This window comes from Betta splendens, chromosome 2 (assembly GCF_900634795.4).
Source record: "Betta splendens chromosome 2, fBetSpl5.4, whole genome shotgun sequence".
Classification (NCBI taxonomy): Eukaryota; Metazoa; Chordata; class Actinopteri; order Anabantiformes; family Osphronemidae; genus Betta; species Betta splendens.
The window spans coordinates 12,212,370-12,281,940 of record NC_040882.2 but is presented as its reverse complement, the minus strand read 5'-3'; the positions used below and the strand labels follow the sequence as shown (position 1 = coordinate 12,281,940).

The following is a 69,571-nucleotide window of genomic DNA, read 5'->3' as shown; positions in this document are numbered from 1 at the left end:
GCAGGTCCTTCAGAAAATGTAGAAGAAACAGGTCAGTGTAGGTTCTGAGTCAACCTACAAGAGGACATCTCCTCTCTCCTGACACCTTAGAGACATGTTGTTCTGATGAGCATGGCTCCATCACTCATTCAAACTACATATCTGGAGAAGATCAGGTCCTTTAACGTTTGCAGCACCATGCTGAGGATGTTCTGAGTCTGTGGTGGCCAGTGTAGTGTTTTACACTGTGGTCTGCGATCTGATTTAGTGAAGAGTTGAACAGACAAATCCATAGGCAAAACTGATCTCAGCTCTATGAATCAGCACAGTAACAGATGACTGAGTCTTTCTAATCAGTCCAGTATCGCAGGCTGATGATTCTGCACCTTACTCCTAATAAATAAGTGTGGTGTTTGTATCTGCATAGACAAAACACAGGGAGGAGCTGATGCGGGACACATTATATGATGTCATAAGGCTGAGCGTGAGTTAGTTTCCAAGGCAGGTGCAGTCTGTGCATAGGTGGTTGCTGTTATTCAAGTAACAAAGATCTGGAGGAATGAATGAAATAATGTTTTAGTAACTAATCAACTTCATATGTTAAAATGTCACGTGTGCAGTGTCCAGCTGATCTGGAGCCAGTCTGAATCTGTTGTCTCCCATCTCATTTGCTTCACCCTGCGTCAGGGTGATCATGTCACACTGAAGCTAATGCTGCTATTGACCTGGGTTCTCCTTCTAGAGACTGACCTCATGAGCAGCCTGTTTACTGGGCTCACCTCCTGTTCAGGTCGTCCAGGTTCAGAACTCCTGCATAGTGTGTGGCTGAGGATACGTTGACGATTCTGGAGCAGCAGCCATGTCGCCCTGACCTGCTCAGCGAGTCCAGCAGCAGGTGGGTCAGCAGGAAGTGGCCCAGGTAGTTCAGACCAAAGTGGAACTCAAAGCCGTCCTCGGTCTGTCTCTCAGGAACCAGCATGGTCCCAGCTACATGATGCAGAACAGGACTAAGGTTTGACTCTGTGTGTCAGATGAACAGCTTGATGGGCCACAGCCTTGAAGCAGCCTACCATTATTAACCAGGACGTGCAGGGGGAGACCTCGTACTTTAAATGTCTGAGCAAAGCGTCGCACTGATGTCAGTGAGGTCAGGTCCACAAAGACAAACTCAGCTGTAAACAACACATTAGCACACAGTATAACTACAGGCACAATCCTCCTCTCCATATAGAGACAGAAAAAAACTCTAGATCCACGGGAGTTCACTAATGGCACGAACATGTGCAAGTTTAGTTAATGAATCTACTGTGTGAAACTTTTCATTTCAAATTTATATTTAAAATACAGTTTAATATCAGTCATGATAAAGATATGACAAATAATTTGAGGATAATTATAAACTGAACCACTACGTATGGTCTAGAACTGTACACACGAGACACTAGTGTTTGCAGCATTCCAGCATTCATTAGAAACACTGCAGTCAGAGGTTGCATCTGCATTGGTTGTAATAGTTGCTGTTCAGCACCGATAACGTTTACCTTTGCCCTCGCTGATTTCTTCATGAATCCTCCTGACAGCTGCTAAGCCCTCGTCTCTCTCGTTCCCAGCTGAAGATGGTGGAGATCAAACAGTTTGTGGATAAATCTAGTAAATATCCACTTACTTACAACAACTTACATTCAGGTTATGTCAACATTCAAAGTCAGCCTTTGATTCTCTCTAACCTGTAAATGATATATATCTACAGCAAAGTGTCTTTTGGGTTGTGCATCTTATCAGCTGGTTCGAAGTGATTCTGTGCTAGACTAAAGACGCGGTGAGAGGGATGGGTGAGACGTGGAATCAGGCATGTGTTATACAGTTTGTGGAGGGAGGGGAGAGGGACACCTGTGATCTTCTCAGCTGCTCTCACTGTGTGTTGAAGTATCCTCCTGCAGGTGGCATTGCAGGCTCCGCACCACACAGTGATGCTGCTGGACAGGACGCTCTACACAGCATCTTGTAGAAAATGCACACAATGGAGGGGAGGGGGGATCTGTGTCTTTTGAGTTTACAGAGAAAATAAAGATGCTGTTTGGCCTGTTTGAACATGTTAACGCTAAAGTAGCTAAATAGTGTTTGTAATTAGAGCATTAGCTCAGAATTTCTTATGAGACTGGGCTGACTGAAGTTAGGTTTAGGGTGAATGGTCTCTTCACATTACACTTAAAAACCAAGTAACACCAACCCAGTCAGAACCAAACCGGTGGTGTGTTCACATGTATCAATGAGAGGCAGTACTAACATGTGATGGGATCCTACCTATGATTACATGCATGCCAAGTCGTGCCAGGTGTCTCGCAGTCTCAAAACCCATTCCTCTAGTACCCCCCGTCACTATGGCAACCCGTCCATTTTGCTTGGGTAAGGCTGTGTGGAAGAGAGGGGACATTACAGATTGATTCTGGTCTTCATAGAAATAAAATTGATTGAAAGAAGCAGCAGCAGAAACAGAATCTTGATGATCCAGTCAGACATAGACATGACATGATCTATCGATCCATGCATTTTCTACCGCTTATTTCCCTTCTGTTCGAGGGTGGTGCCGGGGGGTCCTAGCAGTTCAGCTAGCTGGGACCCCTATGGGTAATGGTAAATAGCCAATTAACCTAACCTAGCCCTTCTTGCTGTGAGGCAACAGTGCTACCCACTGCACCATCTGTGGCTCATCAGAAAACACAAAGAAATCGTCAAAGCATAATTGTCCTGAAATCTGCTTTTCAGCATTGCCTTTAGCTCATCAATTGTGTTACTCTCAACTTTGGAGCGCTACTGAGCAGGCAGGTCACTTAAATACAAAGAATTCAAGAATGATGCAAGAATGTACAGTAGAATGTTAAAGTTGAGATTTTCTGTGACAGCTGCATGGTATTTAGCAGCTTGAAGAACTTTGTAATCTTGATAGGGGTGATCAACACTATATAAAGCAAAGACTTTAGTTAGACTAGTGACTAGTGACCTGATGAGAACAGCGAATGTAACATTTGATGTTTAGAGGTATAATTTAGAAAGTTTCATAAGAATAGTTTAATTGGAGTCTTCCCACAGTTTATAATACTATAGTAGTTATATAAAATAGTAAGACTAGTAAAGGATAAACCTTTATGCTCATTTTTACTATAAACAAAGATGTTTCAACAAGTAGAGTCTGTCAAATCAAAGTGCATCATCTGCTGGTAATCATCTACCAGCCACAGAGTTTGTGGTTCGACTGATACCATGCCACATGTTTTCATTATGACGACAGAGAGTTCATTAAAATCTACTGGTACACAAAGCAGTGCTGTCTACTAGTATCAGCTGATACCGTATGAGCTAGATGATCTAACATCTGTATTATTCCTCTAGGAAACATAAACATCAGTTCCTCTCTCTTCAAGGGTGGATAATTTCCATGTAAAAGGAAAGAATGTTGGAAATCCCGTGAAAAGTCCAGATTCTTTGTTAGGTTTTAAGCAGTAAATCCAATTCACCATCTAGGGACACAATCAGCTCCTTGTCCTAATGAACTAACAATTTCAGACTCTGACATCACATGCTTTAACCCAGATCAGCTGTTTGATAAATACTTGGGTAGTTTGGGAGCTGCTCACTGATAACAGCTTACAGTAAGTGTCTTCTGAGCCTATGGCTTCTATCAGGAAACACATAAATCACACACGAACATGGAAGTTGCAGTAGGTAAAACCTGACATAGATACACAAAGAGGACCTGATCATTTCAAGAAGACCGTAAAACTGAAAGTAATAAATACACAGAAATCAGGCCACAAATATCAGTGAACATTATAAAAGCAGTTTAATCCCAGTTCCCAATGTACAGAGATGATCTGTTCTTCATTCATATTAACAGACTCACAGACCAAGTTACTCAACTGTGTCACAGGTTATTAGTACAGCTTTCAAAAGTCTGAACGTCATAATCACACAATATTGAGTAAGTCTCAGTTCAGGTCTGAAATCCAAAGGTCAGAGTACAGGTCACTGCTTTCCAGTTGGGGTAAAAATATATAGTTATGTCATATTAATTAATCATTGACTGATCGTTGATGTTCACAGACAGACACTCACAATATGAGACAACTTTAGGCCTCTTATAACAGTTTGTAAAATAGGTTTTATTACAGAGACCAAATTTCCTTTATAACATATTAACATTAATGCTACCCCCATGTGAGTTTCTGCCCAGTGTTTGTTAAAGTTATTTTTTACTTTAAACTATGAAATGTAAAGCAACATTGTTGTTGCTCTTTAAAACAGGCGCCGAACGGACCTGACCGGACTTCTCTCTTAAACACTGTTAGTGTTACTTTGATGTCACAAAACTGTGTCCATAAATGCGTACTGATATTCAGAAATTATTATTATTCCTATGGAGTCCGGGAGTAAACCTGAACACACAGCGCTTTGAAAGATAAGACAGAACGAACGTGAACAGAACGTGAGGGGAAACAAACTGACCTGGTAACGTGAACGACCTGTTGAAGAGCTGATAAATCAGAACTTTAACCCCGCATAGATACAGAGTAAGCAGAGGAACCAGCACCGACTGGACCCACAGCCACATTACTCCTGACTGCCTTCGACTCCCACTGTGCTGCAGCGTAATGAGTCCGACTCCAGCTCTGCTCCGGATAAACAGGTTCCGCCCTCAGCCTCCGCGTAACAAATTCAAACAATGGACGTCTGTTTAACGCTGATCGCCCTGATGAGTTCACCGAGTTATAGTTGTTAAACTTGTGGTTGTACTTCTGGGTTTTGTGTTTTCCAGGAACACCACAACATGTGACCGGAGATTAACAACAAGTCAGAGATAAAGAGGTACACTAGCTGCTGTGTTTGATACAGAAAAAAATTGATAGTTAAAACAGTCAATATGCTCAAACTATCACTGATTGATTTTCACTCTTGTTTGGCAGCAAATTATGTTGGTCATACTCTGATCACCAACTGCAACAGATGATGTCACCCTGTACTGTAGGGGTGTGATCGTTGTTCACAGTGCAGAACATCACAGCCTCAATTTTACTTCAGTTACTATTAAATAAGCTGATTGACAGATGTGAGAGAATCATTTGTAAAAACGGAAATGATGGCTTCTTCACTTTGACATCTCCACTGTTGCTTCTGACAATAACAGGACACAAAGCTACACCCTCATTTTACTTTTGTTCAAACATGTTTTATTTTAGTATCACATTTTATCATTAAAGCACCATAGAAACAAGCATTACCTGGATATTAAAGCTTATGTTAACAAGCTAAAGGTAATTAAACTAAGCCTAGAGAAATGTGTCTATAAATATCAGAAAAGTTGATCAAATCAGTAACAGACAAAAGGTTTGAATGCACAAACGTAGACACACAGTAACATGTTAGTGGAGTAACATGAACCTTAATTACTCAGGCCTGAATTTATAAAATGTGATGAGGTGAGAAGAAGTTTTACTTTAAGTACATTTGGAAAATAATCAACATAATGTATGAACATAATCAGTATGAACCAATATTCAAAAGTATGAACCAGTAGGTATGAATCAGTGCAACAAAATCACCCAAGAAACTGTGCATCTGCATTAACCCATGAAAAAAACTAAACTTTACAGACCAATTTACAGATTTTCCTTCCAGACGTGACAGACAGGGACCACGAGGATGAGGAAGGAGACAGTCTGAGCTTCATCAGTGCAGTCTAAGTCTATCATGATATTTATTGTCACATCCATGATAACTCATTTAACTCCAGGTAATTTATTTTTTCATAAGCGTAATTCTGGTGTTTCTGGTTGTCTATATTGGACGTTGTCCTGTGTTTGTGCTGGACTCACCAGAAATGAGTCTTGGGTCTGGCCTTGAAGGACTCCGTCATGGACAGCTCCTCTGTCTCATGAAAAGAGGTGCTCTGGACAATCTGTGACGTCCTCTCCCGCAGCTTCTGCAGTTTGGGCTTCATCCTGCTGAGCGATGACTTCCTCCTGAGGGGTTTCTCTCTGGGTCCGTCCCCACTGTCCACAGAGTCAGAGTCCCTGAAGCTGCGCAGCCTGAGGGGCTTCAGGTTCGCCTGGAGAACCTTGGAGAACCTCCAGCGCCCTCCTTTCCCCTGGTCTGTTCTGTCTGAGTCGGACTCCTCGTAGGCTCCAATTATGTCCCGTATGTCCACACTCACGCTGTCAGTCAGGTACTGGCAGGCCTTCCTCCCGCCGTAGTCCCTGATCTCCACGTCGGCGCTGTAGGCCCCCACCAGGAGCTTCACCACCTCCATGTGGTTGTGCATGGCGGCCACGTGCAGCGGTGTGTATCCGGTGCTGGAGCGGACGTCCACGCTGATGGGAACGTTGTGACGCTTGGCAAAGTTCATGATCAGAGCGATGAGCTCAGGCTTGCCGTGCTTGGCAGCCCAGTGCAGGCAGGTGAAGCCGGACACAAAGTCCTTCCTGAGGATGAGGCCGGGGTCTTCCGTGAGCAGGGGGGACAAGCTGGCCCACCGCCCGTCCGAGGAACACATCATCCACTCGTGCTCCAGAGGCTCGAGGGTGACAGCGGGCCTGTCCTCGTCCAGGCTCGGCACCGGGGAGGCCGAGTCCGCCTCGCTGGACGGCCGGCTGCCTGAGGGGCGCAGAACCGAGCTGCGCCTCAGCCTCGGAGAGGGGTTCCCCTTCACCTGGATGAAGGGTCTGCGGCCGCTCCTCGGAGAGCTGGTACCTTCACTGTCAGACAGGCTGTCTGCGTCTGACGGTCCCGTGCTACCGGTCTGTGCAGGTTCAGGCAGGTTGAACACAGGTCCCTGTACAGGAAGCGGCGACGCAACAGTCACGGAAATCTGCGGTATGTCGGGCCCGGCCGGCTCCTTCCTGGAGCCTCTCGTCTCTCTCTGAGCTGCGTTTCCCATGTGAGCCGAGCTTCTCTCCACCTGTTCTACCACAGAGACCGATCCATGACCCTGGGCCCTGCACCGATCCTTGGTCAGAGAAACGTCAGCAGCAGAGGGACCCTGCAGGGCTGTCACCTCTCTGTCCTCTCTGTAACCTGAGCCAGACGCTGCTTGTTGCTCACCTGCCCCAGCAGGAGGCGGGGCCACGCCCACCTGTGCGTCACTCACCTGCCCGCTGTGTGAGCCTGAGAGCGCCTTCACGGAACCTCGGAACTTTTTCCTCAAGCAAACATATTTAACTCCACTCTCAGCCTTCACGACAGCAATGCCGTCTACGCACTGTTTGAACCGGTACCGAGCCGCAGCCCTCTGCTCCGGGTCCTCGGGGAAAACGGCGTTAAAATGCTGGATCAGCTCCGTGTTCGTCACTTTGCCTCCTCGCTCCCTGATGAAGCGCAAAACGGCCTCTTCGCTGCACTCGGTGGCCATTGGAAACTAACGGTACCGGTTTAACAAGCAAAACAACTCATGAACTCACGAACCCACCGCAGAGCCTCCAGAGGAGTACCCCCCGTGCAGATCTGCCCTGAATAGACCCACTGTGGCAGTGAGCTCAGCCCGGACTGGAACCGGCTCGTCCGTGACTTTCTACACTATTATTTCTACACCCGAGGCGCCTCCGCCTCAGCCCCACACCACGGAGCGTACCACCCGAATCACAGGAAAACACGCTTTATTTCTGAACGTGACACAGGTCTGAAGTTTTAAAACTTTATTTTACACCCAGATAAATGACGTCGCCGTTCAAAAAGTACAACATCACGCGAATATGGTTTAGTTTGGTGTTTGTAAAGTGGTCGGGTCCGAACCGGCTGACGCTCAGTCATGCTGCTACCTGCTCTAATCGGATTACCTGATGTTGACTCACTTGAGTAATACTTCTCATGCTTAACTGTTTCCTTCCACAAGAACCACAATCCAGTTTTAATGGATCCCTGCTCCACACAGTGTGAACACGTCTGTTATATCAGTTATATCTGTTCTATATATTTAATTTCAGTTTTTAAACAACATCAAACTGAAAGAATTTTGTGTTCATCCCTGAACAAACTGTCAAACTCACACTTTGCATCGATTAGAGATTTTATTAAAACTACAGAGTCACTGGAATCATCACATTTATCAGTGAGGAGGCTGAAACCATCAGACGTCACTGAGCTCTTTGTTTCAGAGACTTCAGAGCTGGGAGGATGTCACCCAAACGACAGACTCCTGAAACACAAACACGTCATCAGCAGCTGAATAAGGGTCAAATCACAACACCAGTTATTACTGTAACACTTTATTTAAGGACATGGTTTAAACAAACATCAACAGTGGTTAATTGGTGTCATTATGGGATGAGTAGCATCTCACCAAACACTTTTTCACATTTCATTTATGTATGAGACTGGTTCTGTTCTTACCCTGAGTCTGTAACAGCTCTGTCGCGAGGCCATGGAAAGCTTTCATGTGTGAGTCACGTGTGTTTCAACCTGTCAATGTCAGAATCTACCAGAACATCTCAGAGCCCAGCAGAGCGTTTAGTGGAGGACACCACACAGTGTTTCCTAACCACTGCGCCAGTGTAGATTATCCAATTTCACTTGATTGGTTTTCCAAGTCAGCGGCGTGTAATGACAGGCAGAACAACTGCATGTTTCCACTAGGGGGCGGTATAACGCTAAATACAAAAATACACAGTAATGCTGCAAGTGAACCTCGGGTAATAACAATAGATAAATATTTGAATAGAAAAAGTAGTCAGTCTGGCCTGGATACTAGTAAACAGTTCCAGGCTTCACACTGAGTAAGTACATTAGGACTACTGTGCTGTACCTTTTGTGACATTTTTGTTTGATGGTTTGTGTTTTTCTTATGTGTGGTGGCTTAAAAGGGTTGGAAAACACTGCTAAAATATGAAGAGCAAACAAACAGCAAAAATATTAGCATCAAAGTAATATTAAAGAATAAAATGTGAATTTAAAAGAGCAAAACATAAAGCAAAAGAACCTCTCAGCACATGCAGTGAATGCACTCAGCTGCAGTGTACTGTACAGTACCTAGGTCCAGAACGTCTCGGACGTTCCTCATGGCTGTAGTCATCTCCCCCAGCCTGGTGTAGACCTCATTCATACGAGGGTAGACGCCGCTGAGGGAAAGGACGTCAAATAGTTTCTGGAAGTGAGAGACCATGGAGCCCAGAGTGAATGGTGTCGGACTCCTCTCAGTCTGGATCAGCACATCACACAACAGAAACCATGTTAATGAGTCAATTCAGTCAATGCAGTCCAGTATGTCAGTACTGAAGTGGTGCTAAACTTCACCTGATCATCACCAGTGCAGGTGTTTTCCAGCAGCGAGTCCACCAGCACCATCATGTCCTCCACCTTCACAGCTTCTGTAGAACTGGCCCCAGAGTCCGGAGGCTGCCAGGGCACCAGTCTGACAGCCAGTTTATCCAAACCACGCTGCAGCTCCTGAACCATCACACAGAACAGGTCAGCAGCTTGCATTTAGAGTGAGTGTAGAGTGCAGAGTGTATTTAACTAATGTTCAATATGTTTAAACATTTTTTTCTGAAATTTATATTCATATATATAGATACATAATGGGAGAAAAGTTTCATAGTGATCTCTTGATGGCCCAGTGGTTAAGACTGTGGCTTTGAGCACTTTTGCTGCAGTGGCAGCGGGATCGAATCCCGTTATAAGTTATTTTTTTGCTAATGCCACAGAATATTTGAGATTGAGGCGAAGCTAAGCAAACAACACTCCGAAGACAGGACGCAGAGGTTCAACATTTCATATTTTATTGCCAAAAGATCGTAGCAATTAGCAGCAGAATTATTCAGCCCTTATTTCCTTTGAGCAAATTCAGTATCTACAACACGAACAGCGATCACACTGCGTCAGATTACGCACTGTAAAAATGTAAGGACTGTTCCGAACGTGTACAGAGGACAAAACATTGAGAAAACATTGTCAAGTCATCGACGAGGACAGCTAACCCGCTTTTCTCTGCTTCAAACATCTGCCGTAACTAAGAGCAACAAGTGCGGCATTCGGAAGTCGGTTACCAGTTAAACTGGAAACGAGTTAAACTCGAACACCTGCTATGGCTTCCCCCTTTTCCTCTCCCTCTCGCTCTGTTCGGTGCTCTGTGTGTCTTATGTTTAGCTTATCCTCTGCCTCCTTTAGTGATGGTAATGGTATCTGTAATAGGTGTACAGTACGCTAGTTGCAGGGTTGGAGGCGAGGTTGTTAGACTTAGAGTCTCGGCTTCGCACCTTAGAAAACAGGCCAGCTAGCCAGGTCCCTTTAGCCGGTGCGGAGCCTCCTAGCTTAGCTGCTACCAGTCCCCCGGCAGGTCCCAGCAACCAGCTGCTAAAACCAAGCAAATCTGTTAAGTAAACAATCGGAGCAAAATAAATAAGATGCAGGGATGTACCTTAGGCTAACACATTTATAACTAAACAACTACTCAAATAATAAACAAATACTCATGCATACATATACATATCATATACATACACATGTGCATTGTTATACATATCCCATACTACTTAATAAAGTCATGACATACAACACCACAATTTCCATATTCACACATTATTGATATTGGTAGTGATAAGTATCAGTAACACTTACAGTTGGATTTGGAAAGTGTAAAGTGTCCCACTACAAGGTTAGTAAGGCTGTAGCTTGATATTATTCACCGAAAGGGTGAGGCAGACGTTGGTGTATGAACAATGCCACTTGTGAAAACCAGGGTGATGTGAGGGGCTCGGCCACTACGCCCATCCAACAAGCAGAGGAAAGAATCCTAGCAGCCCAGGAGCAAACACACCTTCAGTGCCAGGGGGGCAGGTGTTGCGACCCAAGCCGCCCACACAGAGCCCCCCAGGCAGAGCTGCAGCAGCCACAGAGACAGCACCTGAGGTCAGAGTGGGCCACCGGGGGTCAACGCTGTCCGCCCCATGAGAACCAGGGGCAAACACTCCCCCTGGCGGAAGGGTCGGCCTGAAAGAGTAGAGCCTGAGGACCCACGGTCCGTAGGGAGCCCGCCAGGAGATGCCCTCGCGCCCTAAGTGGGGCCCACCCCCAGTCCACCACCCCTACACGAGCGGAGCGGGGCCGACCCCATCGGGCCGACCTCATCCCCTGGCGCTACACCGGCCTGCAGCACAAGGCCAGCAATTGGTGGGGTCAGCAGAAAAGAGACCACCCAGGCAGACGATCATCGTACCCCGGTCGGAAAACCGGACCCCCCACACTCCAACCGCACCACACGCATACAACCTCACACAAACACAGTCGCATACACCCACCCACATGTACAACACACATCATCACATCAACACACACACACCATAAACTCTCTCACAACAAACTAGTCAATCATACGTGAACCAATGCACTCTCAGATACATTCTCGCACCCACACCATTCGCTCGATCACATTCGTGGGGAGGGTAGGTCTCCGGCCTGCTGTCCATGTGGCCCCAGGCAGGGACCGCAGCTCCTCCCGAGCCCCGCCCAACCCCCCCAACCCGGGGGAGGCAGAGGGCAGCAGAAAGGTACCCCAGAACCCTGCAACCCAGCTTGAACGTGAGTGTGTGGAACTAAAGTGCACTGAAGGTGGGAGACACCTCCAGGAGCACAACTGCTGGCTGAAGGTGTGTCCCCCGGATAGTGCCCCCCCTCACCCTAAATGTCTTTTTGCAGTTAAAACTGGGTGGTGATCTCTCCACCAGGGCCAGTGGGCGAGGCCACAACTGGCCTCAGCCCCAGGCCCCAGTGAAAGAGCCCACCCCCGGCCCTAAATGTATGTGTATTTGGCTAAGTATGAGGAACTTTGGGAGACTGCCAATTCTCCGAGGGGTCCAGCAGACAGAGCCATCAATGGGAAGGCTCCGTCCACTGGCCCCCCCGGAAGGAGCCCCCAGATTCCTGGACGAGTGTGTATGACTAATGCAATTAAAACTGCAGAGCATCCCACTTGGAAGGGACGGAACCACTTCCCGGTAGCCCCGGTCCCTCCATCAGCAGGACGCCTCTTGCAAACCTAAGTGGATGAATGTGGAGAAATGTAGTTGTGAAGCAGAGCACCAGGGTCTGCAGAGCCAGGTTCCCGACTGGCTCTGCTACCCATCCCACCGCCTAAACTACTAAAGTGCACTGAAGGTGGGTGACACCTCCAGGAGCACAACCACTGGCTGACGGTGTGTCCCCCAGACAGTGCCGCCCCTCACCCTAAATGTCTTTTTGCAGTTAAAACTGGGTGGTGATCTCTCCACCAGGGCCAGTGGGCGAGGCCACAACTGGCCTCAGCCCCAGGCCCCAGTGAAAGAGCCCACCCCCGGCCCTAAATGTATGTGTATGTGGAACTTTGGGAGATAGCCAATTCTCCGAGGGGTCCAGCAGACAGACTTACCGACTGGCTCTGCTACCCATCCCACCGCCCCCCACAACCCCCAGCCAGGAAGAGACAGCCGAGACCCAGGGACCGCAGTACTACTGCCCAGGCGCCACACACAGCACAGCCAGAGCCATCCTCATCCTTCTTTCACACTTACCCATTCTCTCGCTCAAGTATGCCCATGCTCGCCCCGTGTAGTGCTACACTCAAACCCGCACACATACTCTGCAGTTTTGCATTGAGGGCCAACCTCCGCCCAGGGCCCAATGAAGGTTGTAGCCTGAGTAGTCCGCCGCTACTGACCGCTAGGGCAGGCAGCGCCCCACCCGAGCAGGGGCAGCGCCCCAGGGGAGAGACACCCCTCCGGGCACAGGCAGGCACCCCCTGGACGCAGGTAACCCAGGTCTCCACCCCCAGGTCCGCCCCCCGCACACTGGCAGGGAGGCCCGCCTCCGCTGCCTGGAGACAGGCACACGCCAACCCTCAAAATGGCCCTACTCCGGCACAGGACTGCCGGTCTCAGCAGCCACCACACCCCCGCAGCAGGGGACCCATGCGGCCAGCCCAGAATCCACCAGTCCCGTTGTCCCGGTTCCTTAGGTAGGCAGGCACCCCCAACCACCAGTCACCCCCCCACCACTGTGCCAGACATGACGCAGTACCCGAGCCCCACGCATCCTTACCTGGAAATGGAATCCACCAGAGTATAGTTTTGGTCATTGATTTGATGAAGCAGACAAGGTGTCTAAGGTGGTGTAATCTAACAAGCTGTTCAGGTACTGAGTAATGCTTAATTTTTTTTTTGTTTTCCAGTTCATAAGGATGATTTTCTTTGCGACACAGAGGGCAGAAAGAAGTGTGTGTGATAAGTTTGTCTCTAGATCAAGCCCACTTAGATCTCCTAGAAGACAAAGTGCAGGGGCCGCTGGGATTGGACAGCTTAACTGGGTTGACAGGTGTTCACATACTCTTTGCCAAAATTGCTGCACAGGTGAACATGACCAAAATGCATGTAGGAATCTATCTGCTGTGTTATCTGTACAGTGAGGGCAAATATTTGAGTTTGTGAGACCCATTTGGAACATCCTTTGTCCTGTATAGTGAGTTCTATGAAGAATTTTGTATTGTATTAGTTGTAAATTTGTATTTTTTGTCATTCTGAATAAATTAGAACATATATTATTCCAGAACGTGTAATTAGTGGTGATATTGAGATCAGCTTCCATTTAGAGTTCGGAAGGCTCAGTGTCTGGTCTACATTGGAAATTAAGTTATAGATTTTGGATACTGTCCTTTTCGCTGATATATCAATAAATCGCTCTATTACTGGTGGTGGTTGCATTTGGATTTGAGTATTCTTACTTTTATTAAGTATGCTTTATTAAGCATTAAGTATTGACTTTAGTTGTTGGTATTCTAAGAAATTGGCACTAATGATTTCATAGTGGGACACTAATTCTTCAAAAGAGGTAAACTTGTCTCTTGTAAAAACATGTTTCAGATGTGTTATACCCATTAATTTTAAGAAAATCCCACCAGGCTGTCAGAGATGCTTTTATGCTAATGCTCTGGTAACAACTATGATGTTTGATTTTGGTGCTGATAAAGGGCAGATCTGAACCTTTAATATTTCCACAAAATGTTTGTTCAATGTCTATCCAGGAGGAGTCTGCTGGCATGGGTTTTATCCATCTGTGGACATGGTTCAGTCTATTGGCAAGAAAATAGTGGTGGAAGTTACAGTAGGTAGTTCTAGGCCGCCGCAGCGTTTGAATTTTTTTTGGGAGTTATTAAACTAATTCGTGGTGGCTTGGTTTTCCACAAAAACTGTGAGATGTAGGAGTGTAATGTCTTAAACCATGCCTGGGCTGGCTGAGTTGGAATCATTGAGAATATGTAATTAATTTTTGGCAGGATCATCATTTTTATGGTGGCAATTCTTCCCATAGGTGAAATGGGTAAGGACTGCCATCTTTTGAGGTTGGCTTCTATTTGTTTTAATAATGGATTGTAGTTTAGATCAATAGGCTCTGATAGCCTAGACGACAATTCAATGTCCAAGTATTTAATGTTCCCTGAATGGAGATGTTAGTCACCTTAAGGTTAAGTAGCAGCACTATAGATTTTGTCCAGTTAATAGAGTATTCTGAGTCCTGAGAATTCATCTGAGGCTGGTAGTTGTAGGAAGAGACGTCTGTGGCTCCAGAAGAAACAGTAACACATCGTCAGCATATAAACTTATTTTATGATTTACTGATTTGGTCGATATTCCAGTAATTCCTTCATGCTGTCTTATTGCTGCGGCTAGAGGTTCAATAAATATTGCAAATAGTGATGGGGAAAGTGGGCAGCCCTGTCTTGTCCTATGCCTATGTCTATGCAGAATAAACCTTGGTGAAATCTGGTTGTTTGTTCTGACTGCGGCGTTTGCTGAGCTGTATAATATTTGGATCCAGTCTATGAATGATTGACATGAATGACAATGAGAACAATTTGAGAGCCTCACTCTGAGCCTTTCTCACACAGACTCTAAAACTCAGAAGGCAGTTGTGTTTTGTATTGTTTACCGTCCTTCTGCTCCATAGTCGGAGTTCTTAACTGAATTCTCTGAATTCTTATCTGACCTAGTTCTTAGCACAGATAAAGTCATTGTAGTGGGAGACTTTAACATTCATGTAGATGTTGATAGCAACTGTCTCAGCACTGCTTTTAACTCCTTAATAGACACTATTGGTTTTACACAGCAGGTAAATGAACCCACTCATCGTTTTAACCATACCCTCGATCTTGTCCTGACATATGGGGTTGAAATTGATAATTTAATAGTTCTTCAAAAACCCTCTGTTATCTGACCATTTCTTATTAACTTTTGAATTCAGCACAATTGACCCTACAATAGCTGGAAAGAAATGTTACTATAGCAGATGTTCATCTGACAACGCTGTTGCCAGATTCAAGCAGACGATTCTATCATCTTTTGCCTGAATATCCTGTAGATACACAGAGAACAGTCACCTTAATCCTTATGAACAGGTTGACTGTCTTGTAGATTATGCTGCAGCTTCTCTACATACAATGTTAGACACAGTGGCTCCTCTGAAGAAGAAGAAAGTGAATCAGAGGAGCTCCATGGTATAACTCAGAGATCCGCAGCCTAAAGCACAGGACCAGACAACTAGAAAGACAGTGGCGTTCCAACCAAATAAATGTAAACTGCATTGCATGGAAGGACAAGGACTAATAAAATATAAAAAAGCACTTTGTGCTGCTAGAAAAACAAATTACTCCTCCCTAATTGAGGAAAACAAAAACAACCCCAGGTTTCTTTTCAGCACTGTAGCCAGGCTGACAAAGAGTCATAGCTGTGTTGAGCCTACTATCCCCTTAAATCTCAGCAGCAATGACTTTATGAACTACTTTACTAATAAAATTATCATCATTAGAAAAAACATTCAGCAGCGACTTCTTCCAAATGACAGAAAGCACTGTCTAGATCCATCAACTTTAAATATACCAAATCCTCTGTCTTACCTAGACAGCTTCTTCTCCATAACTCATATGGAGTTAACCTCAATAATCAACTCTTCCAAGTCGTCCACTTGTTTTTTAGATCCAATCCCAACCAGATTACTCAAAGAAGTTCTACCTTTAATCAGCTTGTCCATATTAAATCAAATCAACCAATCTTTACAACTAGGCTATGTACCACAGGCTTTGAAGGTGGCTGTGGTCAAACCTCTATTGAAAAAGACCAACCCTGAACCCTGGACAACTAGCCAACTATAGGCCCATTTCAAATTTACCCTTTATTTCCAAGATTCTGGAAAAAATCGTGGCTTAACAATTATCTGACCACCTGAGTGGGAATAACCTGTACGAAGATTTTCAGTCAGGATTTAGAAAACATCATAGCACAGAAACAGCTCTGGTTAGAGTCACTAATGATCTTCTATTAGCGTCGGACAATGGTCCAGTTTCTCTCCTTGTCCTGTTAGATCTTAGTACTGCATTTGATACAATTGATCATAACATTCTATTACAGACACTAGAACATAGAATCGGGATTAAAGGAACAGCACTGGAATGGTTTAAATCCTATTTGTTGAACAGATTCCAGTTTGTTCATGTTAATGAGGAATTCTCCACATGCACAAGGATTAGCTATGGAGTACCACAGGGTTCTGTGCTTGGTCCAATTCTGTTCAGCCTATACATGTCTCCTCTAGGTGAGATTATTAGAAAGCATTCTATTAATTTTCATTTTTACTCAGATGATACTCAGCTATATATGTCATTGGAACCAAATGAAACAGATCAACTAGTCAAAATTCAGGGTTGTCTAAAAGACATCAAATCCTGGATGTCCCAAAACTTCCTTCAACTAAACTCAGATAAAACCGAGATCCTTATTGTTGGGCCTAAAAATCTGAGAGAGACACTATTGAGTCAGATAGCCACCCTGGATGGCATAACATTAGCTTCAGATTCCACTGTGAAGAACCTTGGTGTCATCTTTGACCAGGATTTCTCTTTTACATCATACATTAAACAAATCTCCAGAACCGCCTACTTCCATCTTATACAGTATAGCTAAAATCAGAAGCATCCTCTCAGAGCGATGCAGAGAAACTGATCCATGCATTTGTTACCTCTAGGCTGGACTACTGTAACTCCTTACTCATAGGATGTCCTAACAGCTCCTTAAAAAGCCTACAGCTTATTCAAAATGCTGCAGCCAGAGTCCTGACAGGACTTAGAGAGATCACATTTCTCCTCCATTAGCTTCTCTGCACTGGCTGCCTGTAAAATGTAGGATAGAATTTAAAATTCTCCTACTCACCTACAAAGTACTCAATGTTAAAGCTAATTCTTATCTTAAAGACCTCATGGTTCCTTATGCTCCCAGAAGAACACTTCGTTCTCAGAGCGCTGGGCTACTTGTGGTTCCTAGAGTTTTTAAATGTAGAACGGGAGGTAGAGCTTTTAGCTACCAAGCTCCTCTCCTCTGGAACCAGCTCCCTCTTCAGGTTCGAGAAGCTGACACACTCTCCACCTTTAAGATTAGGCTTAAAACCTTCCTTTTTGATAAAGCATATAGTTTGAGATGGTTCAGGTCACTGGCAATGATTGTTAGTCACAGGAAACATCTCTTAGTAAGCTGCAATAGACATAGACTGCTAGGGGACTTAATTTATACACTGAGATCCTCTGTTTCCTTCTACCTCCTCTGTCCAATAACCTCCCATCATTGTCCCATGTTTAACTAACCTTGTCTCTTTCTCTCCAGTAGTTGTGCTTCTCTTCCGCTCTCTCTCTCTCTCTCTCTCTCTCTGTCCTCACCTACAGGTATCATTGGACTCAAAGTTTGGTGTCTGTGATGGGCAGCCTCGGATCCAACCATCCTGCCTGTGTCCAGTCACTGGTCCAACCATCCTGCCTGTACTCTGTTCTCCCTCTCTATCCTCTCACCCCAGCCGGTCGAGGCAGATGGCCGCCCACATCCAGCCTGGTTCTGCTGGAGGTTTCTTCCTCGTTAGAGAAGGAGTTTTTCCACTCCACTGTTGCTGTCAAATTAAATGCTTACTGTATGTGGGATTTGTTGGGTTTAGTTGTGTGAGGTCTTAAACCTTACTTTGTAAAGTGCCTTGAGATAACTTTGTTGTGATTTGGCGCTATATAAATAAAATTGAATTGAATTTCGGGTGATGCAAGATGTGTGTCATTGGTAATGTCGCATTTACTTCAATTTAATTGATATATGTAATTTGCAAAGTGACTGGCGGTTGCTAATGCTTATGCTAAATGGCCTGTGAAGCTTCAATATTCACAACACGACTTACCTGGAAAACTCTCGTTCATAGAAAACACTACTTTAGCTTACATTATACAAATAAATAAAAGTTTGAGAGCATAGCTGAAATAATATAAATACATTTTACATTTACACATTTCACTGTTTTTGTCTTACTTGTGCTGCTGCTCTGACAATTTCATTTAAAAAATGTGCATTAATATTTAGAGCAATCACTGCATGACCTACCTGGGAACAAAAAGCATTGGCTCAAATTATATATTGACCTGACGTATTTTAACTGCTTTTAATTGTGTTTTTTGTCTCTGTATCTGAAGTTGTTACAGGTATCTAGTCTACAGAGGCTAGTGAGCTGGTGCTGTGAATTCCTGGGGTGAAGAATCTGAGTTGCCATCTCTTCATGCTTGGGTTGTAGATGAAGGCAGAGTTTCCTGATGGATAAAACACTAAAACACTCATTGTATGATGGATGTAGACCACCTGTGGAATACCGCCTTTACCATTTGAGTAAAAATGTGTTTTTTGTGAGTGCACCACTACTCCAAAGCTAGAACAAACTGTTACCTTCACACTCCAATGTGCAATGAATAGGTTACTGAGGTAATTAAAAAGTCTGGGGGTTTGAGGACAGAAGCTTTTGCAGGGCCTTGCATATTAAATGCTTGAGGGAAGTAGGGTAAACAGTCTATGTCCTGGGTAGGGGGTACACTTGGTTATGTTGGAGATTTGTTTCTGCAGCAGGACAGGTATACACTGGGAAAAAAATCTGTTGGATTAACTTAATTCAATAATGGACATTGGTTGCACATAAAATTTTTGTTTTGACAGAAAATGTCTGAATTTAAATTAGTTAAAGTTAAATTAACATCAACTGTGTTCAATCAAAACAATTGCTTTGTGCCGATAATGTACGCTAATGATGCTAATGTACTGAAACATGTTTTTGTAATGTAAATTGAACATGATGTTACTTCAGCACAATTTAGTCACTTTATTCCAACATAATCCAATTCATTTTATACCATTATGTAATTCCTTTAGTTCAACATGATATTTTTAATTATCAAGTGTGCATTCATAATATACTGAATTTTTAACATGAATCTTATGACATGTACAGTTTTAACAATGCATTTTATTTTTATCTACATTTTTAATGCATAATGTCACATGACCACATACTGTAGAACAGATACCAAGGGCACCTTAAAAGGCACCAATACAAAGATTTATCAAATGCAAATACCTGCAATGTAATTTTAACTGTACAAAAGCAAATTTATGATTATTTCAAAATTTTAAATTAAACAGTTATTACTTCTGTAAAACTTCACATATCTTACATAGGTTTTAAAAGAACTACAGTATTCAGGGATCAAGAAATGCAGAACTAGAGGTTATCCAACCTACTCAAAATGTTCTTGGTCTCAAAGCTACAGTGCTCCAGGAACATGAATGCTGACTCTCCCATTAGTGAAGTTTAGTTTCCAAGCTTTGAACGTTCTTTGACAGTTTCACTTCATCTAACTCCACTTTGAATAGCTTCAAAAAGGTGTAGTGAAGTTTTGTTAGGTACTTCACGTTTAAAAGGCATAAAAAAAAGTCCAAACAGCAAGGCAGATGTGAGGGCCGCGTTGTCCAGACCTTTACAGCAAGTATCACCACACCCAAGGATTACGCCAATATCCGATCAGTCACTGGTAGGAGTCTCTTTGGCAACATCTCCACTGTTGTTCTCTTAATGGCTCTTGGTGTTGGCCTCAGTCATGTCCTAGTTAGATGAAGATCAGGTTACATTACAAATTACTTTCTAAAATGAAGGTTTGTACATTATAATTAAAAATGCTATTGTTTAGACTCACCATGTACTCCTGTAGTAGACCATTAAGATCTTCGTTGAGGTATATGCAGAGTCCTTTCAAGACACACTTTCTGGAGGCATCGATGTCATTCTCCAAGATTAAAAACAAATAAATATATAGCATTTTAGTTATATTGTCAGTAGCAAGGATGAAAACAGCTGCGAGGTTGTGATCTTATCTCTCACTATATATCACATATAAAATGCAAAATGCAAGACTTTATGCAGTTCCAGGACTATGTTCACTAAATATACAAAACCCTTGTGCGCATTTTATATTCTAAAAGTATATGAGCAGCTTTTATACACACATGGAAAACAATTATTATTACCACAATAGTCATGCTTTAATATTTGGAACCTACTTAGTAAAACTAAAGGGCAGGCCTTCCAACGCCACATTCTGCATCACCATTCACTACAAGAGAAATGGAAACATATCAGTTCATGTGTAACGGGAAATGTAATTAACATGGTTTCATAAATCTAAAAAAAATACATAAGTGAATACCTCAAAATTTTCCACAAAACCTGTGCCAAATTGATGTGCGGACAGGCTATGAGAGAAGCCAAAAGAAGTGTTTACAAGACTGGAAAGTACTAGTGTTTTGGATTAACACAGTGTCAATGTCAGGACTATAAATAATATGCTCACCACAAAAACTGAGTCCATGACATGAAGAAGCTTGTTTGTCAATCTGCAATAACAAAACCAGAGTAAAAATAACAGATTATTTTAGGTAAGCAAAATGCAGATGGAACCATCAACATTCATACAAACGTTATGCAGAACGAACAGAAACTAATGAGTCTGATGAGGAATTATAATAGAAATATACACAAGTATTCAAAGAATAAGAGTACTTGCATGAAGTTTCTCACCACAGAACAAGTCTTCGCTGAGGCAATATGGCGTCAAATGTGGTTCTGCAGCAGAAGCAGTAGAGATGTTTGAGTAGCACAGACTTTACGGCTTAGTTTCACAGAAAAATGGCCGTAGCCCTTTTAGCTCGTCACACGCTCACTCAAAGAACACGTCCTCACCAGCGGTGACTATAAAGCCCAAGCCCGATAAAGTAAACCCCTGTCTGAAACTAGCTCCGTACTGGTACCGCTCCTTGATAAAGTAAAACCCTGTCTGTAACTGACCGCAGCTACGTACTGGTACCGCTCCTTGATTAAAAAAAAAAAAAAGCAGAAAACCTTGCTAGTCTTGCTAGCATGCGCACCTGCGCCAAGATGAACCAAATGCGTTTATGTATTTTCTCTGCACATGGCTTAGAGTCTACAGTCTATTACGTTTTTCTTTGGAACACAAAACATTTGATTAAAATTCACACAAAATACTCATTTAAATCCTACAGATACATTGCTTCCTTTTTTCAGTGTAATTGTAAACAGATGACCAGGGAGATGTGGTGATTCTTGTTCTCATCACTATTTGGAAGACTGAGTGGAAGCAGTCCTCTACCAGATGGAAGCTGTGGCTGTCCTCACCATCACCTCATCAAAACAAAAGGTACTGCAATCAGAATTGTAGATTAGTGAAATGTTTATTATTATGTAGGTCAAAACCTTCTCTAATGTAACAAAACATAATAAAAAAATTAAACCACACAAGGACAGGCCTGTCTGTGCTAAAACAACAGATAAACATAGTTGTAACAAGTAAAAATATAAAACCTACCAATTCAAATCTTCTATTGTCTAGGAAATTATCTTACTGTTGGTAAATGTACATACCTTCACTCCTGAGCTGGGCAGCAGATGTCCGTGTACCAACAGTCTGCATTAATTTCTCTGTTTGACAGCCTCCTTGCATGTGGGTAACTGGGATGTGTCCCCCTACAGTATAGAAAAGACTGTTACATTTACTGTAAATTGTATTGGTCCTACAAATATAATGGCTATGGTACAAGCTATAGGTAACTGACCAGATAAGCAGCAGCTATTGTAGAGATGTGACTAATTAGCAACTAAGCTTGCAACACAACACAGTAATCATTCCAACTAATCATGTTAGAATTTGATAGAACAATGACATAAACCCAAATCACAAGTTGATTTAGGCTGTGACACAGGACGGGGTAATAACAAACATAACCGCGTTCATCTTCAGTTTCTTATTGTAGCGATTGACCAGCCGTAGCTCTGAAGTGCAAAGGCCTAAAGGCATGCTAACGGCTAACGCAACACAAACAGGAGCGGCAGCACGTCAACAGGACAAAAGCTCGATCCACCGTTTCCTGCCTGTCGCCGATCGAAGGCCCATCGCTATTAGCTGTTTCCCACACAGGTGTGTGATTGCACCTACTCAGAGTAGCACATTTGAAAGGGACAAAGGCTCGGTTGACTCACTGTAGCCGTTAGCGACGCTAGCGATTAGCTTGTCTCACAAGTGGGTTACTACATTTTAAACAGACCCAACTAACATATTAAGACATCACAAGTATCAAGCACAAACTTACTACAGCGAGCTAGATCCACCGCTTCCTGTCTGTCGCCGCTGGAAGGGCGATAACGATCAGCTGTTCCCCGCAGGTGTATGAGATTACAGAAAAAGGACAAAAGCTAGACCCACCGCTCCCTGCCTGTAGCCGCTGAATGCCAATAGCCATTAGCTTGTCTCACATGTGGGTTACTACATTTTAAACAGACCAACCAACATATTAAATATCAAGCACGTACTTACTACAGTGAGCTAGACCCACTGCTCCCTGCCTGTAGCTGCTCGAAGACTGAGAGCTATCAGCTGATCCCCCAGGTGTATGCAATTACAATAAAAGGACAATAGCTAGACCCACCACTATCTGCCTGTAGCCGCTCGATGCCGATGCGATAATCATTAGCTTTTCTCCACACAGGTGTGTGGCTGCAGGAGCCCACATGAGCACATTTGAAGGGTATAAAGGCTCGGTCGACTGGCTGTAGCCTTTAGCATAGCTAGCTAGTAACTTGCCTCACACATAGGTTACTACATTTTAAACGGACAAACTAACATTTTAAAACATTATAAGTATCAAGCATGTACTTACTTCAGTGAGTGAATGACGGACTGTAGGAACAGATCCTTTTTTTACAACATGAGCCGTGAAACAAATCCAGCATTGTACGCACCCTCGTTTGAAATGCACATACGTATAAATGCTGAGGCAGTGTTTCTGGCACCGGTCAGTTAAAAGTAAAAGTGACCCACAAAGTCCTCACTTGTTGATCCCTTGGTAAAGTGAATAGACTTTGGTGTTGGTTAAAACACCCAAGAACCGAACTATTTCTATGGGAGGACTTGGGCGCTGCCGTGCTCGTCTGTTCATGGTGAGTGAGAGGGGGGAAATGGCGGAAGTCCAGTTTTGGTTCGGGATCATTGTGGGGGTGGTGGTTCAGGATTTGCAGGGAGGACTTCCTACCAGTGTGACGAAACCTGGGGAACGGCCTCAGAGTAGTAGAAATCTCTCTCCATTGGATGAGAAAATTTACGTTTTCAAAATGTGAAAAAAGGAGGAAATGGAAATTTCTACCGTGCTCAGTGTGTGTATAAAAGTGGATTTTGCATGATATGACCGCTTTAAAGGTCAAAGGTCACTGTGATCCACAATAAAACTAGTCATTGAGCGCCTGGACAGATGTGCAGCTAAAACACATCCTGACTATCATGTGGTTTAATTCTCGTCTTGTTAAGATGCTGCAGCACAATTAAACCAAAGCAAAACAAGCTAGATTTGTCAGTTTGACTTTTAACCTCATCAGCTGTTTTTGGTCAAAAGGAAACAAAGGAAGTGGAGAAAAGGAAGCAACTGTTTATTTCCACGGTCTGTGAAGGTGATACCCAACAAGCCTCTGGCCTTTCCTTGTACGTGGGCAGTGATTACGTCTGACAGGGTTGTGACACGTCAACCAGGTTATTCCTCCTCTGTGTCTCCTGCTACGACTCAAAGACTCTGAACCAGGTATGGGGTGCCAAATGTAAAAGTAGCACCTATAACTAGTTTTCTCACATTTAACTAAATGACACAACATGTTTTCTCACATGTAGTTAAATGTGCAAAAGTCTAAATGTAAATGTTAAATATAAATGTAAATGTTAAATCTAAATGTTAAATGTTAAATCTAAATGTTAAATGTAAATGTTAAATGTTAAATCTAAATGTTAAATGTTAAATCTAAATGTTAAATGTAAATGTTGCCCATTCATGATTATTCAGTTTTACACTCGGCCAACATTTAACATTTACATTTAACATTTACATTTAACATTTACATTTAACATTTAACATTTAACATTTAGACTTTTGCACATTCAACTAAATGTGAGAAACATGTTGTGTCATTTAGTTAAATGTAAGAAAAATAGTTATAGGTGCTACTTTTACATTTGGCACCCCATACACAGGACTTTAATCAGCTCTGCTTGTTTGTGTCACAGCGCAGTTCAGACGTTTTCCCTCAGACGCTGCTTTTAGTGACCTACACTCAGTAAAACCTGTTTTGAACTCAGTCTTGTTCAATATGACTTTGAAAGGAGCAACTTTCACTGTAGATGAGCTTCATATCAACCTTGACACGTTGACACATGCGTGTGTGTGTGTCTGTGTGTGTGTGTGTGTGTGCGTGGTGAAATATTCTTTTCTTCAGTGATCTTGATCGTGTTTCCTGTTCTCGACTGTTCCTCTTGTTTTCTGTGTCTCACGGTGACTTTAAGCTGAGATGTCGTCTGATAAATATTCTGTCCTGTGGTTTTATTATCTGCTTTGACCCAAACAATCGTGTGAACTTTAAAAACAAAGCTACATGACAAGCTGAACTTCATATGCACAGAACCCGCAGAACATTCAGTATGAACAGGTTTGTGTTTAGTCGACTCCGTCTGTCTCATCTCTGGTAACAACCAATGCCATGAGAGAAACTTGATCAATGTGTTTGTTTTTCCCATAAAATCTACGAATAAACGTTAATTAAACCTATACTTTTTGTCTGCTCTCTCATTTAAAGTGTAACTGAGGCTACATACGAGTTGGCACGTGACCAGTGGCCAGGTCACCTCAACCACATCACTTACATGTGGACCTTTAAAGTTGATAACATCACTCATACCAAGCATCATGTTGATCCAACACCCAATGAGACGGTTCTCAGTGTAGCTGTATTTCATTTACTGCCTCATAGACGTCAATTCATTTAATGCAGATCTCCTGAAAAAAGCACAAACCAATCATCTTCTCTACGGAATGGTTCCAGTTTAACCTGAGGGAATGGGGTCCAGACACCATGGTGGGTCCGGGTGGTGGTGAGGGTGGTTCCTTGGCTTCCTGGGGTGATAATGTGTCCAGCTCCGTCTGTGGAAGCTCCATAGCTTCTTCACTACCTGGATGCAGTAAATCAGTAAATCCACCCACAGCACCTCAGTGACCCCGGAAGCCTCATCCAAATAGAGCCTTCAGGAACCTGAAAGCTCTGCAGGACATGATCCACTCGGTTCCAAGCCTGCTCTGCATGTTGCTTCTCTCTCAGCTAAGCAGCAGGTGATCAGAACTGACTCAGGAACGTTTGAGTGCAGAGTGAGTCAAGGAGACACGAGCTGCAGGAAACAAGCACTGAAGTCCATCTTCCTCCTGAGCAGAACGGAAAAACAGGATGCATGTTACACAGCAGCTGCTGATTATTTGCAGTTGACTCATGGGACTCTAGAGCCACTGTCGTGATGGTTTTCCAACTAACACTGATCACCTAGCTCAGGTGCGTTTAGCCAGTCAGCAGCTAGCCATCACACCTGATGATGGTAATCAGCAGAGAGAGCTGGGAACCCAGCAGGACACAGGCCTGGAGGACCAGGGTTGACTCCCCTGGTTTAGATGAATATGGAACATTAGGCTCAGAGCAGACTTGGTGCATTAAACGTCTTGATTCTCTGTTAAAAACAGGACGTGCAGCTTCAGATGTTTCCTCCCCTTCAGTTTACTGTATCATCATGTGTTGCTGTCGTGGCTCTTTGCCAATGACTGTGTGACCATCAGTGATTAATGATTCTTCACCAGCCTAAAAGAAACAGAACTGAACTCAACCTATGAGCCAAACAGAGTCGTTGCCAGCAGCAACAACTGACTTTCAACGTTAAAATATGGTTTAAATAATGTCAGCTGTCAATGTGACGTTGATGTAAGTTCGAAACAACATTTTTTTAGCCTTGTAAAAAGGCTAAAAAACGTTTAATTCATTAAAAAAATCAATTAATTCAGTAAAAATTTATGTTAAAATACCAGATTGTCTTCAACATATATTATTAGCCAGACTTTATTTAGATGTAAATAATTATTTATTTTGGCATCGGACTCAAAGGAACAGCAATGGGATGATTTAAATCCTATTTGTTAAACAGATTTCAATTTGTTCATGTTATCTTATGTTTGTCATGAGAAATTCTTCACGTGCACAAGGATTAGCGATGGGGTAGCACAGGGTTCTGTGCTTGGTCCAATTCTGTTTAGCCTACACATGTCTCCTCTAGGTGAGATTATTAGGAAGAATTCTATTAATTTTCATTGTTGTGCAAATGATACTCAGCTATATTTGTCTTTTGAACCAAATAAAACACATTAACTAGTCATAATTCAAAGTTTTCTAAAAGATATCAAATCCTGGATGTCCCAAAACTTCCTTCAGTTAAATTCAGATAAAACTTAAATTCTTATCGCTGGGTCTAAAAATCAAATTCAATTAAACAGCTCCAAGTCCAATGATACCTAAGATGAGTGTCTTAAAGGAGACATATCATACTTTTCATTCTAAAAAATATTACTTTAATGTCTCAGTAAGGTCTCTGTAAATTTTCATCCCATAAACCCCTTTAGATCGTCCACACAGCCCCTGTCAATCTGTGGTTTTTACTCCCCATTAGCAAACGCTGTTTTCTGGGCGTGTTGCAAGCGAAGCTGCTCACCACACCTCTGTGTGGAAGCGCATACCTTTTTTGTTGTTGTTTTTTTTTTTTTTTTTAAATTGGCTTTAGGAATACGAGCCAACGCACAGTTATGATACAATAGGTAGCAGTAGTGCGACATTTCCACCGCAATCCTCCACAGAAGAAGACCCACTACAGGACTGCATGACGTTAGCCAGCTGGTTCGTAGCGTAGTAGAACCGTACGTCTACGATCCCGAATCTGACCCTGAAGCTGAAGAGGAGGCTGTTGAAGTCGCCACATTTCGGCTGATGCAAGATGTGTCCCATTGGTAATGTCGCATTTACTTTAATTGATTTATGTAATTTGCAAAGCGACTAGCGGTTGCTAATGCGTATGCTAAATGGCCTGTGCAGCTTGAATATTCACAACACGACTTACCTGGAAAACTCCCGCTAATAGAAAACACTACTTTAGCTTACATTATACAAATAAATAAAAGTTAGAGAGCATAGCTGAAATAATATAAATACATTTTACATTTACACATTTCACTGTTTTGTCTTACTTCTGCTGCTCCTCTGACAATTTTATTTAAAAAATGTGCATTAATATTTAGAGCAATCTGTCAGACTAGGGCAGGCGGCGGACCCACAAGCACAGCACCGAGGCGCGATGATAGTTAAACACAGGTTTATTTTGCAAGGCAGGGTCAGACGGTCCAGGTCATACACAAAAGGCTCAACAATGAAGCACAGAGAGGGAGCAGGCAATCTCGAGTCCAGTACGCAGGCAAGGTTCGATACACGGAAGATCTCGGTGACGGTACAGACAAGGGATAAGCAAACTCACGGTCAGTTGGTTAGTCCAGGTTCAGGCAGGAAACGACGGTCAGGGAAATCAGGATCAAAAACACTAGGGAACTAGACATGGAATACTGGAACGAAGTGTGGAACTAAGAAACTCAGGAAACTCGACAATCTGGCGGAGAACTAAGGACACAGGTGGTGGCTAAATACACAGGGTGATTACATAATTACTGACAGGTGTGGATACTGAGAACCGGTAAGTGGACAGCTGACTGGAACAGGAAGTTAACAAAATAAAACAGAACATGGCGTGACAACAGGACATGGCGTGAAACATGACAGTACCCCCCCCCCCTATGGCGCCTTCCACGGCGCCCACGGAAGTCCCCCCCCCCCCCAAACCAGGGCGGGCGGAGGGTGGTCTCAGGAGGAGGGACCGAATCCCCCCCCGACAAGGCAGACAAGCAGGGTGGGTGGAGGGAGGACTGGAGGAGGGTCAAAACGAGAGTCCACACAACCGAAATGGAAAGTCCATGACCGGGAAAAACACAAAGTCCAGGGATTCCTTCACGGAGGGTGAAGACGTCGCGAGATCCTGCTCAGCCGCGGCTGAGGCAGGGTGGCACTCTTAGTGCCCTTGAGCTGGGCCAACGTCCCCAGGGACCACCCCGAATGGCGATGTCCTCCAGGCGGACGCTGACCCGAGGGGCTGAGGAGTCGAGGTGGACGTCACCGCAGGAGGCAGCGCCATCCTCACAGCCGGATGCGCCGCGGGCGAGGCCACCAGTCCAGCAGCCGAGACAGAGACAAGGCAGGAACCAGAGACGAAGACAGATGTGGAGACGCGGCCGGGGCCGGGCCGCCAGGAACCGATGCAGGTCAGCCGGAGCCGGGCCGCCAGGAACCGATGCAGGTCAGCCGGAGCCGGGCCGCCAGGAACCGATGCAGGTGCAGCCGGAGCCGGGCCGCCAGGAACCGATGCAGGTGCGGCCGGAGCCGAGCCGCCAGGAACCGATGCAGGAGCGACCTTCTCTTGGATGTCGGCGGGAACCACGACAGGTGCGACCTTCTCCTGGATGTCGGCGGGAGCTGCAGCAGGAACTGCAGCAGGCGCGACCTCCTCCTGGAGGTCCGCGGGAGCTGCAGCAGGAACTGCAGCCGGTGCCGCCTCCTCCTGGAGGCCGGCGGGAGCTGCGGCTCCGAGGGCGACAGGGACACAAACGGCATCTTTGCGGGAGCCGACAGGAACGGGAGCGGGAACGGCCGCTACAGGGCCGACAGGAACGGGCACGACCGCTACCGGGCCGACAGGAACGGGAACGACCGCTACAGGGCCGACAGGAACGGGAACGACCGCTACAGGGCCGACAGGAACGGGAGCGGCCGCTACAGGGCCGACAGGAACGGGAGCGGGAACGTCCGCTACAGGGCCGACAGGAACGGGAACTGGAACGACTGCTACAGGGCCGACAGGAACGGGAACTGGAACGACCGCTACCGGGCCGACAGGAACGGGAACGACCGCTACAGGGCCGACAGGAACGGGAACTGGAACGACCGCTACTTGGTCGACAAGAACGGGAACTGGAACGGCCTCTACTTGGCCGACGGGAACTGGAACGGCCTCTACTTGGCCGACGGGAACAGGAACTGGAACGGCCTCTACTTGGCCGACAGGAAGAGGAACAGGGACAGGAACGGCCGCAACATGGCCGACAGGAACAGGACCAGGGACTGGAACGGCCGCAACATGGCCGACAGGAACGGCCTCAACATGGCCGACAGGAACGGCCTCAACAGGGCCGACAAGAACAGGAACGGCCTCAACATGGCCGACAAGAACAGGAACGGCCTCAACATGGCCGACAAGAACAGGAACGGCCGCAACATGGCCGACAGGAACAGGAACGGCGTCCTTACTGGAGCCGACAGGGACAGGAACGGCGTCCTTAGAAAGAGAAAAACATATAATTTCAATACTATGATTTCCTAAATAAAAGTGTTTTCCCTTCAGAAACAGAGTTCAGTGAAATACATAATAGTTAAAGCCAACTTTATTGTAAACCAAAAAAATGCACCACTACTCCAAAGCTAGAACAAACTGTTACCTTCACACTCCAATGTGCAATGTATAGGTTACTGAGTTAATTAAGAAGTCTGGGGGGTTGAGGACAGAAGCTTTTGCAGGGCCTTGCAGCCGAAATGCATGAAAGTAGGGTAAACAGGGAGATGTGGTGATCCTTGTTCTCATCACTATTTGGAAGACTGAGCGGAAGCAGTCCTCTACCAGATGGAAGCTGTGGCTGTCCTCACCATCACCTCATCAAACCAAAAGGTACTGCAATCAGAATTGTAGATTAGTGAAATGTTCATTATTATGTAGGTCAAAACCTTCTCTAATGTAACAAAACATAATAAAAAATTAAATCACACAAGAGGACAGGCCTGTCTGTGCTAAAACAACAGATAAACATAGTTGTAACAAGTAAAAATATAAAACCTGCCAATTCAAATCTTCTATTGCCTATCTTACTGTTGGTACATACAAACTTACATACCTTCACTCCTGAGCTGGGCAGCAGATGTCTGTGTACCAACAGTCTGCAGTGATTTCTCTGACAGCCTCCTTGCATGTGGGTAACTGGGATGTGCCCCCCTACAGTATAGAAAAGACTGTTACATTTACTGTAAATTGTATTGGTCCTACAAATATAATGGCTATGGTACAAGCTATAGGTAACTGACCGGATAAGCAGCAGGTATTGTAGAGATGTGACTAATTAGCAACTAAGCTTGGAACACAACACAGTAATCATTCCAACTAATCATGTTAGAATTTGATAGAACAATGGCAGAACCCCAAATCACAAGTTGATTTAGGCTGTGACACAGGACGGGGTAATAACAAACATAACCACGTTCATCTGCAGTTTCTTTTTGTAGCGATCGACCAGCTGTAGCTCTGAAGTGCAAAGGCCTGAAGGCATGCTAACGGCTAACGCAACACAAACAGGAGCGGCAGCACGTCAACAGGACAAAAGCTTGATCCACCGCCTCCTGCCTATCGCCGATCGAAGGCCCATCGCTATTAGCTGTTTCCCACACAGGTGTGTGATTGCACCTACTCAGAGTAGCACATTTGAAAGGGACAAAGGCTCGGTTGACTCACTGTAGTCGTTAGCGACTCTAGCGATTAGCTTGTCTCACATGTGGGTTACTACATTTTAAACAGACCCAACTAACATATTAAGACATCACAAGTATCAAGCACAAACTTACTACAGCGAGCTAGATCCACCGCTTCCTGTCTGTCGCCGCTGGAAGGGCGATAACGATCAGCTGTTCCCCGCAGGTGAATGCGATTACAGAAAAATGACAAAAGCTAGACCCACCGCTCCCTGCCTGAATGCCGATAGCCATTAGCTTGTCTCACATGTGGGTTACTACATTTTAAACAGACCAACCAACATATTAAGTATCAAGCACTTACTACAGCGAGCTAGACCCACCGCTCCCTGCCTGTAGCTGCTCGATGCCGTTGCGATAGTCATTAGCTTTTCTCCACACAAGTGTGTGGCTGCAGGAGCCCACATGAGCACATTTGAAGGGGATAAAGGCTCGGTCGACTGGCTGTAGCCATTAGCATAGCTAGCTACTAACTTGCCTCACACATAGGTTACTACATTATAAACACACAAACTAACATTTTAAAACATTTTAAGTATCAAGCATGTACTTACTTCAGTGAGTGGATGACGGACTGTAGGAATAGATCCTTTTTTTCCAACAGTAGCCATGAAACAAATCCAGCATTGTACGCACCCTTGTTTGAAATGCACATACGTATAAATGCTGAGGCAGTGGTTCTGGCACCGGTCCGTTAAAAATAAAAGTGACCAACACAGTCCTCACTTGTTGATCCCTTGGTAAAGTGAATAGACTTTGGTGTTGGTTAAAACACCCAAGAACCGAACTATTTCTATGGGAGGACTTGGGCGCTGCCGTGCTCGTCTGTTCACGGTCAGTGAGAGGGGGGAAATGGCGGAAGTTCGGGATCATTGTGGGGGTGGTGGTTCAGGATTTGCAGGGAGGACTTCCTACCAGTGTGACGAAACCTGGGGAACGGCCTCAGAACAGTAGATATCTCTCTCCATTGGATGAGAAAATTTACGTTTTCAAAATGTGAAAAAAGCAGGAAATGCATTTCTACCGTGCTCAGTGTGTGTATATGTGACCCATAGAGTCATAGGAACAAAATGTCTAAAAAGTGAATTTTGCATGATATGAGCCCTTTAAATGTAAAGTAGTTTATAACTGAACTTAAAGTTATTTAAGTCTAAGTAAGTAGAAAATTACAGCAGTTTTGAATACAATGCCCTTTAGTCAAACATTCAGTCAACATCCACATGGATATTTTATTTGTTCTAATTATACTATGTATTACTGTATTGTAATGATTAGCACTAAATTTACTGACATTTTTTTTTAAACCAGCCAGGAATAAATGACAACTGACAATGACCAAAAGCTTCCTCAGTCTGAGGGAAGTACCATATTATCCTCCAGTTTGGCTTCACTTCACACTTGCAAAGAACTGGCTCGTTACGTGCACAAAAGACACAAAAGTGAGTAGGTGTGATGAACCCTCCCCCAAGAAGCACACCAGACTGAAAGAGTTGACATGACTCAACTTCCACACAACTTCACCTGAGCCATGAAAACCAGATATATTTGTAAACTGCTTAAAAAGAAAATTCTTCATTGATCCATAACTTTAAAGGTGCCATTCAATGCAAGGCTCTGTTTACATAATGCTGTATGAAGGTATTTAGTGTCTGTCCATACAGTAGGTCTCCCTCAGAGGACCAACAGCATAGTGGTTAAGGCACAGAAGCTCACAGCTAGAGACTCCTGGTGTAAACTTGCCTCTGGTGTCTTTTGTTTACCACACAAATTCAAGTGACACAAAACACAAAGATCTGTGCACCCAGGCATCAGTGCCTCAATAATGGACAGACACTGGGCCTGGTTGTAGCAGGAAATCATCATCCACCATATCCAGTAATAAAAGAACATCTGAATACATATATGTGTTATGAGTTATGTCAGCTGATATTCTTTCAGTTCTGTGTCATTTCATTCACCTTTTACTGCCAAATGTCACCACAATTGGCTTATTGTGACGACTCAATAATTTTTAAGTTAACTTACAGACTTTTCTTAACCAAAAGTCTGTAATGTAACAAAATTCGCTGCTCGTTTCTATTTCTAACCATCCTGCCTGTATCCTTGCTGTATCATGTTTCATACTCATATTAATCACGTTACAGTTTTGGTCATTTGAAAAAATGATTCAAACACATTCGTAAGCTGTTAGTCTGTGGTTATGGTTGAAGTTTTTTATTTTTTTTTTACATAGGTTCAAATGTACAGAATATAAGAAAATTATCTAAATGTGTCTTTTGATTTTTGTCCTTAGATACTGTCATCACATCATGATACTACATCATCAAACGTATTAAAAATAATGAACACATGCACCAGAGATGTTGGGTGGTGGTGGAACAAAGATAGAACTTTAAGTGTTTCTGTTCCACTTTGTCATCCAGCAGCCAGGTGGTGCTGTGGCGTCCAGTGTTGCCCTGTTTGTTCATTTGTGGTATCACGTGATTTCCATGTTTGGTTCTTGTTTATCGCTGTAACTTGTTTCACATGTTGAATTTGTTTGGTAGTTAGTTTGCTTCATGTCGCAGGTGTGTGTGTGTGTGTGTGTGTGTGGGGGGGGGGGGGGGTGATAAGGCTGGGAGGGGGACACATGCTGCATTAAATAAGTCTCCCATGAAGGTAAACAACACATTTAAAAACCTTCACAGAGATGTGACATAAAGAGAACAGACGCCTCCTTTATTTGTTGTTAACAGATTCTCAGTGAAACATGAACTTATTCACGTTCAGAGAGAGAGAGAGTCAACAATAGGAAACAGGACGACAGGAAACAGGACGACCACAGTTGTTGGTGTCAGCGATGAATCATGAAACTCAGAGGACACGTTACCAGAAACCAGAGGTTTGATGAGGTGACATTTAATCAAGAAACAGCTCAGAGGCATCAGGTAACAAAGCGTCTGTTTGCTGCTGTGATCTCAGTGTTTGAGCCCAGACGTCCTCACAGTGTAATGATGGTTATTGATGGTTGTAATGATGATTATCATCCAGTCATTTAGAGCCAGAACAACAGAATGTAGGTTATTAGTTTAATATTTGGAAGATAAGGAGAAACTGAATGTTACGGTGAAGGCTTCAATTCAGAAACGCGTGTTTCATCTTTAGATTCTTCTGAACCTCTCTGTCTCAGCAGGAAAATCACTAACATCAGCATCAGAACCAGAACAAAGAGGGACTTTAAAGGCCACCAGACGCAGAGAGGACACGAAGAGAAAAGAGGAGGAGGAGTGGTGGTGGAGGGTCCCTCTGAAAGAAAACACACTGTTATTAAACTATGTGTGTCCATCGTCTCATCCTAAAGACCGCATCTGTTAACAGTAATATGAAGTGAAGGCTTCACCATGCTGACCTGAGACCAGTATCCAGCTGGACGCAGACTCACCACAAGCCTGGATGCTGCATTTATAGGCTCCTTCATCAGACTTGGTGACACGGTGGATGGTCATGTGACCTGTAGGCTCAGTCCTGATGAGGGAGCCATCTTTATAGAAATCAGCTGGGAGCTTGGAGGGAGGGCTCTTTGTTTGACAGTGCAGAGTGACATCATGTCCCTCCATCACAGGGAGGACAGGACTCTGCAGGATCACTGATCCACCTCAACACAGAGAAAAACCACAGCATTTCATCATGTCCACACAGACTCATCAGCACTAAGTCCACAGTCTGATCTTACCAGAGACACTGATGTTGATGCTGCTGCTGCTGCTGCTGGATGCAGAGCTGGACTCGCACCAGTAAACTCCACTGTCAAATGGGTAGATGTTATTGATGACACAGAATGAGTTCTTTGATCGTCCCCAATCGTCTCCACATCGAGTCATGTTTTTTTTGCTCGTGTTCCTCATCACCGTCCATTCATCAGAGCCGTCGTCATCGTCGCACTTCATGTACAGAGCGTCTCGTTCAAACAGCTGAGAGCTTTTAGAACTGAGAGTCAAACGAGCTGTGGAGGTTGAATCAGCAGGAACCGTTTTGGTTTGACTTAAAATAAAAACGTTTAAAGTCAACATTTATAAGCATTTCAGTTTTCTTACTGACCTTGGTTTGTTGTGGAGCAAAACAGTGAAATCAAAACTAAAAAGAAATGAAAGAATATGAAGGTTGTCAGAGACACAGAAACACTAGAGAAGAAAATTCAACTTTATGTGAAACACCTGAAATAATGTGTGAAATCTTTAAACATAAAAATTGAATTGTCACAAACATAAACATACACCAAAATTATCCAACAACCGTTTAACCATTAATAAATATAAAATATAAATAAATAAATTTGAATTTATTAAACATGTAGAAAATGAACATGATGTTAAGGTTAACGTCCTCAACAGAACAAAGTGTAAAAGTACAAGCATTTACCGGTCAGACAGTGTAGAGACGACGCCTCCATGCTTCTGTTTATGCGCTCAGCTGGTTTATTAGGCTCAACCTCTGAAGCCACTAGTCAGTGGATGGAAGCTAATGAGCAAAACAGCAGAACAATCAGTGAAGTGAAGGGATGGACACTACTGTGAACACATGCATGACGGGTGCAAACGTTGTAAATGCTTCCGTCTTCTTTCAGCAGTGACAGAGGAGCAGCCTCTCGTGCAGCGATGCTGGGATCCAGGAGAAAGTGATGGATGTGAGGAATGTGCTTCATGGCAGCTTTAAGAACGTCAGTGAAGCTGCAGCGATGAAGTCGTTCATCTGATGGAGGCGAAATAAAAAGCAGATATGAAGTGAAGACACAAGCAGCTGTTGACTGGATCTGCAACCAGGTATTAACATGTGGAGAGCTGCTTTAAACACCGTCACTAAGAATGAGGAACTTTAACAGCAGTTTCTACATGTTAAATGAACGATGATCAGAGATTAATCAGATAAGAAAAAGGGAAGAAGCTGCTTTTATTTATTTCAACACATCGAACTGAAGCTGAAACACAAGACAAGGAAATTTGACTTCATCTTGAAACAACTGAAATAATTATACAATAATAATAATTATTACAATAAAATTAATAGATATGAACTATATTATTAAATTAATTAATATTAAGTCTTTAGACATAGAAACTGTATAATTGCCCCCAGGTTGTGTTTAATGTGCTGTTAATATGTGTTTATTAAGCTCAACCTCTTCCTGTTAGAGCGGCTGAAGCCACTCGTCAGTGGATGGAAGCTAATGAGCAGCTGTGGACATGAAGCAGTTCAACCCAGCAGCTTGTCTCTCACTCAGTCAGCTGTTGTTCGTCTGGTTCCTAGTATCCAGCCATTTCTTCAGTCATTCTTTCATCTGAGGTTTAGCTGCATTGTTACCTGCTACTTTGATTCTAAGTCATGAAGAATCAATCAGTTTATTAGGGTCAAGTTGTGAAACAAGTAAAAAGGATTTGTGCTAATGTTAACACAGAACTATGTTAAAATAATGTATTTGATGAGGAATGTTTTTTCTGAGGACACGATTTTTCAAGCCATGAGGTCATCGTTAGATCCCAGAATGCCTTGCAGCAGAACGCAATAATGTGAGCGCTCCTCTTTCTGAAGCTTTCATTGAACCTTGAGTTGTTCTTCATTTTTAAGTGCATTTATAAAGAAACTATCTACAGTGGCTTGTAAAAGTATTCACACCCCTTACACATTATGACCATTTGTATTTTTATGTATTTGTACTGGGCACACAGGTCAAATCATTACAAAAAAGATACTCAAGACAGGACAGAATGTGTAAAACATGTTTGAGAGGAAATAAATCAGCTAGAGTTTGAGATAATATTGAGTAGTAAATAGTGTTTCATGTTTCTGGACAAGAAAAAAATTATGAAACCTGCCTTTTTTAAGGAGGGTAAGAAAAAGAGTGGTTTTTAACACAGAAGGTGGCGGTAACGTTACAGGGAAATGTGGAAACCAGTAAAAGCCAGAAGAAGACTGTCCCACTGTTTTCTCCGCACCACGTAGAAGCAGTGAAGATGTCTGAGTGTTGGATCCTACTTTTCTCCGTCTGTTTCCTGGTTTCTGCCTCTGAACGTGAGTCTGATTCTGTTAATTCTAATGTGCGACAGAGCTGCGTTTCTTTCGGTACAATTTAGGCCTTAAACGCACATTTGCAGCCGCTTCTGCTTTTACTGCGCAGCGTTTTGTAAACTTCAGGACCGAGCGCAAAAGGGCGGAGCCATGACGTCATCAACAAGCAGCAGGAAAGTAAAGGGAGGATTCAAAACTTTAATCTCTGAGGGAAATCGCTTTGCCCACATATGACGTCATTCACACAAAAGGAGGGATTGAAAATAGGTACAATTATTATCAGGACAGACATATAATATGTTCAAAATTCAAAAAACATTATTATTATGTTATCAATCAATTATCAATTATTTTGCACACTTTGATCGCTGTCACAGATGGAGGAACACACAGGAAGGAAGGGAGATTAAAAATAAGAATGCAAACACATCTACACACACTACCATCTAATTAGTAGCTAGTTATAAGTTTTATTATACATTTTTTTGCATAGATGAAAATCAACCCTCACAGAGGAGCAGTTGTACAGGCTGATGGCACCGGTAGGAAGGTTCTCAGCCTCAAATTCTTTTGTTTTACAGCAGCAAAACGACAAAAACCAAACAGACAAAAAACAGGACAGAAAAAACAAAACAACAGTAAACTGCAGTAAATTCAGTGTTCAAGGTAAATTATAAAGTAATTTAAGTTTAGAAAGAATGTATATGTGTATTTAGTGTTTATAGGACGACTGGGGATATAATAAAGTACACGAGTTTGAGCTGAGATGAACATGAAGCTGTGGAGGAACACAAGCGCTGGCAGCTGTTTACACACGTTTATATTAAAAGAAATATGTAACGAATCTAGATTCATTTTAATAGTTAAAACATGAACAAAACATTGACTAGTTCAAACTAAGCCTGGTTTGTTTTTCTACACGCCAGCGCGTGTACTGGGACGCGTGTACTGGGACGCGTGTACTGGGACACGTGCACTGGGACGCGTGTACTGGGACGCGTGTACTGGGACGAGTATACTGGGATGCCAGCGTGTGTACTGGGACGCGTGTACTGGGACGGGTATACTGGGATGCCAGCGCATGTACTGGGGACGCGTGTACTGGGACGAGTATACTGGGATGCCAGCGCGTGTACTGGGACGCGTGTACTGGGACGAGTGTACTGGGACGAGTATACTGGGATGCCAGCGCGTGTACTGGGACGCGTGTACTGGGACGCGTGTACTGGGACGAGTATACTGGGACGCGTGTACTGGGACGAGTATACTGGGATGCCAGCGCGTGTACTGGGACGGGTGTACTGGGACGAGTATACTGGGACGCCAGCGTGTGTACTGGGACGTGTGTACTGGGACGCGTGTACTAGGATGCCAGCGCGTGTACTGGGACGCGTGTACTGGGACGCGTGTACTGGGATGAGTATACTGGGACGCGTGTACTGGGATGCCAGCGCGTGTACTGGGACGCGTGTACTGGGACGCGTGTACTGGGACGCCAGCGCGTGTACTGGGACGTGTGTACTGGGACGCCAGCGACTTCTCTGGCAGCTCGCAGCCGTTCTTCTCCTGCTTTAGTCACTCTGTGTTGTGTTGATTAATGGACAGGAGACTGTGTGTGCTTCCCTCACTGTTTTAAACCAGGATTGTTGGGTTAGGGCTCTCCACCAGTGACCCCCCCCCCACACACACACAGCTGCCACCAGCAGAGAACCAAACCGGACCCCTAATTTCCTCGATGGATCCTCTGTTCAAAGCCTCCAATGGGACCGTGGACAGTCATACAACATTGGATCTGAAACTGCTGCTGCATGTTGTGTTGCAGCTGATCTGAGACCAGTGTCCGCTCTGAATGTGACACATTTGTTGTCTTCAGATGTGACCAACGTCACTGCAGAACCCGGACGGGTTGCGACGCTGCCGTGTACCGGTTCTGTCCACACTGACATCCTGACTGTGGAGTGGAGACGAGCGGAGGAGATCGTGTGCGTCAACACTCGACCCGAGAGCAGCGCCCACTGTGAAAATGAAGCCCTGCCATCGTCCGGTCAGAAGCGGGTCCAGCTGAGCAGCGGTTCCAAGGAGAGAGACGTGTCTTTGGTTCTGAACAACGTGACGAATGAAGATGACGGAACATACGAGTGTTATGTTCAACACAACAATGTGGGAGGAAACCACAGGCCTGATGAAATGACTCTGCTCTGCACCGTCCACCTGCAGGTAGAACCAGGTGGGTCAGAACCAGGTGGGCCAGAAACAGGTGGGTCAGTGAGTTTGGACCAGAACCAGATGGGTCAGTGAGTTTGGGTCAGAACCAGGTGGGTCAGGGAGTTTGGGTCAGAACCAGGTGGTCCAGATGGACCAGAACAAAGTGGGTCAGAACCAGCTGGACCAGGACCAGGTGGGTCAGTGGGTCATGTTGTTGAGACTTTGTAGTGAGCAGCTGCGATGAGTGATGTCATCAAAGAGGTGGAGATGGTTCTGTTGGGTTCTGATGACTCTCATCTGTTCTGATCCACAGGTGACACGGCTCAAGAAATAGAAGGTGGAGTAAACGAGGATGGAGGAAACAAAAGTGGAACTTCTGTGGCATTAATTGTTGGGGTTGTTTTTGCTGCTGCTGCTGCTGCTGCTGCTGGTGTTGCTGGTGTTTTAATCTATAAAAATAGGAACAAAGGCTCAGAGCTCAGATACAAACGAGCTGCTTCTGCTGAAGAAGAGAAGCTGCTGGGTTCCAGTAAATGAGTCCTAACAATAGACTGAAATAGACTGAGCCACAGCAGATCCACACTCTGCCCAGTTGATTCCTATTAATGGACATTAATACGAGAGTGTGATTATGAGCTCTGTTACTTTAAAACCCAGTAACAAACCGGTAAATGGGAAAACCAGAGGGAAACAAACTCTAAATACTGGATCTGAGGTGTTTCTTCTTTTGCAGCTTCTCTTTTTTAAAGCTCTTTGTTAACCTGCTGTTAGAGTCTTTGTTTCTCAGTATATGTTTAGTTCATCTGCTATTTACCCACAGAATGAACTGTAAATAGAGGCTCTCATATAAACGTAGAGACTGAGGATCATTGAATAGAAAAGCTCAGTTAAATGCAGCTAAACGTTGTGTTGCATTAATTCAATCTCAGATCTTTGCAGGCATTAATATTAAGACCTGCTTCATTCAGAGGCATGTGCTCTCTGCGCTCCTTTAATGTTCTACTATAAGTATCTGAGCTGTTTCACCTGCGACTGATGGAACATGTTCAATAAAGTCAATAACCGAGTCTGAGTCTGATCATTAAAGTTTGAATTTGTGTTTATGACACGAGCTAAACCCAAACTAATATATTAACTATGTTATGAATCTGTCGCTTTTTTATTATTTTGAGTTACGTACGTAATAACACGTGTTTGTGCCGTATGTTAAATGTTGTATGTAATAAAGTAGTCCCTAAAAAGATCAAGTTTGAATAAACGTGGGAGTCAATTCAGACTCCAATTCTGCGCTGTAAAGACTCTCGACCTTCATGACGTCCATCTCCTCCACTCATGTCAGGAAGACGCTAGTTCGACGCCGCTTCTCTGCCTTCACTCACTGAGCCGTGACCTGCAGCGACGTCCGACCACGTGATCCACTCCTCCTGTTTTACGTCTGAGTCCCATTTAAACTGTACAGATGATAAGAGTTCAATGATAAACATGAGCTGAACCTTGTGCAGCTGTTCTGTAGAGGAGATGCTGCTGATGTGACTGACTGACACTCATCACCGCTAAATCCAGACTCGAGGCGTCGTGTGTTGTGCTGTTGGCACAGATGAAGACAGTTTTGTCTGCGTTTGTTGCACTTTGTTCTGTAGCGTTTCATCTGCTCATGTTCAGAGCAGCTGCTTAAACCCGTCGTCTCTGCTCAGTCAGTTGCTGTGTTGATCTTCGAGCAGCTTCACATGTTTCCTTCAGTTTGTTCATCGTGTGTCGCTGTTGTGGTTCTTTGCAAACGACTGTGTGACCATCAGTCATTATTGATTCTTGTTCCGCCTGAAACAAACGGACCTGAACTCAACCATGTGAGTTAAACTACAGATCCACAGCAGAGTCGCTGTTTAAAGTCCTTGGTCGGTTTCACCTGGTTTGTGTTTCATCTTTGGTTAAATCTAATAAATTATTTAGACCATGTCTTGTCTCGTGGGTCCAGTTCTGTTAGTTTTTGCCGTCACCCGGTACATTTGGAAGTAATTTTGTGTTTGAGAAACATAAATGAAATGAAAGCGTGTGACCTTGTAATGGAAAAATTTTGCCTTTGTGCTATTTCTTATCCAACACAGTCGTCATGTGCTGGTTAGGTGCAATACTGAACTGAACATTCTTAAACAAACAACTAATCTCCTGTGCTGTCGTACATCAAGTCTAAACATCTGATGTTCCATTTGACTGACTAATAATTTATGATATATGTTTGTCTTTTACACCCGGACTCTGGCTCCATCCTATCTGACTCCCCACCAGACCCAAGGCTGTTAAAGCCAATGCATCTCGTCTTGGAAGCTCGGTGTTCCTTCCTTTGGATAACAAGACATGATGATGCAGAAGTGAGAATGCAAACATTCTCACTCACAGCGAGATAAGGTGGCACAAACAATTCCATTGCTGCAGAGAGACATTCCACCAGAGCCAGAGAAAGGGGTTAAAAGGCAGAAGCAACTTGAGGATCGTGGGCTCTTTGCATCACACCTTCGTGGTGTGTGCACTGATCTCCCCAGCTGGTTTTTGGTTTGTTGATGTGCACGATCAACATCCATGCTTTTTATTTGCTTTCCCCAATATTTTATTTTCTTTATTATTTCAATAAATCGCACAAAAGGACAACTCTCTCATCTGCTTCTTTATGGAAAATTTCCACCACAGACCTTCATTCACATTTAGCTTAAATGTGTTGGACCTTTTCAGGATTCTTCTTATCAGCCGGAGCAGTGGCGCCCCCAAGGGGTGGCCAGAAAAATAGAAAATTTGCCAGAAAAATTACTTTTTAAAAAAAAAAATGTTTTGATGTGTTACTGTTTCTCTTGGAGCCACAGATGTCTCTTCCTACAACTATCAGTCTCATAGATGAATTCTCAGGACTTTCAGAATACTCTATTAACTGGACCAAATCTATAGTGCTACCACTTAACCTTAAGGTGACTAACATCTCTTCTACCACACTCCATTCAGGGAACATTTAATACTTGGGCATTGAATTGTCGTCTAGGCTATCAGAGCCTATTGATCTAAACTACAATCCATTATTAAAACAAATAGAAACCAACCTCAAAAGATGGCAGTCCTTACCCATTTAACTTATGGGAAGAATTGCCACCATAAAAATGATGATCCTGCCAAAAATTAATTACATATTCTCAATGATTCCAACTCAGCCAGCCCAGGCGTGGTTTAAGACATTAGACTCCTACATCTCACAGTTTTTGTGGAAAACCAAGCCACCACGAATTAGTTTAAAAACTCTTCAAAAATCCAGACGCTGCGGCGGCCTAGAACTACCTAACTTCCACCACTATTTTCTTGCCAATAGACTGAACCATGTCCACAGATGGATAAAACCCATGCCAGCAGACTCCTCCTGGATAGACATTGAACAAACATTTTGTGGAAATATTAAAGTTGCAGATCTGCCTTTTATCAGCACCAAAATCAAACATCATTTGATTTTTTACCAGAGCATTAGCATAAAAGCATCATTGCAAGCCTGGTGGGAGTTTCTTAAAATTAATGGGTCTTCGCTTACTCTTTGCCAAAACACACCTCTCTGGAACAATCCAGACATCATACAAAACAAAAAGGCAATACACTTTCCAACTTGGCATATCAAAGGGATAACACATCTGAAACATGTTTTCACAAGAGACAAGTTTACCTCTTTTGAAGAATTAGTGTCCCACTATGAAATCACTAGTGCCAATTTCTTAGAATACCAACAACTAAAGTCAATACTTAATGCAAAAAGTAAGAATATTGCCATCCACATGCAACCACCACCAGTTATAGAGATTTATTGATATATCAGGGAAAAGGACAGTATCCAAAATCTATATGTTAATTTCCAATGTAGACCAGACAGTGAGCCTTCAGATCTCTAAATGGGAAGCTGATCTCAATATCACCACTAATTACACGTTCTGGAATAATATATGTTCTAATTTATTCAGAATGACAAAAAATACAAATTTACAACTAATACAATACAAAATTCTTCATAGAACTCCCTATACAGGACAAAGGATGTTCCAAATGGGTCTCACAAACTCAAATATTTGCCCTCACTGTACAGATAACACAGCAGATAGATTCCTACATGCATTCTGGTCATGTTCACCTGTGCAGCAATTTTGGCAAAGAGTATGTGAACACCTGTCAACCCAGTTAAACTGTCTAATCCCAGCGGCCCCTGCACTTTGTCTTCTAGGAGATCTAAGTGGGCTTGATCTAGAGACAAATTCATCACACACACTTCTTTCTGCCCTCTGTGTCGCAAAGAAAATCATCCTTATGAATTGGAAAACTAAAAAAAATTAAGCATTACTCAGCACCTGAGCAGCTTCTTAGATTATACCACCTTAGACACATTGTCTGCTTCATCAAATCAATGACCAAAACTATACTCCTGATTGATTCCATTTCCAGGTAAGGATGCGTGGGGCTCGGGTACTGCGTCATCTCTGGCACAGTGGTGGTGGGGTGACTGGTGGTTGAGGGTGCCTGCCTACCTAAGGAACCAGGACAACGGGACTGATGGACTCTGGGCTGGCCGCATGGGTCCCCTGCGGCGGGGGTGTGGTGGCTGCTGAGACCGGGGGTCCTGTGCCGGAGTAGGGCCATTTTGAGGGTTGGCGTGTGCCTGTCTCCGGGCAGCGGAGGTGGGCTTCCCTGCCGGTGTGCGGGGGGCGGACCTGGCGGTCGCTGCCCCTGCTCGGGTGGGGCGCTGCCTGCCCTAGCGGTCCGACGTCCTCTGGTGGATTACTCAGTCTACAACCTTCATTGGGCCCTGGGCGGAGGTTGGCCCTCAATGCACAACCGCAGAGTATGTGTGTGGGTTTGAGTGTAGCACTACACTGGGCGAGCATGGGCATACTTGAGCGAGAGAATGGGTAAGTGTGAAAGAAGGGTGAGGATGGCTCTGGCTGTGCTGCGTGTGGCGCCTGGGCAATAGTAATGCGGTCCCTGGGTCTCAGCTGTCTCTTCCTGGCTGGGCGTTGTGGGAGGCGGTGGGATGGGTAGCAGAGCCAGTCGGGAACCTGGCTCTGCAGACCCTGGTGCTCTGCTTCACAACTACATTTCTCCACATTCATCCACTTAGGTTTGCAAGAGGCGTCCTGCTGATGGAGGGACCGGGGCTACCGGGAAGTGGTACCATCTCTCCCAAGTGGGATGCTCTGCAGTTTTAATTGCATTAGTCATACACACTCTTCCAGGAATCTGGGGGCTCCTTCCGGGGGGGCCAGTGGACGGAGCCTTCCCATTGATGGCTCTGTCTGCTGGACCCCTCGGACAATTGGCAGTCTCCCAAAGTTCCTCATACTTATAAATAAATACACATACATTTAGGGCCGAGGGTGGGCTCTTTCACTTGGGCCTGGGGCTGAGGCCAGTTGTGGCCTCGCCCACTGGCCCTGGTGGAGAGATCACCACCCAGTTTTAACTGCAAAAAGACATTTAGGGTGAGGGGGGGCACTATCCGGGGGACACACCTTCAGCCAGCAGTTGTGCTCCTGGAGGTGTCTCCCACCTTCAGTGCACTTTAGTTCCACACACTCACGTTCAAGCTGGGTTGCAGGGTTCTGGGGTACCTTTCTGCTGCCCTCTGCCTCCCCCGGGTTGGGGGGGTTGGGCGGGGCTCGGGAGGAGCTGCGGTCCCTGCCTGGGGCCACATGGACAGCAGGCCGGAGACCTACCCTCCCCACGAATGTGATCGAGCGAATGGTGTGGGTGCGAGAATGTATCTGAGAGTGCATTGGTTCACGTATGATTGACTAGTTTGTTGTAAGAGAGTTTATGGTGTGTGTGTGATGATGTGTGTTGTACATGTGGGTGGGTGTATGCGTCTGTATTTGTGTGAGTCGGTATGCGTGTGGTGCGGTTGAAGTGTGGGGGGTCCGGTTTTCCGCCCGGGGTACGATGATCGTCTGCCAGGGTGGTCTCTTTTCTGCTGACCCCACCAATTGCTGGCCTTGTGCTGCAGGCCGCTGTAGCGCCAGGGGATGAGGTCGGGCCGATGGGGTAGGCCCCGCTCCGCCCATGTGGGGGTGGTGGACTGGGGGCGGGCCCCACTCTGGGCGCGGGGGCATCTTCTGGCGGGCTCCCTACGGACCGTGGGTCCTCGGGCTCTACTCTTTGAGGCTGACCGTCCCGCCGGGGGGAGTGTTTGCCCCTGGTTCTCATGGGGCGGACAGCGTTGACCCACGGTGGCCCACTCTGGCCTCGGGTGCTGTCTCTGTGGCTGCTGCAGCTCTGCCTGGGGGGCTCTGTGTGGGCGGCTTGGGTCGCAACACCTGCCCTCCTGGAACTGAAGGTGTGTGGGCTCCCTGGCTGCTGGGATTCTTTCCTCTGCTTGCTGGATGGGCGTAGTGGCCGAGCCCCTCACATCACCCTGGCTTCCACGAGTGGCATTGTTCATGCACCAACGTCTGCCTCACCCTTTGGGTGAATAATATTAAGCTACAGCCATACTAACCTTGTAGTGGGACACTTTCCAAATCTAACTGTAAGTATTACTGATACTTATCACTACCAATATCAATAATGTGTGAATATGGAATTTGTGGTGTTGTATGTCATGACTTTTATTAAGTAGTATGGGATATGTATAACAATGCAAATATGTATGTATATGATATGTATATGTTTGTATGAGTATGTGCACATACCTTAACACTATTATTGGTATTAGTATTAATTTCCAAGGTAAACCACAGTACAACAGTTGTTTAGTTATGAATGTGTTAGCATAAGGTACATCCCTGCTTATTTATTTTGCTCCGATTGTTTACTTAACAGATTTGCTTGGTTTCAGCAGCTGGTTGCACCCCTTACCCCCCACCCCCCACCCTCCCACATACACGCCCTAAAGCAGAAACTTAACCTGTCCACCAACACAGCAACATCACACATATTTTGGATTAGCTAAATAAACCATTAAATAAACCATAAATCAAGAAGACTATATATATTCTATATATACTCCTCTTGTTAAAGCAAAGCTGTCCATCACAATATGGCATTCAGCGTAAGATATGCTGCTTGTTAAACTGCTGGACAGAACAAAAAAAAAAAAGATAGGATGGAGTCCGGGTGTAAAAGACAAAAATATATCATAAATTATTAGTCAGTCAAATGGAACATCAGATGTTTAAACTTAATGTACGACAGCACAAGCGATTAGTTGTTTGTGTAAGAATGTTCAGTTCAGTATTGCACCTAACCAGCACATGACGACTGTGTTGGATAAGAAATAGCACAAAGGCACAATTTTTCCATTACAGGTCCCAGCAGCAGTGTTCCTCCTTTGCTTCTCCCTGTGTTTGAGTTTGTTTGGCTTTGTGAGTAGCTGGACGGGTGAGCTGCTATTTCCTTCTGTTTATTGGTTTTAGGTGGATGTCGTTTTCCTTGTTGACACCTTTGACTGAAGCCACTTTGGCCTCGTCTCACCCTGAGGAAACCCTCAGTTGGAGCTCTGTAACTACTTTTGTTACAAATGGTTGTGTGACAATCATTTGTGTCCTGGGAGCGTTGGTTTTTGGGGACAAACATGAAGGTCACTCTGGGTGAACTGTCTCTACAGGGACAAAGCAACACATCACATGTCAGCGTAGGGTCAGATGCAGCTTATTGTGATATTACACCTTCGTTAAATGGGGAAGGTTGCTTCTGTGAACCTCTTCTAGTCAGGTTAAGTCAAAACAGTTGAGAGTGGTGACCCTTGACAAATAGTACATACAAGTACATTATTTGTATAATGGTTTTAAAAGTATAGTTCAAGTTAACTTTTGTTCACATATATACTAAGACATACCAAACTATACCAAAGTATATTTAACACTTGCTTTCTACTTACAAGTATAAAAAAAGGTTAAGTGTTTTTTGTCTAGATTTGTAATTATAATCAAGTATACAAGAAAGTCTAAATATGTTATGAGTTATAAGTTAACTGACTGTATAAGGTAGGAATACAATCAATTAAATGCGTAGCGTGCTACATGCACAGTGTGCAGATATTTGATGTGGACATTTCAGTTTAAGCCAAGAAAAGTCTCAGTTAACCCAAATGAACTGTCTTTTATGTACACAGCACAGTTGTATCTTTTCTTTAGTCCGTCATATTTATCACTGATGACACACCCTAAAGCAGAAACCTAACCTGTCCACCAACACAGCAACATCACACACATTTTGGATTAGCTAAATAAGAAAAAAAAAAAAAAAAAAAAAAAATTTATCACTGATATCCAGCTCCATCAGCTAAAAATCCTTAGACCAGAGGCAGTTACCAAGATTTCCACACATTTAGCATGTAATGGACACTTTGTTGCACCGAACAATGCCCAAAAACCTGCTTTCATTTATTGTCACATTTGTCTGTATTTTGCTTGTTAAAATGAATTTGGATTTTATTTTCTTGGCTGACAGTAAGTGTATTGCGTCACTTCCTGTTATTGAGGTTTGCTGTCGCTACTTGTGTACAGCGTTACTTTCCACTCTCCCCTATTTTCTAAACTATTTCGCCTTGTATCGTGAGACGAGGTTGTTAGACTTAGAGTCTCCGCTTCGCACCTTAGACAACAGGCTGGATGTTGCAGATGTTTATCTGACGACGCTGTTGCCAGATTCAAGCAGATGATTCCATCTCCATTCCATTGATCTTTTGCCTCATCGTCATGTAGCTACACAGAGGAATCTGTGAAACAAAGTGGAATCTGTACGAAGTCTGGTGTTTCCTAAAAGGAACAAGAATGATCCATCCATCACCACCAGTAACAATATGAACCTGGAGGGAAAGCTTTGTGATCGACAGCGATCTGACCAGAAACACTGCTGCTGCTGCTGGAACCAGAGCTGGACTCCCACCAGTAAACTCCACTGTCAATGGGAGGATGTAGCTGCTGCAGGTAGAACCATTACTCATCTCCACACATCTTTGTCCTGTTACCAGTCGAGTTCCTCTTCACCGTTCATCCAGCCGATTTGTTGTGGTCCTCACAGAAACTGACTCTGCTGTAAACATCTGAGCTCTGCTTTGACTCACAGTCACGAGCTGAGGTTTGTCATTTGGGTTTCATAAACACAAAGAGTCAGAACCACATTCTTAATGTAAACGCTCTCATCACATTGGCGAACAGAACCACTAGATCATAATGAGAAAGACATTCTAACCTCTTTTGGATCTGCAGCCCATCACTGCAAAGACAGGAAACCTCACACCAAACCGGACCCAGAACCGACAGTAAGTCTGTCACAGACCCGACATGTCCAAGGACGAGTCACCATCGCTGCTGTTCGTCCTGACGCCACACTTCCAATTTAGTCCCAGGCCTGAACTGACTGCTGCTTAAAGAAGACTGATCATACTTTTCCTTCTAAAAAATATTAGACTTTAATGTCTCAGTAAGGTCTCTGTAAATTTTCATCCCATAAACCCCTTTAGATCGTCCACACTGCCCCTGTCAGTATGTGGTTCTCACTCCCCATCAGCAAACGCTGTGTTTTCTGGGCTCCATGGATACGAGCCACAGCTTCAGGGTCAGATCCGGGATCGTAGACGTATGGTTCTACTACGCTACGAACCAGCTGCCTATTGTCGTGCAGATCTGTATTGGGTCTTCTTCTGTCGAGGATTGCGGTGGATTGTATTCTCAATGTCGCACTACTGCCACCTATTGTATCCTAACCGCTGAAGAGGAGGCTGTTGTAGTCACCACATTCGTCACCACGGAGCGTTCGTGTTGGCTGACTGACGGTAAGCGTATCGCGTCACTTCCGGTTACTGAGGTTTGCTGCCGCTGTGTGTGTACGGCGTTACTCTCCGCTCTTTTCTAAATATTATCGTTTTATATCCGATAGCGACTGCTAAAAGTTGCAAAACAAGCTTGTAACACTCAAGCATCTTTTCCTTTCATTAAACGTCCTGCTAATTTACACTGTTATTTAAGTGTTTTCTCCGCTAGCGTAGCTCCTAGCTTACTTTCCTGCTGTGGCTTCCCCCTTTTCCTCTCCCTCTCGCTCTGTTCGGTGTTCTGTGTGTCTTATGTTTAGCTTATCCTCAGCCTCCTTTAGTGATGGTAATGGTATCTGTAATAGGTGTACGCTAGTTGCAGGGTTGGAGGCGAGGTTGTTAGACTTAGAGTCTCGGCTTCGCACTTTAGAAAACAGGCCAGCTAGCCAGGTCCCTTTAGCCGGTGCGGAGCCTCCTAGCTTAGCTGCTACCAGTCCCCCGGCAGGTCCCAGGCATCTGGGTAACGAGTGGGTCACGGCTCGTAAGAAACGTAGCTTTAGGCAGGCGCCCACGGTTCACCACCAACCGCTTCACGTTTCAAAAGGATTTTCCCCACTCAGCAACACATCGGCTGAGAAACCCACTCTGATCATTGGTGACTCCATAGTCCGAAACGTGAAGTTAGAGAATCCAGCGGTCATAGTTAGGTGTTTGCCTGGGGCCAGAGCGGGCGACATTGAGTCTTATCTTAAGCTCCTGTCTAAGGATAAGCGTAAGTACGCTAAGATCGTAATACACGCAGGAACTAATGACGCCCGGTTACGCCAATCGGAAGTCACTAAAACTAACATTGAGTCGGTGTGTTCGTTCGCCAAAACAATGAGATTTGACAATGGGAACAATTTTTTTTCGTTCTGTCCAGCAGTTTAGCAAGCAGCATATCCTACGCTGAGTGCCATATTGTGATGGACAGCTTTGCTTTAATAAGATGAGTATATTTAAAATATGCTCTTCTTGATTTATGGTTTATTTAATGGTTTATTTAGCTAATCCAAAATATGTGATGCTGCCGTGTTGGTGGACAGGTTAAGTCCCGCTTTAGGGTGTGTATGTGGGAGGGGGGTGGGGGGGTAAGGGGTGCAACCAGCTGCTGAAACCAAGCAAATCTGTTAAGTAAACAATCGGAACAAAATAAATAAGAAGCATGGATGTACCTTAGGCTAACACATTCATAACTAAACAACTGTTGTACTGTGGTGTACCTTGGAGATTAATACTAATACCAATAATAGTGTTAAGGTATGTGCACATACTCATACAAACATATACATATCATATACAGTACATACATATGTGCATTGTTATACATATCCCATACTACTTAATAAAAGTCATGACATACAACACCACAATTTCCATATTCACACATTATTGATATTGGTAGTGATAAGTATCAGTAATACTTACAGTTGTATTTGGAAAGTGTCCAACCACAAGGTTAGTAAGGCTGTAGCTTGATATTATTCACCCAAAGGGTGAGGCAGACGTTGGTGCATGAACAATGCCACTTGTGGAAGCCAGGGTGATGTGAGGGGCTCGGCCACTACGCCCATCCAACAAGCAGAGGAAAGAATCCTATCAGCCAGGGAGCCCACACACCTTCAGTTCCAGGAGGGCAGGTGTTGCGACCCAAGCCGCCCACACAGAGCACAAGGCCAGCAATTGGTGGGGGTCAGCAGAAAAGAGACGACCCAGGCAGACGATCATCGTACCCCGGGCGGAAAACCGGACCCCCCACACTCCAACCGCACCACACGCATACAAACTCACACAGACGCATACACCCACCCACATGTACAACACACATCATCACACACACACCATAAACTCTCTTACAGTCTCTTACAGTCGGTCGTGCTCCTGGAGGTGTCACCTCCAGGTGGGTGACACCTCCAGGAGCACGACCGCTGGCTGACGGGGTTTCCCCGGACAGTGCCCCCCCTCACCCTAAATGTCTTTTTGCAGTTAAAACTGGGTGGTGGTCTCTCCGCCAGGGCCAGTGGGCGAGGCCACAACTGGCCTCAGCCCCAGGCCCCAGTGAAAGAGCCCACCCCCGGCCCTAAATGTATGTGTATTTGGCTAAGTATGAGGAACTTTGAGAGACTGCCAATTCTCCGAGGGGTCCAGCAGACAGAGCCATCAATGGGAAGGCTCCGTCCACTGGCCCCCCCGGAAGGAGCCCCCAGATTCCTGGACGAGTGTGTATGGCTAATGCAATTAAAACTGCAGAGCATCCCACTTGGGAGAGACGGAATCACTTCCCAGTAGCCCCGGTCCCTCCATCAGCAGGACGCCCCTTGCAAACCTAAGTGGATGAATGTGGAGAAATGTAGTTGGGAAGCAGAGCACCAGGGTCCGCAGAGCCAGGTTCCCGACTGGCTCTGCTACCCATCCCACCGCCCCCCACAACCCCCAGCCAGGAAGAGACAGCCGAGACCCAGGGACCGCAGCATCACTGCCCAGGCGCCACACGCAGCACAGCCAGAGCCATCCTCACCCTTCTTTCACACTTACTCATTCTCCCGCTCAAGTATGCCCATGCTCGCCCCGTGTAGTGCTACACTCAAACCCACACACATACTCTGCGGTTGTGCATTGAGGGCCAACCTCTGCCCAGGGCCCAATGAAGGTTGTAGCCTTAGTAGTCCGCCAACCCCCCCTGCAAAAGGCCCGAGCAGTCACCAGAGGGCGTCGGACCGCTAGGGCAGGCAGCGCCCCACCCGAGCAGGGGCAGCGCCCCAGGGGAGACACACCCCTCCGGGCACAGGCAGACACCCCCGGAGGGAGTCGCCCGGGCGCAGGTCACCCAGGTCTCCACCCCCAGGTCCGCCCCCCGCACACCGGCAGGGAGGCCCGCCTCCGCTCCCCGGAGACAGGCACACGCCAACCCTCAAAATGGCCCTACTCCGGCACATGGCCGCCGGTCTCAGCAGCCACCACACCCCCGCCGCAGGGGACCCATGCGGCCAGCCCAGAGTCCACCAGTCCTGTTGCCCTGGTTCCTTAGGTAGGAAGGCACCCCCAACCACCAGTCACCCCTCCACCACTGTGCCAGACATGAAGTAGTACCTGAGCCCCACGCATCATTACCTGGAAATGGAATCAATCAGGAGTATAGTTTTCGTCATTCATTTGATGAAGCAGACAATGTGTCTAAGGTGGTATAATCTAACAGGCTGGCTCTATCATTTTTTTAAGTGGAAGAACAACAACAGGACACCTTTTAAAGGATTCATCAAACTCATAGTGGAAACTACTAACTCCAAACTGGACGAATGAGTAGAAGTCTATACTTCTTCCTACTCCATGTCGAACATTTTGTTTATTGGCCTTTGTTACCAATTGCCGTTTGTTTTTTCTATATACTTTTATATTGTGTGTGTGTGATGTAAATGTTCGAAATAAACAGATCAAATCAAATCAGTTGTATTATGAGAGAGAATGACAGAACATCTCAGGACAACATTGGGTCCATGTCTTAATTCGTATAATATAAAAATAACAAGCTAGCCCGTAATTAATTGCTGGGTTCAAATTTGAGAAATCAGAAGATCTGGAAATCTGACGTGGCTGAGTTGATGGTTAAAGTATATACAGAGTGAAATAAAACAGGCAACAGGTGTGGTGAGTAATGGCAAGCAATCAACTTAAACAAGGTAAGGAAAATAGGACAAAGAAGAGATCAAAATACTTTAAAAGTATCAAGCTTCTATTACTAATACCTACATACAACCCTCCATCTGAACACAAGCCTAAACCAATGTGTGTATTAGAGCCATGTAATCTCCATATCTGCATGTCTCTGACCCACTCCTCCTTTCAGGGTGGAGCCTTGTGGAGCCCGATGGTTGAGACCCAGTCTGAGGAAATGTAAGTGTCTTTTTAATGTGATCAGCAACATTCAACCATCTTCGAACTGTCATGAGTCGTCATCAAACTGATGATAGATCAATAACTGCAGCTGGAGTTTTATTCTCTCCATCAGACTTCTGTCAACTGACAATCGACTCAAACACAGTGAACAGAAAACTACAACTGTTTGACAACAGGAAGGTGACACATGTGAAGGAGGATCAGTCTTATCCTGATCATCCAGACAGATTTGACTACTGGCCTCAGCTTCTGTGTAGTGATGGTCTAACTGGTCGCTGTTACTGGGAGGTCAAGTGGAGAGGAGATGTTGAAATAGCAGTGAGTTACAGAGGAATCAAAAGGAAACAAGACGGTGTAGACGGTGGATTTGGATACAATGATCAGTCCTGGAGTCTAAGCTGCTCTGACAATGATTGTTGCTATGTCCGTCACAATGAAATACAAACATTCATATTTTCCTCTGTATCTAACAGAGTAGCAGTGTATGTGGACTGTCCTGCTGGCACAATTTCCTTCTACAGTGTCTCCTCTGATTGTCTGATTCTTCTTCGCACATTCAAGACCACATTCACTGAACCTCTTTATCCTGGGTTTGGGTTCTGGCTTAGCACGTCTGTTTCCTCAGTCTCTCTGTGTAATGTTTAGTAGACAGAGTTTGGTTCTGTCAGAGAAATGTACCTGCTTGGGATCATATTCCTGGATTTCAGTTAAGTGGCTGCTTTGCAGATGCTTTCCCTCGGTAACTGCTTGAAAATTAGGCTTGACTGTGTTTAGTTTAGATACATTTATGATTTAGATCAGTGAGGAGGAGCTCAAGTTTGCTTTACCCTCTTGTATTTTATTTGGGTATAATTTGCGTACTTTTGGTAGAGTCAAAATTTGGTTCTGGATGTGAGTGAGGTGTGGGGGTAGCATGACATCTGTTGTGGACTTTATTACTTATATACTTTTATTCAGAATTCATCTAATAGTTTGTTGGAGCGGATGTCAAAAATTCCTGAAAATTATTAGAACCAATAGGCTAAAAAAGACTGAAGAGCAATCGGAAGCAGTAAAACTGATGTTTCCTACAAAATGAAGTAGTATTATTGAATTAGTTGCTGCCTGCTATGCAGAGATAGTACACAAGCTGACATTTGCAAAATCAGCTTACACTATTCCCTTACAGTCCACACATTCATTGACATCTTTTTGTTTTTTTTTTATTGCTGGTTGTTTCATGATTCTTTACTGTTCATTATTTATTTCTATTTGCATATATTCATAACCATTTATTCATATAGATATATTTTTTTATTTCTATAAGTGGTGTAAAAATTTAGAGAAAATTGAGGAAATAGTATGTGTTTAAACATAAATATAAAAGACATGTCTGTAATAATTTTTTATAATAACACTTTGATGTGTGTAAATAATATTCGATGTATAGACATTGATTAAAAACAATGATTGAAATGTGATGTCATGGTGGTGATGTCATTGCGTAGGACTAGATAAGTCTAACTTCCTCCTACTCCGTTCAAGCATGTACTAGGGAAATTAAAAGCTGATTAGCATTTTCTTGCACATGTGTGAAGTCTAGTCTAGTTTCCTAGTTGGAAAAATTAGTGTCTTAGCCATCCTCTTCTCCTTCGTCTTCATGTTTGCCTGTTCAGAGACAAAGAAAAAGCATTTTTAAGGGGAAGGGGGGACCTTTGAAACTTTCCATCAGGTCGTCAATTGTCTTGGTTCCAACTATTTAAGCTGGTGGATTCAGGCATTTTGTTTCTCTCTACTGATGCACAAGTTTGTGGTTTGCCGCAGATGGCAGCCATAGCTCTCCGCTCTTCAGGACCTTCTACTTAAGGGCAGGCTCAGTGAGAACATCCCGACGCAGTGCTACACCTTCCCGGCTTCCAGCTGCTCTGTTCGGACCACGTCATGGAGCTTTCCAGGAAAACACGAGGAGGCAAAATCTGCCCTATTAATAGTACCCTAATAATAACTTGACTTTAGTGCATAGTTCCAGGCCCAGAGCACTTTCCCCTTGTTCTAATAGAAGTGTACTATCACCACACAAAGATTTGTGTACTTTTACTGTATAGTTTCGGATTAAGTAGTATTGAAAACTACCATGTCATACTGTAATACAATCAACTTTGATGATTAATAACTTGACTTTGGTGCATAGTTCCAGGCCCAGACCACTTTCCCTTTGTTCTACTAGAAGTGTACTGTCACCAAACAAAGGTTTGTATACTTTTACTGTATAGTTTAGGATTTATTAGTATTCAAAACTACCATGTCATTCTGTAATACAGTCAACTTTGATAATTAATAACTTGACTTTGTTGCGTAGTTCCAGGCATAGACTACTTTCTCCTTGTTCTACTACAAGTGTACTATAAACACAAAAAGATCTGTGTACTTTTACTCTATACTTTATCATTCAGTAGTATTCAAAACTATCACGTCATACTGTAATACAGTCAACTTTGATGATTAATAACTTGACTTTGGTGTGTAGTTCCAGGCCTAGACTACTTTCTCCTTGTTCTACTGAGGTGTACTATCAACACACAAAGGTCTGTGTACTTTTACTGTATAGTTTAGGATTCATAAGTATTCAAATCTATCATATCATACTGTAATACAGTCAACTTTGATGATTAAAAACTGGACTTTGGTGCATAATTCCAGGCCCAGACCACTTTCCCCTTGTTCTAATAGAAGTGTACTATCACCGCACAAAGATTTGTGTACTTTTACTGTATAGTTTAGGATTTATTAGTATTCGAATCTACCATGCCATACTGTAATACAATCAACTTTGATGATTAATAACTTAGACGCGTACTACTACCACAGAAAGATTTGTGTACTTTTACTGTAAAATTAAGCATTTATTAGTATTTAAAACTGCCATGTCATAATGTAAAATTTTGATGATTAATAACTTGACTTTGGTGCATAGGTCCAAGGCCAGAACACTTTCTACTTTTTCTACTACAAGTGTGCTATCACCCCACAAAGATCTGTGTACTTTTACTGTATGATTTATCATTTATTAGTATTTAAAACTACCATGTCATACTGTAATACTGTATGAGCCTCATAGTCAACTTTGATGATTAATAACTGGACTTTGGTGCATAGTTCCAGGCCTAGACCACTTTCCCTTGTTCTACTAGAAGTGTACTATAACCACACAAAGATTTGTGTACTTTTACTGTTAAGTTTAGGATTTAGGATTTAGGTAGTACCATGTCATGCTTTAATATGGCCCTTACAGTCAAGCACAAAACTAATACAAACAGTTTAGTGTGTAACTTTCTTTTGTATTGTTTTAAGTCTGCATGTGAAGAGAGAGTAATTGCATTAAATCTAATACTGAATATGTGGATATATACATTTTGTATTTACATTTTAGTGTTCAACACTAAATATTACAATGTGCAAGAACAGAGATGGCAATAAGGGGATATGCCTGGAACACCTTTCCAGGGTGGCGTCCAGGAGGCATCTGAAACAGATGCCCGAGCCAGCTCAACTCCCCTCAATGTGGAGGAGCAGCGATTTCGCCCAAGCTGGAGCGAGCAAACCAAATTTTTTGGGTTAAGAACCATGGCCTCAGACTTGGAAGAGCTGATTCTCATCCAAACTGCTTCACACTCAGCTGCAAAACGCCCCAGCGCATGCTGGAGGGCCTGGCCCGATGAGGCCAACAGACTTCATCTGCAAAAAGCAGAGACGCAATCCTGTGGTCCCCAAACCAGATCCCTCCAGTCCCTGGCTGTGCATAGAAATTCTGTCTATAAAAATAATGAACAGAACCGGTAACAGAGGGCAGCCCTGGCGAAGAGACCAGCGCTCCCCCACAAAATTCTACAAGGGACGCGGTCGAATGCCTTCTCCAAGTCCACAAAACACCTGTAGTCTGGTTGAGCAAACTCCCACAAATCCTCGAGCACTCCGGTGAGGGTATAGAGCTAGTCCAACATTCCAAGACCAGGAGGAACAGGCAGTGGTCAAGTGAAGTGGATGTTTTATTACTGTAAGTCTGTAAATATAAGCAAGCAGAACACAATGTATTTAAAATATGGCAGAATTTAACTTTTGATCAAAATAGTTTTGGCTCTAACATAAAAACATCTTATTGCTTTAACCGGTCTAATACAGATATTTGAATTGGTAAAATAACTTAGTGGTCACTCGTGCAGTTTCAAGCAGACACAACACGTGGAGTAAACGTACTCTACGTAGAACATACATGTTGCTGCAATAATCAGCTGTAGATTTGAGTCCTGGCGTCATGTCATAGAATTAAACTGTAACGATTACGCAAAATCTAAGACAACTTGAAAAGGTGAATAGTATTTACAAGTTATGGCAGTATGAAATCGAAATAAGCAGCTGTGGTCCTTGACAACCCGAGCTAAATCGATTTCTGGCGTACAGTCACTTTTTGGCACGACACCTGTCTCGAAACATGCCGCAGCCCCCTGTTCTGGGTCCTCAAGGGAAAACGGCGTTAAAATGCTGGATCAGCTCCGTGTTCGTCACTTTGCCTCCTCGCTCCCTGATGAAGCGCAAAACGGCCTCTTCGCTGCACTCGGTGGCCATTGGAAACTAACGGTACCGGGCTGTCTCAGTAACTACAACCTCTGCTGGGACTGTTTGCAGACAGTGTCTATGTAGGGACAACTTCAGGCCCTGGGAGATTGTGGGCCCCAGGAACCTGAATAAGTCCACGGTAGACACTGTGTTATTGTGGATGGTGAGGGGGGGGGGGCACGCCATTCTTTCTGAAGTCCACCATCATCTCCACAGTTTTGAGCGTGTTGACCTCTAGGTGGTTTTGACTGCACCACTGGACCCCCCGTCTGTGATCAGACTCATCACCACCCTGGATGGGCCCAATGATGGTCATTTTGTTTGCATACTTCAGTTTCACAGATGGGTCCCCTGAGATGCAGTCGTTGGTATAGAGCAGTGGGGAGAGGATGCACCCCCGTGGTGCACCGGTGCTGATGGTGCAGGTGCCAGATGTGAAGCTGCCCAGCCTCACCTGCTGCCTCCTGTCAGTCATGAAGCTCCTGATCCACTGGCATGTGGGATCAGGGATGGTGAGCTGGGCCAGTTTGTGGTAGAATATTCCAGGGTGGATTGTATTAAAGGCAGAGCTGAAGTCCACAAACAGGATCCTGATGTGTCCCTGCCACATATATCCATATGTGCCAGGGAGATCTAGGTGCTGCAGGATGTGGTGCAGTCCCAGGTTTACTGCATCATCAGCCGACCTGTTTTTCTTGAAGGCGAACTGCAGGGGGTCCAACAGGGGGTCTGTGATGTCCTTCAGATGCCTCAGCACCGGCCTCTCAAACGACTTCATGACCACAGATGTCAGGGCAACAGAACTGTAATCATTTAAGGTCGTGATGGCGGTTGAAGAGCTGGGTGAACATTGGCACCAGCTTGTCAGCACAGACTCTGAGGCAGGTTGGGGACCCACCATCAGGTCCTGGAGCCTTTCTGGTTTTCTGCCTTTGAAGGAGGCAACAGACGTCTCCTCCACAAACCTTCAGTGCCGGTAGGGGGTCTGATGGTGGGGGTGTGTGAGTGAGCCTATTGTGTGGCCAGGAGGTGTGAGGTGGTTTGCTTTAAACCGGCAGTAGAAGCTGTTAAAGTCGTCTGCCAGACTTTGGTGGCCTCAGGGTGTGGAGATGGATTCCTGTAGCTGACGAAGGAACTGGTCACCACCCCCGTAGGCTTCCTTCTTAGCACACTGGATGATCCTCCTTGTTGTGTGTTCTCACCACTATCCAGCATTCTAGTCTTGTTACCTTGCCATGCTATCGATCTTGTTTTGTCTCAGACCACATCTTCAGCCTAGCCCTTGCTGTTTCTGCCAGCCTGTGAGAGTTTGACCATTGCCTGTTTTTGACGCCTGCCTGCCTTTTCCTTATCTGTACTGCTGCCTGTGATGAACCTGTGTACCGACCATCGCCTGTATTCTGGATCTGATAGTGCTATTAAACCAACTTTTACTTACCTGCTGTTTCTGAGCTGTGCATGTGGTTCCGCCACGTTATCCTCCCTGGCAGTTCTGCCTTTAAAAAAAGTTACAAAAAATCTGAAAAGATAAAAAGGAAAGTTTGACACACCAAGGATAGAAAAAGTAAGAAACTAATGAAGACTGAGAAGTGACTAAAAAAGAAAGAAGTATGTTATTAATAAAAAAATATGTTACAGCGGGAATTTCACTCTATAGATATCATTCGGGCATTGCCAAGTTTGGAGTCGGAGGACATGCACAGTCAGTGGCGGAACTTTTAGAGAGAGGTCTGCCTATTCCCTAAAATTACTGATTTATCCCGTTTAACATAATCTCAAATTTAGACTTGACACTTTTCTCCTTTCATCAAGCAAATGCCATCGCATAATTACAAGAAGGGTGGAATGGTGGTCCAGTAGGTAGCACTGTCGCCTCACAGCTGGGTTTGATTCCTAGGGCGGGCCGGGTGCATTTCTGTGTGGAGTTTGCATGTTCTCCCTGTGAACATGGCTTTCTCCCACGGTCCCAAAGTATGCATTAGGTTGATTGGTCACTCTGAGTGTTCCTCTTGGGTGGAAAAATGCATGCAGTCTGCCAGTGAATAAGATGCCAACTTATATTCAACTTTAATTCTTTCAAACATGTAGAAAACAGCCGATATATCAACACACACAATTCCACACATATACAAGAAAATGCTAAACAGCTTCCGATTTACATAGTACATGCTTGAATGGAATAGGAAGAAATTAGACTTATGTAGTCCTACCCCTTAATCTCACTTTTCAATCATTGTTTAAACCCATAATTATTTACCCACTCATGGAGATATGAAACGCATTCATCAAAATATTTTCGTGTCATTAATTTTGCAGTGTATAAAGCACCTACAACCACCTGGACAAGCCTGGCGCCCTAGTGAGGATCATGTTTTTCGATTTCTCCAGTATCCAACACCATCCAGCCTGCGCTGCTGAGAGAGAAATTGAAGGACATGCAGGTTGAGCCCCCCCTGATCTCATGGATCATGGACCAGTACGTCCACCTGCAGAACTGTGTCTGACACTGTGGTGTGCAGCACAGGGGCTCCACAGGGGACAGTCTCCCTTCCTCTTCACCCTGTACACCTCAGAATTCCTCCTCCCTCTGCTGTGCAATGCCATGTATAATAAATCTTAAGCTAGTATTTAGATGCAAGTGGGTGTATATGTGTTAGCATTCTTATTTTCAATCCCCCCTACCTTCTTGTGTGTACCTCTAACTGTGAAAGCAATCAAAGTCTGCAAAAAAAGTCCCCTCTGGGATTATTAAAGTTTTTTGAATCTTGAAATCAGGAATCAATTAGAACTGGTTTAGAAAGAAGCAGCATTAATATATGAATCTGAAGGGATCAAACTATCAGTACTACAGATCACACAGAGACACAGGAACCATGAGACCCGACTTCAAACCCAGGATAAAGAGATTCAGTGAATGTGATGTTGAAGGTGTGAAGGTGAATCAGTTTGCCATAGATGACTCTGTAGAAGGACAGAGAACCAGCAGGACAGTCCACATAAACTGATACTCTGTCAGACACACGGGAGGAGATGAAGGTTTCTATGTTATTGTGACAGACTGAATAACCATTATCAGAGCAGATCAGACTCCAAGACTGAGGGTTTTGCCCAAACCAACAGTCATCGCTGTCTCCTTTCCTACTGATTCCTCTGTAACTCACTGATACATTAACTTTTCCTCTCCACTTGACCTCCCAGTAACAGCGACCAGTCAGACCATCACTACACAGAAGCTGAGGCCAGTAGTCAAATCTGTCTGGATGATCAGGATATGACTGATCCTCCTTCACATTTCAAATCAATCTTTCTATCCCTGTTGCTTTTTTGTAGAAGTATCAACGGTTTTATCTTCCTCTATCTACCCCTTTATTAAAAGGAACCTAAATATACTGAACTATTGTCCTTGGTTTTATTTAATGTATTTATTATCTCTAAAACTATGTCTTGTCTTGAATTTCATAACGTGTTTGAATACTTATTAAAGAACTACTTGAATCATAAACTATTATTTTTTTGAAAGTTTGACTTCTTCTATCCAGTTTAATGTAAACAATATTCCTACCACAGCACACGGCAAAAGCAAAACCTATTCTGGTATTTAAGGTTTCTGATGCATCTGTATAAACATTCATATTATCATTATACTTTAATCCTATATAATAAAATACTTTTTTTCACCCCCACTATATCTCTCTCTCCCCTTTCGTTCAATTTATCTATATTCCAACCAAAACTCTTGATTTGTTCTTTACACTTTTTCTGACAGGGTGTTAACAGACTATGTGTTGGATGGCTCGGACCATGTCCTCTTAGATTTTCCCAGTAAGTGACATTAGTTGTTGTCTTCTCAACTCCAGTGTCGTTCTTATTGCACCGCTGCATAATTTTATAGTCGGGTGTTGTACCTCACTTAGCTTTTTAGGAGGAATAAATAAAACATAAAGAATCTATTATTGACAATATTGACTCATTGTTTAAAAATCTAAAGATATTTCTGTCTGCTCCCCATTTCCTTCCCCTCAAATATCTTATTATATTCAGGATTCTCTTGTGCTTTTCTACAATTTTCTTTATACGTTCTCCCCAAGATAAACTTTAGTCAATCCAGATGAAAATATATTTGAAACTATTGACTAGTTTTAACATTTTTCTATATAGTTTAAGTGATACCTGATTAAATTTCTTCCTTTGTAAAATAATTAACTTTAGATTTCCCCACTGAAAATCTAAATCCCCATTTCATCCCCCATTGCTCTACCTTTCCTTTTGCTTCCTGTAATTTCTTAGTAATAAATTCCACATTCTTTCCTCTTTTCCACATAACTCCATCATCTGCAAACAAATATACTCCCACTGTGGCACTAAATATATCATTTATCATCACTGATAATAATGTTGGAAAAACGTTTCTTCTTCTTGCTTGCTTTTAATGGAGGTTTGCTGTCACCAGTTTGTGCATTACTGCCGCCTTCTAGGTGCTCTTTTGGCAGGTGGCATCCAAAAAAATGATGAATTATTGCCACCTACTGTGCTGGAGGGTAGACCAGAATTGACCATTCGGACCTCTACCCACAAGAAAGGAAAACTGCTGTATTCTATTAATACGTTGTGTTTTATTCAAAAACATGACTAAAGCCCCATTCCTCCCTGACCGACCGCTAAATCCTGTAGCCCCTGTGCTGTCAATGATATTTTTAATGCATCCCTTGCTGAATTATGCTGTTGACAGGAACACAACAAAAATCACATAACCCTGACTGGTATTATCTTAATAAATGTAATGTCTTACTTAGTTTTGTGTAACCCAATCTTAATCTTTATATTATATTGTCCTACTTTGTGTTTCCTCCTGCTGCCCTTTGTATACTATCTACAGTAGATGTCTGCCTGTTCGTCCCTGATGCCAGTTATTTTGTCCTTTGTTCATGATTTTCCATTTAATCATGGTTTTTCCTTCTGTATTAAAGAAATGTCCATGGTACTTTCCTGTTTGATTGCATAGAATAGGATATGAAATTGTTTAACCCACGATGGGGTTTGCAGCAGCCACAGGCAATTATCAAAACAACAGACACAACAGGATAAAAGAACAATAACAACAATATTCACTGTGATTAAATATAAACTAGGTATTAGGTAAGTTTTGCATCCTTTGCCAGTTAATTTACCACCTCTTTTTAATTTCCTTGTGTGCCAGTACCCACATAAATGTAATTATTATCTTTAACTGTTGTATATTGTTTAAAAATAGTTTTAGTGGTAACAGAGCTAAACTGGAATCTGAGCACAGAATAACTGTGTGGTTTCACCTGCTGCTGTAATAACTAACTATTCCACTGTACACACTGCACAATGGTCTGATGTTTTTTTTAAAATTAACAAATACATGCAAAGCTGGATAGTACTGTAAATGCATACCCTTTCTTCCTGTGTTTGGATAATTGGAGCTGTCCATGTAGATTTTAATGTCTGAACCTGTTCCTCAACCAACACAGTGTAAGGTGTCAGAATTCTCTTAGCAGGTGATTGTGATTTAACATAAATAAATCAACTGATACTTGCAGAAACAACCATAGTGTCACTGTTTCCTTCCACCAGAACCACAAGTCCAGTTAATGGATCTCTGCTCCATAGTGTAAACCACACTTCTGTTATTCATGTGATTTTCCAGTGTTATTCAGTGACATCTGATTTAAATTCAGTTTCTAAACTACATAAAACTGAAAGATGTTTGTTTTTAGCCCTGAACAAACTATTAAACTCACGCATTGCATAGATTAGAGATTTTATTAAAACTACAGAGTCACTACGATCATCACATCTACCAGCGAGGAGGCTGAAACCATGAGACACAGTCACTGAGCTCTTTGTTTCAGAGACTTCAGAGCTGGGAGGATGTCACCCAAACGACAGACTCCTGAAACACAAACACGTCATCAGCAGCTGCATAAAGGGTCAAATCACAACACCAGTTATTATTGTAACACTTTTATTTATGGACATGGTTTAAACAAACATTAACAGTGGTTAATTGGTGTCATTATGGGATGAGTAGCATCTCACCAAACACTGATTATTCACATTTCGTCCATCACTGTGTGTTTGTTGCGTTTATGAGGCTTATGAACTGTTGGATCAAACCAAACCTACTGTATTGCATATGAGACTGGTCCTGTTCTTACCCAGAGTGTGTGTAGCAATCCACGTCTGGACTGAGGTAACCCTGACCTACATGTGAACTTAACTCCCTCCTTTGAAGAGCCCCTACGTCCCTTTCAGTCCCCAGAGATAAGGGACCCTGAATCTTTCTCCACAACAGGAGACTGGTTTCTATCACAACAGGCACCAATTGACGCCAACATCTCAAAGGTCCATATCAAAGAACCATGAGTCCACTTTGTTGATCTACCTGTAAATCCCTCAGGATTCTACCTCTGCTTATCATTCCAAAAGGACAGGTTGTCACATTTATCACTGAGAAGCTGTCTCTCCCAGAACTGGGACCACCAGCCATAAAATGTGGAATGTGCTCATCAAAGAGAACGAGAGACTTCATTTGGACACAGGTTCTGGTTCAGATGCACCAGAACTTTCAACTCCCATGAAACTGATGTCATTGTATTCTCTGGACAAAATGTTTTCATTTGATATTAGATTGGTTTCTGTGTGATGTTCAATGCCTGATCTACAGATTTGCCAGGAAATTCCTAAAGTTACAAAGGGACTTCAACTCATCACCATGCTTTCCTTTGTGTGTAGGCACAAAGTTGAAATAGAGAGACTCACCTTTTTTACTTCTTTTAATCTGTACAACATACACATATAGACAAATAGACTATTTCCACCAGCTACAATTCGGTATCCTCATTATTGTATCACATTTTTAAGTGTTACAATTGTTTAATTAGTAATGTCCAGATTAGGTCATTTATAATTTGATTTTGCTTGCATTTATTATTCGTGTATGTTTTAGTATTTACTTGGTGTTACATAAGACAAGACCAGTCATCATGAATAACATTTAATTTGTTACAGCATTGTAAGGGACCACATATAAGACCTTAAGATTCAATGCATTTAATATTGCTTTTTAACCATTCTGACTTCTCGGCTCATTTGAGTGTCAAAGTGATCATTGCATGTTTATTGTGTTATGGTTTGATGGAACTTTGAGCTTGATGAGGAAAGCTTAGTTATCCCAGATTTAGGAGCGATCCAAATCAAATAGTTTGATTCCTGATCTGAAGAGGTGGAACTCTTCACCACTGGTTGAAGTCATTTCTCCGCCCTGCAGTGACCACTGCCCCAGAGGTATTTAAACCAGTGACACCCAAGGCAAAAGGGACTTCCCTCTATGTTCAAACTTCTTTCACTTTTTCTTTTTGCGTCGCATTACTTTTCTTTAATTTTCCTTTGTTCTTAAATTTTGTAAACCTAAGTTAAACTTAGAAACACGAACGAACAACGATTTTTGTAACGTTAGAAAGTCATCAAGAAACTCCGCGAAACTGAAACTATTACAACCAGTCCTTAATTGACTTGCTATTTTTGATTGAACTAATTAAATTAGATTCCAGCCCGTTTGCTTTTTGGGCTAGTTTAAGTAGCGCTGACGCTTTGCAACACCTTGGAAGTCCAGCCTGGCTGACTGTTACTCTGCTGAACCCGAGCCGTCATCATCACCGCGGGCGACGATTCCTGGCCCAGAGGCCGTGGCACCTGGACCAGAGAGGGCACGCCTGCTCAACCAACCGGTAACGGGAGACGCTGCACAGCGGCTACAGCTCCAAACTAAGGCAAGACGAACATCTCTGATCCTCTGAGAATTCTGGTGTTTCTCAAAGCGCTAAAATTGAACATTCCAAATTGATTAGTTATCCTTAGATTTGAATTAGTTAGAGACAAATACTCTTTTCGCTTGATCAAAGCCATCACACACTCAGGTCTTGACCATTCTTTGTGTTTTCACTCATTGATTCATTCACTGTTCATCATCTCATTCTGATCGTTCTCTCATTTTCTATTCTGTTTATTTGAGTATTTCCATATTCTGTTATTCATATATCCAGTAGTGTTAGATTAATAAAACGTTAAAAGGAATCTGGTTTTGTGTGCATTGTTCTTCAGATTTAAACAGAGGTCACTGAACCGCGACAAGAATTCACGGCATAAGAGACTGATTTGGTTTTATCACAAGAAAGTGGTTATTGTTGTTCATGAGTGGTAACTCATTGAATTGATATCTGGCTTTGACTAGATTAATACAAGCGTGGTTTCAGCTTTAAAACAAACCTGGTGCCCCAACTTCGAGGTATATTAATGCTTTGCATTAATATCAAACTATCAATAATTTGAATCCGCTACATGTGTAACAGCTCTGTCGCGAGGCCATGGAAAGCTGGGAAGAACTCCTCATGCTGCTTCACTTTAACAAGGATACTGAAAAACAACAGCAATGTAGGTTACAGAGGTACTGCAGTAAAACTGACTCCAGGATTTCATGTGTGAGTTACGTGTGTTTGAACCTGTCAATGTCAGAGTCTACCAGAACATCTCGGAGCCCAGCAGAGCGTTTAGTGGAGGACACCAGCGACGACACTGTGTTCACCACCTCAGCAGGAGGAACCCGGCTGTCTGAGCCACAACACACAAAATGTCTGTCAGACACATGCAGTACTGTCATTTACTAAGTCATTTAATTCTTACAGTGCAGAGTTAAAATAATGAAATCCACTTAGCATTTAGTATTGTGAATTCATATTACAGTATCAGGTGTAAGTCACCCGTTACTGTGTTTCCTAACCACTGCGCCAGTGTAGATTATCCAATTTCACTTGATTGGTTCTCCAAGTCAGCGGCGTGTAATGACAGCCAGAACAACTGCATGCTTCCACTAGGGGGCGGTATCCCGCTAAATACAAAACTACATAGTTATGCTGTGAGGGAGCCTCAGGTAATAACAATAGATAAATATTTGAATAGAAAAAGCAGTCAGTCTAGCCTGAATACTAGTAACTACAAAGGTCCAGGATTCACACTGAGTAAGTACATTAAACCTAGATTTCCATTTTATTTTAATAAATGTACTGTACATTGTGACGTGTTTGCTTGGTGGTTTCCCTTTTTAAAAAAATATGTATTGGCTCAAAAGGGTTGGAAAACACTGCTATTAAGAGTAATGTTAAATAATAAAAGGTGAATTTAAAAAGCAAAAAAAAAAAAGCAGAAGAACCTGACAGCTGTACTTTAGTGAATGCACTCAGCTGCAGGGTACAGTACCTAGGTCTAGAACGTCTCGGAGGTTCCTAATGGCTGTAGTCATCTCCCCCAGCCTGGTGTAGACCTCATTCATACGAGGGTAGACGCCGCTGAGGGAAAGGACGTCAAATAGTTTCTGGAAGTGAGAGACCATGGAGCCCAGAGTGAATGGTGTCGGAGGAGTCCGACACCATTCACTCTGGGCTCCATGGTCTGGATCCATAGTCTGGATCAGCACATCACACATGTTACCATGTTAATGAGTTGATTCAGTCAATCCAGTCCAGTATGTCAGTACTAAAGTGGTGCTAAACTTCACCTGATCATCACCAGTGCAGGTGTTTTCCAGCAGCGAGTCCACGAGCACCATCATGTCCTCCACCTTCACAGCTTCTGTAGAACTGGCCCCAGAGTCCGGAGGCTGCCAGGGCACCAGTCTGACAGCCAGTTTATCCAAACCACGCTGCAGCTCCTGAACTATCACAAAGAACAGTCAGCAGCTTGCATTTAGAGTGAGTGTAGAGTGCAGAGTGTATTTAACTAATGTTCAATATGTGTAAACACTTTTTTCTGCACATTGGGTCAAAACTGGAACAGAAGAAGTAACTGCATATAGTGTGTACACATTAGGAACTAAAATACTGTGTGCATTACGGTGGCTACTGTCAGCTTGAGAAGCCGAATGTGAACCATCTTCTTACTGCTGGTCTACTGCAGAGCTGTGTCCGCTGAAGTTCTTGCAGATGTTCTGAATGGTGCAACTCTCTTCCTCTTTGAGAGGCGAAATAAAGTGATCTCTGTATCTGAGCATTCTCCTCTGTCTGCTTTTAGATACAGACAGTATCTACAGTATCAGACAAAAACAGGTTAAAACAAGAGGAACAAACATTAAAGACTAAAGCTGACTATAATAAATATCAGTACTAAACATTTGGAACTCAGAGGCTGTTACAACAGCAGATTCATGTTTGAGTGAAGATATACTAAAACTTTATTGATCTCACAGTGGGGGAAATTTATCTCTGCATTTGACCCATCCCCTGGGAGAGCAGAGGGCAGACACGGTGAGGGGCACAGGAGGGAAGTGTCTTGCTCAAAGACACAGCTAATGCCAGAGGCAAGGATTGAACAGATCAAACCTTCTGCTTCTCAGTTCAATGCTCTACCATCTGAGCTACCAAGCCACCACTTAACAGATGAGGAGAAAATGAGCAGGGGAACTCACCTGAAGCGTACAGATTGAATGACAGGAGAACAGGTGGTCGACACAACTGTCATTTATTATTAAACACATGAAGATATTAACATTGCGTTAAACAATTTACTCTTACTTATTCGCTCTGTTAATGCTGAAAACACAACAGCAGCTGGTAAAGCAACAGATTCACAGTCAGCTCTTGTTGAACTGTACACTCACTGTTATACACGGATCTCTGGTCCAGGAGAACCAAATCTAAAAAAGTAGTAGGGGATCAGGAGCATCACTACTAAAAAACAAGATCTGCAGTAACTTTAAAATGTGTTTTAACCCTATACTACCCATTCATTGATTTATTATTTCATATTTGGTGCCATCTGTTTATCATTAAATGTGCCCCAAATTTGGGGACCTTGGGGTTTAAATCTGTTTGTTGCATCATCAACAAACCAAAAACCAGCTGGGGAGATCAGTGCACACACCATGAAGGTGTGATGCAAAGAGCCCACGATCCTCAAGTTGCTTCTGCCTTTTAACCCGTCTGTCCGACTACGGTGAAACATCTGTGTAGCTCAATCAGACTACAGCACATGCACCTTCTCATCCCTGTCGCTGTGTGTGTGGAGATGTTTACATTCTCACACCTGCATCACTGGCGTGAGACAACCATTGAACAATCTAGGTGAAATGTCAAATATATAAAACAGATGTAAGACAAAACACAAGATATTAATTGCAGAACATAAGTCATAAATTATATAATAACGCCATAAGTAAGAAACACTTTTTCCATTACTCTTTCTACTGTATTATCATTCACCAATGAGACTCACCTGAAAGGTTCTTATTCTGGACGGGATCTGCAAACTGAACCGGTTTAAAGCCATGGTGCTGGAGCAGTTTATTCAGGTCGGTCCATTCCACCTGCTCCTGCTGTGAGACCAACACACAATAAAAGCAGAGGAACGGGTTATAAACCTCCCACAGCAAACGGTGCTGACCTGGAACCGAGTGCAGGTCCACAGATACACGAAGGTTTTATCTGCCGGCTGTGAACAGGGAGCGGAGCTCAGGTCCATTCCTACCTGTCGAACCGTACAGGTACCAGTCAGGTCCTAAAGCTACACACAGTGACGTGTAGTGTAGTTCATCAACTCATGAACTCACCTGTTTCATGTTGTTTCATGTCCGCCAAACAATCAGCTGTTAGCGTCTAGCTAACAGGCAGATAAACGTCAGGCTATGACGACGAGGCTTACACCATTAGCATGTTTAACTCTTTACTCAACGTTAGAACAAATAATGGAGAAGACCCACACCTTGTTATTATGCAGTTATCGTTACAGTTTACCGACTCGTCCCACTCCATGAAACTTAGAAACTTACGAACCACTACGAAGTTGAGATAATCAGCCACGTGACAGTCGAAGGGCTTGAAAACGTATTAAATTCCACCGGAAGTTGTCAGATTAAAATTTCTTTTAAAGGTTGAAATTGTGTTTGTAATGGGCCTGCTGACTTTTATATACAAAACAATACATTCATTTGTAATGTACAAATGAAAAATATACTTCACTGGCTCAGTCTGACATATTTCTAAAGACAGTTGAATATTCAATTTTAATTCAATTCAATTTAGTTTTATTTATGTACACTGTAACACCAAA

The 69,571-nt window shown here is 43.7% G+C and overlaps 6 protein-coding genes and 2 long non-coding RNA genes across 32 annotated transcripts in view; 1 reads left to right on the top strand and 7 right to left on the bottom strand.

Annotated features, from left to right (window-relative positions):
- Nucleotides 1–4,945, bottom strand: part of dhrsx (dehydrogenase/reductase (SDR family) X-linked) — a 6,291-nt gene extending 1,346 nt beyond the window's left edge. Inside the window, exons 1-6 of one of the 3 annotated variants that reach the window (XM_029139440.3) lie at nt 4,483–4,945; nt 2,284–2,391; nt 1,521–1,589; nt 1,050–1,151; nt 759–966; nt 1–7 (exon numbers count right to left, since the gene is read on the bottom strand). The exon at nt 1–7 is cut by the window's left edge and continues 201 nt beyond it. In XM_029139440.3, coding sequence (XP_028995273.1) covers nt 1–7; nt 759–966; nt 1,050–1,151; nt 1,521–1,589; nt 2,284–2,391; nt 4,483–4,588 — 600 coding nt within the window. In that variant the 5' untranslated portion in view covers nt 4,589–4,945. The remainder of the gene's footprint in view (nt 8–758; nt 967–1,049; nt 1,152–1,520; nt 1,590–2,283; nt 2,392–4,482) is intronic. The other 2 variants (XM_029139446.3, XM_029139454.3) reach the window with 2 other exon arrangements.
- Nucleotides 4,946–5,181: 236 nt separating this feature from the next.
- On the bottom strand, nt 5,182–7,783 carry LOC114848685 (ankyrin repeat domain-containing protein SOWAHC-like). Of its 2 annotated transcripts, XM_055506884.1 has the most exons (2): nt 7,075–7,783; nt 5,182–7,020 (listed from the first exon to the last, which is right to left on the bottom strand). In XM_055506884.1, exons 1-2 carry the CDS (start codon nt 7,379–7,381, stop codon nt 5,846–5,848), a joined length of 1,482 nt encoding a protein of 493 aa, XP_055362859.1. In that variant the 5' UTR covers nt 7,382–7,783; the 3' UTR covers nt 5,182–5,845. The 2 variants fall into 2 exon arrangements, with proteins under 2 accessions (XP_055362859.1, XP_028995261.1); XM_029139428.3 differs by having other exon boundaries at nt 5,182–7,783.
- A 1,023-nt stretch (nt 7,784–8,806) lies between these two features.
- On the bottom strand, nt 8,807–9,463 carry LOC114866602 (centrosomal protein of 70 kDa-like). Of its 2 annotated transcripts, none has more exons than XM_029168560.3 (2): nt 9,259–9,463; nt 8,807–9,163 (listed from the first exon to the last, which is right to left on the bottom strand). In XM_029168560.3, the coding sequence occupies exons 1-2, from the start codon at nt 9,445–9,447 to the stop codon at nt 8,948–8,950; spliced, it is 405 nt and encodes a 134-aa protein (XP_029024393.3). In that variant the 5' UTR covers nt 9,448–9,463; the 3' UTR covers nt 8,807–8,947. The 2 variants fall into 2 exon arrangements, with proteins under 2 accessions (XP_029024393.3, XP_040929841.2); XM_041073907.2 differs by having other exon boundaries at nt 8,807–9,109.
- A 9,816-nt stretch (nt 9,464–19,279) lies between these two features.
- LOC114846427 (uncharacterized) lies at nt 19,280–20,666 on the bottom strand. The gene is made up of 4 exons (XR_003784037.3): nt 20,537–20,666; nt 20,391–20,443; nt 20,027–20,116; nt 19,280–19,935 (listed from the first exon to the last, which is right to left on the bottom strand). It is a non-coding gene; the product is annotated as an uncharacterized LOC114846427 (long non-coding RNA).
- Nucleotides 20,667–29,765: 9,099 nt separating this feature from the next.
- LOC129603796 (uncharacterized) lies at nt 29,766–30,517 on the bottom strand. Its single transcript, XR_008694018.1, has 2 exons — nt 30,288–30,517; nt 29,766–30,067 (listed from the first exon to the last, which is right to left on the bottom strand). It is a non-coding gene; the product is annotated as an uncharacterized LOC129603796 (long non-coding RNA).
- A 3,452-nt stretch (nt 30,518–33,969) lies between these two features.
- LOC114844901 (uncharacterized) lies at nt 33,970–60,135 on the bottom strand. 4 transcript variants are annotated; one of them, XM_029132589.2, is made up of 7 exons: nt 58,887–60,135; nt 35,492–35,643; nt 35,314–35,412; nt 34,993–35,028; nt 34,628–34,897; nt 34,304–34,549; nt 33,970–34,200 (listed from the first exon to the last, which is right to left on the bottom strand). In XM_029132589.2, exons 3-7 carry the CDS (start codon nt 35,342–35,344, stop codon nt 34,016–34,018), a joined length of 768 nt encoding a protein of 255 aa, XP_028988422.1. In that variant the 5' UTR covers nt 35,345–35,412; nt 35,492–35,643; nt 58,887–60,135; the 3' UTR covers nt 33,970–34,015. The 4 variants fall into 4 exon arrangements, with proteins under 4 accessions (XP_028988422.1, XP_028988414.1, XP_055362877.1 ...); XM_029132581.2 differs by having other exon boundaries at nt 35,314–35,643; nt 58,887–58,967; nt 59,282–60,135; XM_055506902.1 differs by having other exon boundaries at nt 35,314–35,643; nt 58,887–59,480; nt 59,777–60,135.
- LOC114844927 (putative butyrophilin subfamily 2 member A3) lies at nt 36,752–40,229 on the top strand. Of its 2 annotated transcripts, none has more exons than XM_029132637.3 (3): nt 36,752–36,960; nt 38,831–39,184; nt 39,476–40,229. In XM_029132637.3, the coding sequence occupies exons 1-3, from the start codon at nt 36,903–36,905 to the stop codon at nt 39,697–39,699; spliced, it is 636 nt and encodes a 211-aa protein (XP_028988470.1). In that variant the 5' UTR covers nt 36,752–36,902; the 3' UTR covers nt 39,700–40,229. The 2 variants fall into 2 exon arrangements, with proteins under 2 accessions (XP_028988470.1, XP_028988458.1); XM_029132625.3 differs by having other exon boundaries at nt 38,831–39,214.
- A 4,098-nt stretch (nt 60,136–64,233) lies between the features above and the next one.
- Nucleotides 64,234–69,356, bottom strand: LOC114843024 (centrosomal protein of 70 kDa-like). Of its 17 annotated transcripts, none has more exons than XM_055506896.1 (9): nt 69,072–69,340; nt 68,906–68,989; nt 68,738–68,837; nt 67,361–68,582; nt 67,026–67,178; nt 66,728–66,932; nt 66,252–66,359; nt 65,974–66,082; nt 64,234–65,887 (listed from the first exon to the last, which is right to left on the bottom strand). In XM_055506896.1, the coding sequence occupies exons 4-9, from the start codon at nt 67,397–67,399 to the stop codon at nt 65,809–65,811; spliced, it is 693 nt and encodes a 230-aa protein (XP_055362871.1). In that variant the 5' UTR covers nt 67,400–68,582; nt 68,738–68,837; nt 68,906–68,989; nt 69,072–69,340; the 3' UTR covers nt 64,234–65,808. The 17 variants fall into 17 exon arrangements, with proteins under 17 accessions (XP_055362871.1, XP_055362873.1, XP_055362875.1 ...); XM_055506898.1 differs by having other exon boundaries at nt 67,361–68,159; XM_055506900.1 differs by having other exon boundaries at nt 67,361–67,550.
- Between the last annotated feature and the right edge of the window lie 215 nt (nt 69,357–69,571).

Bases quoted from the DNA above. Each gene is read 5' to 3' on its own strand.
- LOC114848685 (XM_029139428.3), bottom strand. From the start codon at position 7,381: ATGGCCACCGAGTGCAGCGAAGAGGCCGTTTTGCGCTTCATCAGGGAG.
- LOC114866602 (XM_029168560.3), bottom strand. From the start codon at position 9,447: ATGCAAGCTGCTGACCTGTTCTGTGTGATGGTTCAGGAGCTGCAGCGT. The intron at 9,164-9,258 runs GTGAAGTTTAGC...GTGCTGATCCAG, and splicing joins CCTGCACTGGTGATGATCAG to ACTGAGAGGAGTCCGACACC.
- LOC114844901 (XM_029132589.2), bottom strand. From the start codon at position 35,344: ATGGAGGCGTCGTCTCTACACTGTCTGACCG. The intron at 35,029-35,313 runs GTAAATGCTTGT...ATTTCTTTTTAG, and splicing joins GTCTCTACACTGTCTGACCG to TTTTGATTTCACTGTTTTGC. The intron at 34,898-34,992 runs GTCAGTAAGAAA...CAACCTCCACAG, and splicing joins TTGCTCCACAACAAACCAAG to CTCGTTTGACTCTCAGTTCT.
- LOC114844927 (XM_029132625.3), top strand. From the start codon at position 36,903: ATGTCTGAGTGTTGGATCCTACTTTTCTCCGTCTGTTTCCTGGTTTCT. The intron at 36,961-38,830 runs GTGAGTCTGATT...TGTTGTCTTCAG, and splicing joins CCTGGTTTCTGCCTCTGAAC to ATGTGACCAACGTCACTGCA. The intron at 39,215-39,475 runs GTGGGTCAGTGA...TCTGATCCACAG, and splicing joins ACCAGGTGGGCCAGAAACAG to GTGACACGGCTCAAGAAATA.
- LOC114843024 (XM_055506885.1), bottom strand. The intron at 67,179-67,407 runs GTAAGAAGATGG...GTGATAGTTCAG, and splicing joins AGCTCTGCAGTAGACCAGCA to GAGCTGCAGCGTGGTTTGGA. The intron at 66,933-67,025 runs GTGAAGTTTAGC...GTGCTGATCCAG, and splicing joins CCTGCACTGGTGATGATCAG to ACTATGGATCCAGACCATGG.